This window comes from Oratosquilla oratoria, chromosome 18 (assembly GCF_046742065.1).
Source record: "Oratosquilla oratoria isolate Oo_2021 chromosome 18, ASM4674206v1, whole genome shotgun sequence".
In the NCBI taxonomy this organism is placed as follows: domain Eukaryota; kingdom Metazoa; phylum Arthropoda; class Malacostraca; order Stomatopoda; family Squillidae; genus Oratosquilla; species Oratosquilla oratoria.
Window position 1 is genome coordinate 3,632,370 of NC_134794.1, and position 60,000 is coordinate 3,692,369.

General features: G+C 39.9%; 2 protein-coding genes across 2 annotated transcripts; one reads left to right on the forward strand and one right to left on the reverse strand.

Annotated features, from left to right (window-relative positions):
• Positions 1-17,729: 17,729 nt before the first annotated feature.
• On the forward strand, positions 17,730-24,487 carry LOC143034989 (uncharacterized). Its single transcript, XM_076201369.1, has 2 exons — positions 17,730-21,474; positions 24,056-24,487. The coding sequence occupies exon 1, from the start codon at positions 17,884-17,886 to the stop codon at positions 21,265-21,267; it is 3,384 nt and encodes a 1,127-aa protein (XP_076057484.1). The 5' UTR covers positions 17,730-17,883; the 3' UTR covers positions 21,268-21,474; positions 24,056-24,487.
• A 5,363-nt stretch (positions 24,488-29,850) lies between these two features.
• LOC143034990 (uncharacterized) lies at positions 29,851-55,429 on the reverse strand. The gene is made up of 5 exons (XM_076201370.1): positions 54,175-55,429; positions 41,697-41,880; positions 39,278-39,382; positions 36,712-36,934; positions 29,851-31,389 (listed from the first exon to the last, which is right to left on the reverse strand). The coding sequence occupies exons 1-5, from the start codon at positions 55,377-55,379 to the stop codon at positions 31,292-31,294; spliced, it is 1,815 nt and encodes a 604-aa protein (XP_076057485.1). The 5' UTR covers positions 55,380-55,429; the 3' UTR covers positions 29,851-31,291.
• Positions 55,430-60,000: the final 4,571 nt, after the last annotated feature.

The window sequence follows — 60,000 nt, forward strand, 5'->3', positions numbered from 1 at the left end:
TCTTCGAACGACTTTCATTTCTCTGATAGTGAGATATTCATTATATACTGTATTACATGAGTCTCTCTTGTTTTCCATCTATGTGCTATTTGAAATACATAATTTTTGTATTCTATATATAGTAAAGGAAGCTGTATATTATAACGAGTATCACCATTTAGGATTATAACAACGGCGTGGCAACATTGGGAAAAAGCGCTGTTGCCACGTGTCATAGAATTTATTCAAATCATTGCTGTAATCCTAACAATTTATACTGATTGTAATGTACACTTCCTTTACTATGTATAGAATAACAAAAATCAAATAGCACATAATGGGAAATAAGATAGACATGTTCTAAGGTTGATTGGCAGATGGCTAGAAATAGACACGACCTATGCCACATCCTTAACAGACCCGCTGGAGCGCACAGACTATAACAGTGATAATACAACACCACAACTACAGAGTATCAGCCAGAAACACACAAAATCATCTCTGTAAGCTGAACATATGGCTTACACAAAACAAAATGTCTCACCTTGCAAGTTCTCAAAAGCATTGTTCATCCCTGACCATATTGTAATCACATTTGATATACACATGACCCTCAGCGTGTGTATGTGTATTTACCTAATTGCAGTATACAGGAAGAGCTTGCACTGAAGACAAGAAACAATGTAATTAGAACAGTGACGGGCACAAGATTTGGAGAGTAATAAAAACAAGTACTTATCACTAGAAAAACAACTAAAAGCTACACTTACTATGAACCTGCAGTACGTCATCAAACAAGAAAAAGACATCCTACAATTAACAAAAACACGGTAGGAATAATAGCTGGTTGTACTAAAATGCACCAATCATAACCACAAGGTTGAAAATAAAAATAACCTACCAATATAGCTAGTGTTGAAATCTAGAAGTTAAGTGCATCATACATATACCAAGGCTTTTTCCCCCTTACTAGGGAGGTAGCCAAAAAGGAAAAGGCATAAAATCATTCCCACCCATTCTATCCCTGAAAACACTCCACACCCCTCTACCCTCCCATCTTAGCACCTCCTAGATGACGGGTCATCCCTGCACCCTGTCCACTGCCTTGGGTCAGAAGCAGTGTCGCAAGACACAGCACATCCACAGCAAGGCTGCTTCATTAAAGTTAAGTGTAGACCTATTAATACATACTTGGTTATTGTCCTTATTTTCAAATGCATCATTTACACACTGACACTGTTGGTACAAAAAAACATTTCTCATATTTGTTCAGAGTCTAATTTGTGGGATCAAGCCTCAGGCAAAAATCGTTTTAGGACGAAATGTTTCAGGACGAGAAGTCGCTTTAGGACGAAATGTCGTTTTAGGACGAGAAGTCGTTTCGGGACGAGAAGTCGTTTCAGGATGAAATGTCGTTTTAGGACGAGAAGTTCTAGGACGATAAAGCGTTTTAGGACGAGAAGTTCTGGGACGAGAAGTCGCTTTAGGACGAAATTTCGTTTTTGGACGAAATGTCGTTTTAGGACGAGAAGTCGTTTCGGGACGAGAAGTCGTTTCAGGATGAAATGTCGTTTTAGGACGAGAAGTTATAGGACGATAAAGCGTTTTAGGACGAGAAGTTCTGGGACGAGAAGTCGCTTTAGGACGAAATTTCGTTTTTGGACGAAATGTCGTTTTAGGACGAGAAGTCGTTTCGGGACGAGAAGTCGTTTCAGGATGAAATGTCGTTTTAGGACGAGAAGTTATAGGACGATAAAGCGTTTTAGGACGAGAAGTCGTTTTAGGACGAGAAGTTATTTCAGGACGAGAAGTCGTTTCAGGATGAAATGTCGTTTTAGGACGAGAAGTTCTAGGACGATAAGTCGTTTTAGTACGAAATGTTTTAGGACGAGAAGTCGTTTTAGGATGAAATGTCGTTTTTGGACGAAATGTCGTTTTAGGACGAGAAGTCGTTTCAGGACGAGAAGTCGTTTCGGGACGAGAAGTCGTTTCAGGATGAAATGTCGTTTTAGGACGAGAAGTTATAGGACGATAAAGCGTTTTAGGACGAGAAGTCGTTTTAGGACGAAATGTCGTTTTAGGACGAGAAGTTATTTCAGGACGAGAAGTCGTTTCAGGATGAAATGTCGTTTTAGGACGAGAAGTTCTAGGACGATAAGTCGTTTTAGTACGAAATGTTTTAGGACGAGAAGTCGTTTTAGGATGAAATGTCGTTTTTGGACGAAATGTCGTTTTAGGACGAGAAGTCGTTTCAGGACGAGAAGTCGTTTCAGGACGAGAAGTCGTTTCAGGATGAAATGTCGTTTTAGGACGAGAAGTTCTAGGACGATAAAGCGTTTTAGGACGAGAAGTTCTAGGACGATAAGTCGTTTTAGGACGAGAAGTTCTAGGACGATAAGTCGTTTTAGGACGAGAAGTTCTAGGACGATAAGTCGTTTTAGGACGAGAAGTTCTAGGACGATAAGTCGTTTTAGGACGAGAAGTTCTAGGACGATAAGTTGTTTTAGGACGAGAAGTCGTTTTTGGACGAAATGTCGTTTTAGTACGAGGAGTCGTTTCAGGACGAGAAGTCGTTTCAGGATGAAATGTCATTTTAGGACGAGAAGTTCTAGGACGATAAGTCGCTTTAGGACGAGAATTCGTTTTAGGACGAAATGTCGTTTTTGGACGAAATGTAGTTTTAGGGCGAGAAGTCGTTTCAGGACGAGAATTCGTTTCTGGACGAAATATCGTTTTAGGACGATAAGTCGTTTCAGGAGAAGTTGTTTCAGGATGAAATGTCGTTTTAGGACGAGAAGTTCTAGGACGAAAAGTTGTGTTAGAACGAGAAGTCGTTCCATGACTAAGAGTCCTTTTAAGACGAGAAGTTTTAGGACGAAGGGTCGTTTTAGGACGAAATATCGTTTTAGGACGATGTGTTGTTTTAGGACGAGAAGTCGTTTTAGGACGAAAAGTCGTTTTAGGACGAGAAGTTTTAGGACGATGAGTCATTTTAGGACGAGAAGTCGTTTTAGGACGAAGTGTTGATTTAAGACGAGATGTCGTTTTAGGACGAGAAGTCGTTAATTTAGATTTTTCTTTCTTCGTTGTGACACTCGTGTTAACGTTTACAGCAGTGGTAGGTGTCCCTTCCACAGCGCTCACTTCCTTGGTAATGTTTTCACCGTCGATCATGTACTTGGTGGTGTCGTTTGTATTGGCTTCCAACGAAAACATGATTACAGCAGCCGACAGATCCACAAACTCGACCCTCATTTGGGACTCTCTGTAAACATTGTATCGTTTCAGTTCTAATAGATATCTGCGCAGGATCACGATAAACCCCACTACGTACAGAGCCAAGATCAGTCTCCCTCCAGTATTATTCCACATCCTTGATAATGGTGTGAATGTTAACATAACCAGTCCAACTCGATCGGCTCAGATGCCTCAGATGCGTATCACCAAGGGAGTTCCAAAAGCCAGGTCATATTTCGTCCACTAACTTTTGACACTTAACAATGGCGCAGTGTACTAATTGTACATATTCGGTTACAGAATTTGACAGCTATACTTAGGAGTCGGTTCTTCGCAGAGGCTTGGATCAGACTGGCGCACTTGTGAAATGCCCGCTACCTGCACTCGACCAATATATAATTTAACATTGATTGATTGGGGGAGGAATGGAGAAGTCCAAATGATTGATCGTTAGCTCGTTCACATTTGGAATATGCTGTTTCCGTGTGGTCACTGAATCTCATTAAAGACACTGACGGGTTGGAAAAACTACAACGGCAAGCCACAAAACCGATTCCAAATATAAAAAATAAATCATACGAAAATCAACTAAAACATATGAATCTGTTTTCCCTGAAAAAACATATACCCAGAGGTGACTTGATACAGGTCTTTAAGATTCTAAAGGGAATTGACAACATCAAAAGTGACAAAAATTTCACACTGAATGAGAATCCGACAAGAAATAGTTGTTTCAAACTAGGGTTCATCAAACGAGATCTCGGGACTCGGGATCTCGTCGTTCCCTTAGACATACATTCCCGGGAAAGGTATTTGATACTCCCGGGACTATCCCGGCACATAGGAAGTGAAGCACGTGTAACATGTCTCGGGATTTTCTCGGGATTCCTAACTTTTCCATGAGGACAACAATTTAGTGAGACCCCATGATTTTCCAGGGACACTGGGATCATGTCTCTCCCTGGAAACTCGCGTTTTGTTTATGATAGTACATACATATACCGAAGGCTTTTTCCCCCTTACAAGGGAGGTAGCCAAAAACAAAGGCATAAAAACCATTCCCACCCATTCCATCCTTAATACACTCCACTCCCCTCCACCCTCCCTCTTATCTTGGCACCTCCTATATGACGGGTCATCCCTGTATCTTGTCCACTGTCCTGGGTCAGAAGCAGTGTCGCAAGACACAGCATATCCACAGCAAGGCCGCTTCATTAAATCGGTGACCCCCCCCCTCTCATGCAGAAAAGAAGACGGGGAGAAATCCCTTCGGGCTGCGTCAAATTTTTCTCACACATACTACCTCACCCCCACCCCCCCACCCATTCCACCTCATGCATCACATCATCCATATACAACCATTTTCCATTCATCCCTGTCTTCTGTCCTCGACAGACATTCCTCTCTTCCCCAAAGCCCCTTTCACTCCATCCATCCATCTCATCCTAGGTCGCCCCCTCATATTCACTCTCTCCACATCTGCCTTCCATACCTCTTTTACTAGTCTTTCCTCACTCATTCTTTCCATGTGTCCAAACCATCCCAATACTCTTTCATCAACCCTATCTCCCAACTCCCTTACCACCCCTGTTCTCCTCCTCATTTCTCACTCTATCCAGCCTAATAACCCCTATCATACTTCTCAGACACCTCATCTCACATTCAAACTCCTTCTCTCTTCCTCTCTTATGTTCCATGCTTCTGCCCCGTACAGTGCTGTTGGCACAATCACTCCTTCATACAATCTCCTCTTAGCATCCACTCTCAAATGTCTATTTCTCATTATACTTTTTAATTCTACCTCCACCTCCACTCCTCCCTTTCCTACCACATTCGCACCCAAGTATCTAAAACTATCCACTTCCTCCAGTTGCTCTCCCTTAATGCTCACTTCCAGTCTTCTGCCACTTGTACATCTCATCACCTTACTTTAACCACATTCATCTTCAACTTTCTTCTTTCACACACTCTCCCAAACTCTGTCACCAACTTCCTCAATCCTTCCTCTGATCCTGCTAGCGCAGTGTCGTCCGCAAACAACAGCTGGCTCAACTCCCACTTTTCTCCATTCTCTTTAAACATCTCCAATCCCTGACCCACCACCCTTGGAATTACCTCTCGCACCACCCCATCCATGTGTAAGTTGAACAGCCAGGGCTACATAAGACATCCCTGGCGAAGTCCCACCTTTACCTCAAACCACTCACTCTCTCCATTTCTGATCCTAATTAGTAGTTATTAGAAATTACTCGTAATCAGTATTTATTATTAGTAATGAAGTATCGACATTTTCTGGATTACTTCTTCTATCTCACTTACTGACGTTACCGATTTATTTCCCATACATTTCACATTAATTTTTCGTCATCGGATAAAAAGTAATTGAGAACATATGTTTCTCTGAAAAACTCAGGCATTAAATCCTAATAAGCAACCGAGAGTGGAAAGAGGGAGGGGGTGGTAGGGAGGGGGAGGGGATAGCCGACGTCTTGACTGTGTAATACATTAAACGTTTGGGAATAAAATAGGTATTTTCTTTATATACTTACGTTTTCTTATGTGTTATCCACAAAATGTGCTAATATATATATATATATATATATATACTATGTATTAAATATTCATTTAAGTATAAGGTTAATATAATCAACATCTCATGTGTTAAAAATGTAATTCATACCTTCCCGATGTATTGACGGGAAACTGAGACATAGCATGGCTTCCCTGTATTCACCGAGACATGTGGAATCCCGGGAAATTCGCGAGATCTCTAGCTTCTGGATGACTCAAATAGCTTATGCCGGGAAAATCCCGGGAATAGAACTATATAACTCGGGAAATTTTCGAGACTCGGGATCCCGGGGTCTCGTTTGATGAACCCTATTTCAAACCGTCAGGAAATATTTAATTTGGCAGTGGGCTGAAACAACTTCGCCAACCGTGTAGTTAATGAATGGAGTAAACTTCCTGCAGAGGTAGTGCAATGTAGTTCAGTTCGAAGCTTTAAGATTCGTTTAGATAAACACCTAAGCAAGATACTGTAATGCCTGCCATTTATTTTATATTTGATTGTTATCATTTGTCTAAGATAATTTACTTGTCATTTATTATTACTTATCTGTCAATTTTCTATTATTTACTATTTACCTATTTATTATTTAATTTTACCTATTCATTTATTTTATGTATTGTTATTAATATTATAATTATATTTATCATTTTTTTTTTCATCCGACCTAGTTATGGACCAAAAGGTCTCCTGTCGGCATCCTCTTCCTTTGTAATCCCTTGAATACCTTCGTTCGTGTATAATCAATTCATCATAGACTTGGATAATTTGTTGGATTCGTGATTGACATCTACTACCCTTTCGGATGAGAACTCAGAGATCATCATTTATATGGTGCCATCTATGGGCAATGCTGTAACTATATACACACACAACCATATCCTTTGTCAAAGGAGAGTAATTTGTGTGTGTGTGTGTGTGTATGTGTGTGTGTTTACCTAGTTGTATTTTACGGGAAGAGAGCTATGCTCGTAGTGACCCGCTTTTATATCTTTCATCATCCAGCGTTATCTTAAATTCTTGTATAGTTTTTGCACACACCGTTTCCTCATTCAATTCGTTCCCGATATCTACCACTCTGTGTGGGAAACTATTCTTTTTCAGATCTCTTTTGTAACTATCCTTTTTAATTTTTTTCATGTCCTCTTGTTTTCCTTTTATCCCACTTTAATAAAGCATCTCTATCAAGGACTACCATCCCTTTCATGATTCTTAAGTGAAAGTCCTTGATAGAGATGATTTACTAATATGTGCGTGCGTGTGTATGTGTATTTATGTTTGTGTATGTGGATTTATTTAATTGTAGTATACGGAAAAGGTTAAGATGATGAGAGCAGGTAAGGCACCTGGTCTGGATGGATGACATGCAGAATGTCTAAAAAAAGGAGGTACAGTGATGGTGGACTGGCTAGTGAGGTTATTTAATGTTTGCTAGAGAGAGGGTAGAGTGCCGGAGGACTGGAGGAGTGCCTGTATAGTTCCACTTTACAAAGGAAAGGGGGACAAGTGTGAGTGTAGTAGTTTCAGAGGGATTAGCTTGCTAAGTGTAGTTGGGAAGGCTTATGGGAGGATCTTAATTGAGAGGATTAGGAAAGGAAGAGAGGGAGTAATTGGTGAGGAACAGTGTGGATTTAGGACAGGTAGAGGTTGCATAGATCAGATTTTTTATGGTAAGACAGATATGTGAGAAAGTTATAATAACAGGTAAGGATGTTTTTGGTTTTCATGGATCTGGAAAAGGCTTATGATAGGGTAGACAGAAAGGCACTGTGGGAGGTTTTGCAGATATACGGGATAGGAGGAAAGCTTCTAGGAGCTGTCAAGAGTTTTTACGAGAGTAGTAGAGCATATGTCAGGATTAGAAATGGAGAGAGTGAGTGGTTCGAGGTAAAGGTGGGACTTCGTCAGGGATGTGTTATGTCGCCCTGGCTGTTCAACTTGTACATGGATGGAGTGGTGCAAGAGGTAAATGCAAGAGTGGTGAGTCAGGGATTGGAGACAGTTAAAGAAAATGGAGAAAAGTGGGAGGTAAGCCAGCCGCTGTTTGCAGATGACACTGCGCTTGTAGCAGGATCAGAGGAAGGATTGAGGAAGTTGGTGACAGAGTTTGGGAGAATGGAGGTGGAGGTAGAATGTAGATTGAGAGAAGCTAGTAAATGCCTTGGTGGATTAAAAAGTGTAATGAGAAATAAACATTTGAGAATGGATGCTAAGAGGAGACTGTATGAAGAAGTGATTGTGCCAACAGCACTGTATGGGGCAGAAATATGAAACATAAGAGCGGAAGAGAGAAGGAGTTTGAATGTGTTTGAGATGAGGTGTCTGAGAAGTATGATGGGGGTTACAAGGCTGGATAGAGTGATAAATGAGGAGGTGAGGAGGAGAACGGGGGTGGTAAGGGAGTTGGGAGATAGGGTGGATGAAAGAGTATTGGGATGGTTTGGACATATGGAAAGAATGAGTGAAGAAAAACAAGTAAAAGAGGTATGGAAGGCAGATGTGGAAGGAGTGAACATGAGGGGACGGCCTGGGATGAGATGGATGGATGGGGTGAAAGGGGCTTTGGGGAAGAGGGGAATGTCTGTTGAGGAAGGACGGGAGAGGACAGAAGACAAGATGCAGGGATGACCCGTCATCCAGGAGGTGCCAAGATAAGAGGAAGGGTAGAGGGTGGAGGGGAGTGGAGTGCATTAGGGATGGAATGGGTGGGAATGTTTTTTATGCCTTTTTCTTTTTGGCTACCTCCCTTGTAAGGGGGAAAAGCCTTTGGTATATGTATGTATGTATATATACGGGAAAGGAGCTACGCTCATTGGGTTTCGTCTCCTATTCTCCAGTTGATCCTATCTTTCCTCAAATTCATGTACAGTTCGAACCTAACCTATATCCTTTATTACTAGCTATCATATTTGGACTTGATTACATGTATTGCTCCAGCTTGGGCTCTATAACCTAAGTTATTCCAAGTATTTATGCATCTATATGGAAAACTATATATATATGTATATATATATATATATATACATATATATATATGTATATAAATACATATATATATATATATACATATATATATGTATATATGTATATATATACATATATATATATATATATATATATATATACATATATATATGTATATATGTATATATATACATATATATATATATATATATGTCAGTTTATATTCAAGTAGTCATTTATCTCCAACCTGGTCGATAGTAAATCATCTACAGTAGCATAGACTACTTTAAGTTTCCTTGTAGTGATTCCTTTGGAATACTGCCCTCCACTTATTATTTACTTATTTGTTTAAGAAACAATTTCCTCACATTCTGATTGACAGTTAAAATAAAAAGGCTTTTCTTTCTTCTTTCGTTCTCATTTAAATTTTTGGCTTTGGTTCCCTCTAACAGCTTGCGTGTCTTTGCACGTTCCTCGTCATTTGTATCTTTCCTAATCCAAATATTTTTGTAACTTTTCCTCTTGCGCTAACTCCAAGGACTTTCCTATTTGTTTGCTATGGCTCCCGACTTGAAATTTATTTTCATCAGACGCGCGCTATTCCTCTTGTACCGACCTAATCTATACTCGTATACTGTATGTTGTCAATCTGATCTGTTAGCGCGCCATTCTTCCTGTTGTCAATCTGATCTGTTATATCCGAGTCCTTCATTAGAATCATAGAGGTAATCTCCCTGATTGTCAATCTGAGCTGTTAGCGCGCCATTCTTCCTGTTGTCAATCTGATCTGTTATATCAGAGTCCTTCATAGAGGTAATCTCCCTGACCTTTTGCATCTGTTCCTCACGCAATTTCAATGAGATGATGTGGTCTCGCCATCCAAAGCGTAGGACACTTTAGGATGTCGTCACCTATTTCAGTGGACTCCCTCTAGGTCCTATATATTCCAATTTTGATACTAATATTTCGAGGTGCCTCATCAAAATTTCTCCTCACAGCCACGTATGTACACTCCACCCAAGCCATTTCTCTTGTAGCATATTGATTGCTCGAGTTAAATATCAACAAATTTGTAACACATAACTTTTCCCTGGTCCTAACTGGTTACCAAAATATTCCAATCTTCCCAAAATAAAATAGACTGGACAATTTCATTCTCTACTTTAGCTTGTTTTTGTATTTTCATAGACGGTTCCCTCTACTCTGACTTGGTGAATTTTTCCCTGAGTACCAATTTACCATTAACAAATCGACATGTTTCAAAGAGTGACAAAAAAAAAAAGTGTCGAGCCAGAAATAAACAAATAAATGAATAAGAATAATAAAAAATGGTGCTGTTTACCATAAGCAATGTTATACTTTTAATTCGTTGTGTAACCATTGCTCCTTGGGTGTTGCAAGGAAAAAATGTCTCCACTACTAGCTTGCTGAGCACATTCTAGTTCGTAGCTTCACCGCATTGAGCTATTTTTTCTCCCACATTCTACCTCCACCTTCCAATTGAATAACTAGAATATGAATTGGCTTACAGAAATCTAGGCTTCGTTAAGAACATTTCAAAAGTATGTCTAACATTCGTATAGGTTTACAAATCATCATTCAGGTTAAGTTCATCGTTCAGCTTTGCTATATAAGGCGGAAAGAGAATATTATATTGGGAGATTTGAAAAATAAAATATTGGGGTCACATGAAGAATTGTCACCCCATAACGCCCATATGAAGAATCGTCACCCCATGAGATCCAACCTGAAGAACTATCACCCTATACGCCGAATATCAACAGTGGAATAAAGATTAGATTAGGTTAGGTTACGTTAGGTTAGGTTAAATGAAAATTTTGATTATTGTCATCAACTTATACAACGAAGAATCGTAAACCCAGGATGGCCCACATGAAGAATTGTCACCCTAGGAGAGCCCACATGAAGAATTATCACCCTAGGAGAGCCCACATGAAGAATTGTCACCCTAGGATAGCCCACATGAAGAATTGTCACCCTGTCGACGTCTGGGGGTGACGATTCTTCATGTACGCAAACGAACTCTCAACGGTTGGCCCTGGTGAAGCCCGTGGAAGCACACTACAAGGAAGTGACAGTCGGATTTTCCAGCATTGTTACAACTGAGCAAAATCTGGATCAACATAAGGAACACGACATTGATTTGAACGCTTAACGGCGAGTTCCGGTGCCAGACGCCAAAGACATTGAGATACAAAGATGGCGAAGAAGAGATTTAGGGCAGACAGCAGACCGGAGGAACAAAATTATTCGCAGTGCTCCTAAATCAATGGTTCTTATCCTGGGGTACCCCTAAAAGGGTACGAAACTTTAAACCTGGGGGTATGAGACATGATAGCCAGTGCTATTGTACTATATATTAACCATGAGAAAGCATAATGTGAATGTCTTGTATCCTACCAATTGACATTTCTAATTCGAAATAAAAAAAGTACCTTTGTTCAGTAATTGTATATAATAATCTCTCAGCAAGGTTTGTATCACTAATCCTTTTCGTATGTTTGCATTATATTTATATTAGATGGGGGAACGAGACGTGATAGCCAGTGTAATGACACTATATTTACCATGAGAAAGCATAATGTGCATTCATTGTGTCCTACTGACATTTCTAATTCGAAATAGAAATGTACCTTAGTTCAGTAATTGAATATATCTAATAAATTCTCAAAAAGGTTTGAATCACTAATCCTTTTCATATGTTTGCATTGTATTTGTATTATTTGTATTGGACGGGGGTACGGGCACTGACAAAGAATTATGTTCGACAGCCGAGACATCGGCTGAAATCACCTGTACCAGGCATTTTAATTCTAACAAACAAATCCTGAGAGAACTGGAGTTTACTAAATCTTTTCGATTCTCTCACTGACAAGTACCTTCACCAACTGTAGTAACCTACTACTACAGTAGAAGTTGAGATTGATCAGCTTTCTTTGAGTGAAGGTTACCCTCCATTCCTATGTGATTGCAGATTGATTTCGTCTGTCGGGATGTCATGCGTCGGACACTTGCCAAAGAGAAAAGCGAAAACACTATCAATCAGGAGCGTCCGACACCTGCTAAGCTCCTACGTTAAAGGGCTGCCAAGTGTGTCCTTGCGAGTTTATGCATAAATTCATGAGCTCATAAATCGTTCCAACGATTACAGTCGTGTTCAAACTTTTTTTTAAATTTATTTATTTATTTTTTATTAATTTATTTATTCATTTATTTATTTTTGCTTCCTGGTGTTGCGTAATGCCTATGGATGTAAATGACGACTCCACGCATGAATTGGAAAAAAAAAAAAAAAAAAAATGATGATGATCGGCTGTGTGAATTTCTTGTACGTACACCAGCAAAAGAGGTGCAGCATTTTTCCTACAGGTGTCACAGGTAGCGGCCACGAATACGGCTTTAGGTCACAGGTCAGGGTTTTTGAGCGTCATCGCCGGTCATTATTTACTTATTTATTTATTTTATTTATTTTTATTTATTTATTTATTCATTTTTGCCTGCCGGATATGAAGGCTAAAGGGGGATATCACACTGGGCTTCCACGGGCTTCACAACAGCGCCGACAGTTGAGAGTTCATTTGAGTGAAAACGACTTCGGCTAGGCTACGATATTTCATTTTTCAAATCTCCAAATATCAAATTATCTTATCATCATATATAGGAAAGCTGAATGGCGAACTAAGAGATTGTAAGCTTATAAGAATGTGAGATATGCTGTTGAGATATTCTTTAAGAAGTGTAGATTTGTGTAAGCGAAGTCCTATTCGAGTTATTCAAATGGAGGTTGGGGGTAGGATGTAGGAGGGAAAATAGCCCATTGTGATACACCTTTAGGGCAGTGGAACATTTACACTGTGCGACTGTACGAGTCAATGATAGTCAACCTCTCAACCCATAAACTGGAGCTCACTATCAAAGTGCTTACATGCCAAAACAATCTAACAATAACAACCCAGCGACACGGCCAAAATAACAGAATTTCTGCATTCCTTCAGATGTCTTCAGTAACGCTGCATACCCCCGACATCCATGAATCTAAGAAACACTCAATGATATCACAATGGACACTCTCTTCAACATGACAAAAATCATAAAATATTTTGTTGTTGTACATTTGACGCACATACTACCTCACCTCGCACATAAAACACATCACAGAGAATTCAGAAACTGAAATATACTGGTACACTAGTACTAGAAAAATTGTACAGTATTACTAATACACTAATACTTGTACACTATTACACTAGTACTAGAACACTAATACTCTAGTACTCGTACATTAGTACACTAGTACTAGTATAATAATACATTAGTACTAGTGCACTAGTATACAAGTACAGTAATACTAATACTATTACACTACTACTAGTACACTAGTACACGTGTACTAACACTAGTATTATTGTACTAGTACTAGTAAAATAGTACACTAATATGAGTATACTAGTATCAATACACTACTAGTACAACAGTACACTAGTGCATTAGTACTAGTAATATAGTGAACTAGCTCTAGTACTTGTACATTAGTACACTATTACTAATAGAATAGTACCAGTATACTAGATTGATAGTACACTATCATACTGATACTAGTACACTAGTACGAGTACTCTAGTACAATACACGAGTATTTGTACATTAGTATTAGTACACTAGTACACATGTACTAGTACAAAATAACACGTGTATTAGTACACTATCACCAGCACAGTAGTCATAACATACAAGCACACTAGTACAACTACAGTAGTACTAGTACACTAATACAAAAATACTAGTACAATAGCACTAGTACACTAGTAATAGTACATGAGTACACGTGTACTAAACACTAGTATTATTACAGTAGTACTAATACACTAGTACTAGTAAATTACTACTAGTACACTAGTACTGGTATACTAGTACAATAGTACTAGTTTACTATAATATCAATAGTACCCTAGTAGAGTAATATACTAATACTCGTACACTAGCACTACTAATACCTTAGTATGCTTGACCCGACCTAACCAAATCCAGTGCAGTTGTGTGATTACGCACCACGGGTGACCCACACGGTATATATATCGGCTCCTGGTCGCATGTAAAATCAGTTCAGTTATACCTTAATAATAAAGGAGACGATCTCAAACCTCCTTCTCTTCTCACAGTAGCATAGCTACATACACTAGTACTAGTAAACTATTACCTGTATACTAGTAGTAGTGCACTATTGCTAGTACACTAATATTAGTATACTAGTATGAGTACACTAGTACAAGTACACTAATACTGCTACACTGTTACTAGTACATAAGCACACTAGTCTTAGTGCACTAGTACACTAGCACCAGCACACTAGTATTAGTACTCATGGGTGAGATGAGATGGTGACCCAATCGGTCAAAAAAGAAAGAAAAAAAAATTGGATTTGGCCAAAAATCGCCAGGCTAACAATTTGGCCCAAACTTATCCCACAAGGGGAGAGTCGTGCGCAGAGCACGGCCACGTAGACGAGAGGAACCTGGGCCCAAGGGCGTGGGCGTGAGGACCAGCCAAAGTTGACTTATTATTATTTATTTATTTATTTGTTCATTTCCGCCACTGGTGCACATTCCCTCGGCCTGAGTGGCCCTCGAACTGTGGCTTTATATATATATTTGGTCTAAAAAATTGACCAAAAATGGTTGCCTCTGGGGCTAGGACTTGCTGGTGTAGTGATTATCGTCTTTATTTATCACGTAGGATGCCCATGTTCGAGCCCCGCTCAAAGATCAAAGATTTTGCTAATACTGCAAGACGTTACTGTCCCCCTGGGTAAAGGCTAAGTGTGTGTGTGTGTGTGTGTGTGTAATTCACCATGGTCTTGGATCACGTGTTGGACTTGTGATCGACAGCTACTACCTTCCCGGGTGAGAGCTCATGTATGACCGATCTATGGGTAATGCTGTGACCTTACAAGCACACACACGCCCAATTCCCCGCCCACAAGTTGGAGTAATGACCCGCACTCAGCGATACTGATATTATTTCAGCCCTGGGCGCGATTCGAGCTCGGACCGCTGGGATAGCATTGTGTGTGTGTATTTGTACATGTGTGTGTATTAGTACATGTGTGTATTTGTACATGTGTGTGTATTTGTACATATGTGTATGTGTATTTGTACATATGTGCGTGTGTTTGTACATTGTGTGTATGTGTGTATTTGTACGTGTGTGTGCCTGCATGTGTGTGTTTGTACATGTGTGTACTGTATGTGATTGACCTTGGTCTTTGGATCACGTGTTGGACTTGTGATCGACATCTGTTTCCCTCCCGGAGGAGAGCTCAGAGCTCGTGTGACTGATCTATGGGTAATCTGTAACCTTACACGCACACACACACACCCAACTCCCCGCCCACGAGAGTTGGAGTAACGACTCGAAGCGTAGCGATATTGAAATTATTTCAGCCCTGGGCAGGATTCGAACCAGGACCGCCGTAGTGACAGTCGGGGACTCTTCGACCGCGCCACCGAGTGTGTGTGTGTGTTTATATATATATATATATATGTGTGTGTGTGTATGTGTAAGTGTATGTGTGTTGTGTATATATGTGTGTGTATGTGTGTGTGTATGTGTGTTGTGTATGTGTGTGTGTGTATGTGTGTTGTGTATGTCTGTAAGTGTATGTGTGTGTATGTGTGTTGTGTGTGTGTGTTGTATATGTATGTGTGTTTATGTGTGTGTGTATGTTTGTGTGTGTGTGTATGTGTCTGTATATATGTGTGTGTATGTGTGTCTGTGTGTGTGTGTGTTTATGTGTTGTGTGCGTTTATGTGTTTGCGTGCGTGTGTGTGTGTGTTTGTGTGTGTCCGTGTGTCTCTATGTGTGTGTGTGTTTATGTGTGTGTATGTTTGTGTGTTTCTGTGTGTGTGCGTGAGAGAGAAAGAGAGAGAGAGAGAGAAAGAGAGAGAATGTATGAATATAATACACTTTCAAAATAACCATATAACATTTGAATTTTCATTCTCCTCCTCATAAACTTCGTGAGCGGGACTGACGGAGTGTGTGTCCCTTTGATGATTCCACGGGAAGTGGGTATTCCTATCGAAAGATAAGAGAGACAAAAATCCCCGTTGGGCCTTCAAGGCCTCTGCGGATATGAAATACTTCTGTTGCGAGGGAGCTCACATCGAATTAAATGGAATCCAAGCGCTCACCCAGAACACACAAACACACGCACGCACATTCGTGGTTGTGTTTAGAATAAAATAAATAAATAGATAAATAAAAAATAAATAAAGAAATAAAAAAATGTGGACAAAAGATTTCGGATTTTTTTGAGGTGTGGTGGGGAGGGAGAGCGATACGAGGAAATGGAAAAAATATATAAAAAGACGATGTGCCTAAAAGAGGAAAGAGAGAGAGAGAAAGAAGAAAAAAAAAAAAAGTTTAATTGATATGGCCCGAAATATGGTTTTCCACGAGCGAAACTTCTGTAGATTACGAATAGATAAATATAATCTGGTAAAGGTACAAATATACACCCACAAACTCGCTAACATCGTTATCAGCGAGAATACGCTAAAGAACGCGTCGCTAAAATGAGTCGATGATGTCATACAGTCATTCCCCAAAGTTCTGAAATCAGTCGATTTAAAAGGTGACTGTACACTAGGCATTTCCCGCTAGCATGCTACTTGCTTTTAACTAATTCGTTTGGATAGAAGCGACTTCGCTTGCGATTTTTTTTTTTTTCCAAATGTCAAATTACTAATCTTGCGTCCTACAGCGAAAAGATGAACGACAAAGGAAGAGAAGTTCAACCTATACTCATGTTTGACACATTGTTGAGATGTTCTTGTGGAAGTCTAGCATATTGTAACCCAAGATGTTTCTACTCAAACGAAGTAGCAAAAGCAAGTAGCATGCTAGCCTAGTGTGCCACCACGTTTACTCTAGTTGTTCTTTGTTCCCTTCTCCTTCAACAAGGTTCGTTTCTTGTGATTGACAACCCTAAGAATGGAATCACCGTCAACGATTGTTGTTGCTGTTTTGGAATGTACTTCACCAGCGCTTCTATCATGGGTTATCTTCAGAGGGTCCGAACACGTGATAGTGGGATCGTTTTTATGGCCTTGTTCACACTAGCGGTTTAAACCGCGCGGAAACCGCGGCGGTACTGCATAGTCAAGGGAAAAATTGCACGGTTGTACCTGGATGCCTCCATCGAATTATGTCGTAACTGAACCGCCGCGGTTGGAACTGCTTGTGTGAACAGGAGCTTATCCTTATGCGGTTTAGTTCGGTTTCGTCTTATCCATTTTTTCCACTACCGATGCAGATATGAAGTGGATGAAAAGATGGATGATCCACGAACAGATTTTATGGACCAGAGAGTGGAGTGTGGTCTACAAAGCCAATATGATTATGTAGGATTCAGGGTGGAAGTGTGGACATTAAGGCAAAACGTTTAGCGGTGAAGGCTAAGGCGATAAGAGGTACGGGAGGGGAAGGGAAGGGAGGGGAGGGGAGGGGAGGGGAGGGGAGGGGGAGGGGAAGGGAGGGGAAGGGAGGGGGTGCTGAGATTTAGGCTGATCTTGCTTCGTTTGTGAACGACGCTGATGCATGACCGAGCAGGATCCTGATATTCGTTAAATGGTGGGAGAGAGACTCTTGTCGAATTATTTTATTCGTGATTTGATTTTTGGAGTGAAGTGGTTATCATTCTATATCCACATGTCTACGTCTTTCGATTTTACCATCATAATCTATTCATTACTTATTTATTCATTCATTTATTTATCTATTTCCAACTACACCCTACTGGCCAAGTATAGATAAAGCGCATGCAAGAATCGCAGAAGTAATATTTCTTGTAATTTTTCTTTTTCTCATACCTAGAAACGCATGCGCAATGATGGCCTGCTTCCTTTCAAGGATGTGTGACTACCCTCACGTTTCGTGGCGCCTCAGTAGCGCGTCCGGCGTCATGCAGCGCACACGCTGTCAACCAGCGGAACTGTCCCGCGAGATTTTCTCTTCTTGAGCATGGTGAATCGCATGCATATGTCAAAGTGGGTGAAAAGAATAATATTCAACGATATCGTCGTGCCGAGAGATATCATTCCAGTCTTGTGGGTATGGAGGCTTCGGGTACTGAACCTATTAGCCGTGAGTACAATGTCGCTGTGTATCACTCCATGGCTTCCTGGGCGGTGGAAGAATGCCTAAGAAAGGTCTTCGTGGGCCTTTGGTTCGTGTACAGCTGCCGCACGAAGGAGAAGACTCTTTTCGAATACTGCACCACTCACCTTCAATGGGAAAAACAGAGTTTGCTCGACCTCTTCACAGCAGAGGAAACGGAATACCTATACGTCGAGGACTTGTCCAGTCGTACAGTCAGCATGACGTTCATGGAGAAGGTACTCTCGAAAGTGTTCACACAGCTGCCGCTTCAGCTAAGGCAGCTTGCAAGGCGGCTTCACTTGGAGATCCACATCGCCTGTCACCTCCAAGAGATGGAGACTTCTGTGATGGAGGAGAAGTGCCGTCTGTTGATCGGCAGGTGTTGCAGAATGCTCATCTTGACGCGAGACCACTGTCGACCTCTTGTCGACGCCATCATCCCGCAATCAGAAATCGAGCGGAAAATCACCCACAACCGTTACCTCCGGGAGGAGAAGATCTACCATGACCAGCGACAAGTGCTGGAGAAGATCAGCAACGACAAGAACACCCTGCAGGAGACGCTGGAAGCTCTAAAGGAGGAGATCCTGGTTCTGGAAATCGAAATTCTGGAGGCTTCTCGGCAGGAGCGGCTGGGGAAGATCAAAGAGAAGAGGGCCGTTGTCAAACTCCAACAAAATCGTAAGAGGTTCATGAGCCTACCTGCAAGTGGCAGCGTGGTCGAATCACCACAACAACCTCGTCGGTTTACCGACTCTGGGTACGAAGAGTCAACAAACAACATCCTACCCCAGTCGGACGAACTCACAGAGAGCGTCATGGACCTCAACAAGTCTATATCTTTCTTGCTGGATGCTTCGACGGACTTTAAATGTGCAAAATTAGTGATCCAGGAAGCGCAGGACACGATCTCCCAGAAGAGGACGAGGCTGGTTGAGGCCAAACAGGAGGAGTTTCAACTTAAGCATCTCGTGTGTAACAAGACGAAGGCTATAACAAAGGCCGATAAAATTAGCAGCGCGCTTCTCAAAGAAAAGAAGAGATGCCACGCGGAGGCAGAGTTTCAGTGCAAGAAGGAAACGACCTTGAAAGGTTTCACCCAAAACCTGAATGACAAAAGCGCAAAAATCACAGATTTCATTCAGAGTAATTTCCAGAAAATCAAGATGGGGATGATCTCCCATGAACAGCTGACTGAAGCGCTCCAAGTCCTAAGGACGACCAGCACTAGTTCGATAGGCTCCTTGGTGGTGTCTGCCAAGGAAGAGCTGTCCGCTTCCTACATAAACACAGGGGCAGTTGACGCCTGCAGCTATATCGTCTGCGGTACTACGGCAATCTGCAACCCAATTCGTTCACTAATCTCATTAAAGGCCGGAGACAAGCCTGTGCCACTGGAAGACATCCTTACTTTGCACGAGAACTCCCCTTACGTGGTTCTCGTGAGAGGACCAGGAGGAACGGGCAAGACTTGCCTAGGAAGGTTTCTTCTCAAGAGCTGGACTTCAGAAACGAATGACGTGGCGGGGTTGTTGGACACGAGTCTTGTTTTACACATAGACATCGACAATATGGCCACAGACTCCTTGGACGATCACCTAAAGACTGTTGTACTTCCGACTACGATGAAAGAAGAGGAGATGGCGTTACCACTGACCGAGTCAGTGGAAACTCTATTTATCCTCGACGTGGGAAGAAACATTAGTAGGGCTCTGCTTGTCTTGGACGATGTTCTTCAGCATCTGTGGATGAATAAAATCATAATTACAATAAGAATGATGGCCGAAGAAGAAGTTACTAAAGTCTTACGCAGTAGAGAAATTGATTACAACATTGTCGACCTTTGCCCGCTTGACAGGAAGTCGCTAACGTCATTCATAAAGGTGATGAGCCAGAATCTGGACGAAGAGACGGCAACGGTGGTCAGGACAAACGCCAAGACTTTCTTCCTTAAAGACGTCGGGGCAACCCTGATGTATCCGCTTCCCATAGCATTCCTCATCTTCACTTTCCTAAAATTTCCAGAATCGTGGCGACAAGTGTCGTCGCTAACGGACCTCATACTCCACGTTTTCAACCTCTGTTGCATAAAGCTGAAGGCGCACAAGTCAAACTCCAAGAGGTCCTTCAAGACGAAAGAAAAGATGGTGAATTTCCTTCTCCAAAGTGCTTGGCAAGTAGCGACTGAAAAGACTCCGTCAAATACATTCTTGCACGACGAAAATATAACGTATTTATTTGAAGCCATGAAACCCTTCTTCCTTTTGAGTGAAAATACAGAAAACCATAATGTTAGCTTCATTCATCCATTAGTTTCGGAGGTCCTGGCAGGTTTTTATCTGGGTAACATAGTTCAGCAGTATAAATGGACTCTTGCTGACAAATTAAAAAGAGTCAGTAGATGTCTTCCAGAAAGCGTACACAACATGGTTGCCGCGAAGTCGGACTGGTGTCATCACGTCCTGCTCCACATGAGTGGCTTCCTGGAACTCAACAAGTCCCTGACCAAGGAACGTGCTATAGACATCGTCCTATTGCTGAACAGCACAGTCGGCGTCAGCGCAAGAGACTACAAGTCATGGCTGTCAGTCCTGAATCACTCCAACCTCAACCCTGACGCCGTCCAGGCTGTCGCCAAGTTCTTGTGTCTGCAGCGCATGTGGTCTTTTGAGTCTCTCGAATTTGAAACCCACCGTTCACTCGAGTCGCTCTTGAGGTACGGGGCCTTCCAACCCAGCATGGTCGTCTTTCGTGGGGAGGATGACAACGGCATGAAAGGGATCGCCCGGGCTTTGACAAACTTTGGGGCGACGATCCGTGTGCACGTGGAGCTCGAAGACCAGTACTACTCCTGGGAAGGTTCTGCGACGTGCGACGGTCTCCTTGAAGTGCTCCAATCGGCCCGGTCCCTGAGAGTGCTGTGGGGACACTTGGGCCCGAAGGGGGCGATGCTCCTACGCCTCTTTTCGCACTTGACCGAGGTGAACATTCGAATTTCGAGCCTGGAGGCCCTGCTGAACCTCGCCAGTAGTCTCAAGAAGGGCCTGTGTCACCATCTTAAGTATCTTTACCTGCGCCATGACTGTGATCCTGGGTGGGTTGACGAGTGTTCTCTGCCGTCGTTCCCTGCCCTACAGCCACGTGGGTCCTTATTCTGGTTTCATTTTCGAAGTATCAGTGACCCCACAGTCCCATGGGTAGTAAAGGCATGCAGGCGGATGTGCACAGAATGTTCTCAAGTAATCTTTGAAGAGAGTAATTTGAGCAAAAATGCACAAAGTTATTTGAAAGGCGAACTTGCATCTGGTTTGAGGGAAATTATAATACAATCCAGCTGATTTGCCATGTAGTACGGGAAGTTCTTGTGTGACAATCAAATACTGTGATATCAAATGTGCCTATGCTACGCAAAGAGAACCAAGTAATATGAATGTACAAGGAAATAAGTACACATACAAAACAAGAATTGTACTGTACACTGTGTAAAAATCAAACCAGTTTATCGAAAAACTTTGTCTTTGTCAACACTCCTTCAGCATACCACTGTGAGTATTCAGTTTCTTGATATTTTACTCCAATATCTATGAAAAATATGAGTACTTATTAGACGATATTAATATTTCATGCAATATCTATATTACACAATAAGGTAATTAAAAATCCTACAAATATGGTGATATGAATATACATTGACGTCAGCATTTATCTAACAGTATATCTACTGAAGCCCCCCTCCCTTTAACATCCCATCGTCAGAGAACTATTTGCTCGATTTTTTTTTAACCTACCCTCCTTTTAATATATATCGAACGTATTTCGGATTTAATTGACACTGTCCAAAGGCAGAACTGGACCTGTAAGTATTCATATGACAGCGTCATGGCGGTGTTGGAGCGCAATTGGTTTCAGTTAGAGCATCGTACGATGGCGTCACGATGGTAATGAATGCTGATTGGTCGAGGTGATCTCGTACGATGCTGTAGCGCAATGCTGGGAAAGAGGAATGGAGAAACTTGAAGTGGCAGTTTTATTTTTTGCCATATTTGTATTCTACTTTTCAGGAAGAGCCTTGTATATGTGTGTGTATATATTTTTTGCCATTGCAATCTAATTCATTGACCATTTCCTCAATATACCTTTGCAAATAGCTTCAAATGGCTTCTAAATTTTTTCACATTTCAGATTCCCCAGCTGATTCGGGTCGCTTCGCTCGCTACCCACTGGTCAAAGGTTCTGCCATGCTAAATTCATGGTTTTAGTACTCACTTGGTTCCATGCATTATCAATAAGATTAACACAACTCAGGATATTGAAATGGTCTTTCCAAAATTCTCTCAAAGTTTACTGAGTGTTATTAGTAAATTGGAAACACGAAATACGGCTTTAGCATAATGTTTCTCAAAGTTAGCTATGACCTGTTGATCCATAGGTTGGATTTGGGGTGTTGTGTTAGTGTCAGGAATTTGACCTTAATAAAATCAGACTCGGCAACTAAGTCATCCTCCAAACCTGGAGAGTGAGCAGGAGCATTATCCAACACGAGAAGGCATTTTAGTGGCAATTTTTTTCTTCTTGCAAGTATTTTCTAACACTTCGGGCAAAAACCTCATGAATCCATTCTGTAAAAAATTGTCTTGTCACCAAAGCCTTTGTATTAGCTTGCCATATTACAGGCAATTTACTTTTCATAACATTATTTCTTTTGAAAAGTCTTGGATTATCAGAATGATACACTAGCAATGGTTTGACCTTGAAATCACCACTTGCACAAAAGAGTGAATCTGTCTTTCATTGGTAATTTTTTCCAGAATAATCCGGTTTCATCATCATTAAATACCTGTTGGGGGAGAAAACTTTCTTTATAACGTCACCAAATTCAACCACAATTTTTTCCGCCATTTCCTGGTTTGAACTCGCCACCTCACCATACCTAACTACACTGAATTTCACTTCTCTTCTTAAATTTTTCAAACTCTCCTTGACTTGCTTTAAATACAAAATCACTTGTACCAGGGCTTTTCTTTACTAGATCATTGTAAATTGCTAATGCTTTCTCACATATAAATGCTTCAGAGATACTATCACCTGAAACTGTTTCTCATTTATATAAACAAGCAACAACTTTTCCACTTCCTCAAGTATTTGTGGTCTTTGTTTACTAATGACGGTCACTCCTTTTGCAACATCAGCCAACTTTATCACTTCTTTATTCTTGAGAATAGAGTAAATTGTAAACTTTGCCATACCATGCTGCACAGCAAGATCAGATACACAAATGCCATTTTCATGTTTTGCGATCATTTCTTTCTTCACTTCAATTGTTTTTCTCACAACTTTTCTTCTTCCTTGACCAGTATCACTTTTTGCTTTCTTTGGAGCCATGACTGAAGGCTAATGTAGGAAAAATAAATGCTGAATGCAATAAAATTGATAACAAAGGCACAGCGCAACTATTCAGCTCTGCGGTCAATAGAGAACTGTTTACGTTTCATCAGTGCCCACATGTCAGTGTTGTTCAAGAACCAAAATATTGTTAAAAAAACAGAGGTATTTCCAGCTCAAATTTTTCATTCAAAAAACAGATTTGTTTGAGTTCAGAGACGTTTGAGAACAAAGGTTTGACTGTATATATATATATATATATATATATATATATATATGAAGAGAGAAGATATGATAGGGGTGAGTGGAAAATGGTTGTGTATGGATGATGCTGTGATGCCCCTTGGAAGGGAGTTGGTGGGGGATGGTGGTGGTGGGGGTTGAGGGAGTACATGTGAATAATATTTTGACGCAGCCCGAAGGGATTTCTCCATCTCCTCTTTTTCTGCATGAGGGGACGAAGAGGGTGGGTCGCCAATTAAATGAAGCGGCCTTGCTGTGGATGTGCTGTGTCTTGCTGCATTGCTTCTGACCCAGGGTAGAGGGTGAGATGCAGGAGGAGTCAAGAAAAAAGGGAGGGGTGGTGAATGGGAGTGGAGTATGTGAGTATGAAATGGGTGGGAGTGGATTTATGCTTTCAACTTTGGCTACCTCCCTTGTAAAGAGGTAAAAGCCCTTAGTATATGTATGTATGTATATATATATATATATAGATGCATTTCCTTACTGCATTCTCATTTTCAGGCACCTACTCTGCTATGCTGCTCAATGAGTCAAACATCCTTTTAATTCAAGCCGTAGGAAGGAAAAGACGTCTAATGGATGTGACAAGCATACAAGCCATTACTCTACAAATTCTTGGAAGGACAAGTATAAACAAATGTCATAGTGATGTCCTGGAATGTATTTAGGAAGTTTTGAGTTTCAAACAACTATCAAAATTTTAAATACATTCCCTTGTTACTCATCTAAAATAACATTCTATATGTGATTGCAATTATTCATTTACATCAGTGTCCATTCACGTATTACTTGTATTTGATATACAGTATCATTTACCTCATAGTACTGTACATGACTTTCATTTTCACATAGTTTTCAATATATGAAGTTTTGAGTAAAAAAAGCAATATGACAGTTAATAAAGTATTTATGAATAAATAATTTCTTATTTCAGACTATAGTATTATTCCCCCATAAAATTTGAGACTGAATGAACTTACCATCCTTTAATAGTATTAGTAAAATTGCCTGTTTCCCATAGGAAAGTGGTCGGAAACCTGGGGGTCTTTCAGGCCACTTGTGTGGCTCCAGAAGCTTCTTACAAAATTATTATTCCATCAAAACAAAGTTGTAATACACTATAAATTTGTAAACCATTCCAGGCAAAATTATATATATATATATGTATATATATATATATATATTTATATATATATATATATATATATATATATATATATATATATATATATATACACACACACACATATATACTTAACTTCAGAAAGAGGTCCTGGAGCCGCAGCGTCTATGTCGTGGGACCACCCCCAACCCCAAGAGTTGGGGGCCAAACGGCGGCAACCAGCCCTGGCCACCGGCTCTACTTGTAACTAAGGACTGCTCGGACAGACAGTCTAGGGAACGACAACAACAACAACAACAACTTCAGAAAGATCTGTAGCCATCAATTATCATAATCTGTAGAAATGTCTTTCCTAATCTGAACTTATATTTTTGTACTGCAGATCCAAGAGCACAAAAACTTTATTACATGCATACATATACCAACAGCTTCCTCCCCCTTACAAGGGAGGTAGCCAAAGTCAAAGGCATGAATCCACTCCCACCCATTCCATCCCCACATACTCCACTCCCATTCACCACCCCTTCCTCCCTCTTTTTTTGGCTCTTCCTGTGTGACAAGTTATCCCTGCATATCACCCACTGCCCTGAATCAGAAGCAATGTAATAAGACACAGCACATCCACAAGAAGGCTATTTTTACTAGATTAGAAAAAAAAAAAAAAAAAAAAAAAAAAAAAGGCTCCTCTAGCTACAAGAGTTGATGACCACTGGCTTAGGGCCAATGATAAGTACAAGTAAGTGGTGGTCCCGCAAAACAGATGTTAGATAACATCATCTCCCTGCCACTTGTCTTCAAAACTTGTCATTACCCTCACCAAGAAAGTGACACTTAGTCTAGGCTAAGGCCTCTACAAGTTCAACTCTATTTCCTCCACCTTTTTCTACATAAGGACAGATGATAACCGACATCTGTTTCCCTCCTCATATCAATATCAGCTGGTGACATAATAGCAAAAATCCCACAGTAACACAAAAAGAGACCAAATACCAATGTTTCTTCTCATAGAGATCTACAGTAGGGTCCATAGGTCATTTCCAGTTACTGTGGGGCTGTTTTCCATTTACTGAAAGTCAAAGCAACATATTATTATTATTATTATTATCATTAACTTTGGGTGAGAGTGGTTTGTATGCCTTTGTTTTTTGGCTACCTCTCTTGTAAAGGGGAAAAACCTTTAGTATATGTATGTATTATTGCTTTGCTGATGAATTAGTATTCTCTTGAAATTCCTTTCAAGTAATTCTATCCCTTACACCACAAAATGTAAACAAAAATTCTTCTCCTTATAACTCTCAAACCCCTTATCAGAAAGGCATAAATGAGGTACCAGTAGAAGCTACATACCTTCAGCTAACGTTTGATGTAGTCTTCATGATCACATGAGCTTCACAGAAACCACCAGTAATTTCTGAAGTTGGGTCATTTTCCTGGATTTATTCTTGGAAAGTACCACACATTCATTTTTTTAAATTTCCTTACTGAAGTACTTCTTTAATCTGGTTAAGCAGATATAGGCCATTTTCCATAAAAGTGGATGTAATTTCTAGCATTTTGCACTCCTTTCTTTCCAACCATGAAATAAAATCAGCCTCTTTCCAACCTGTAATTATGACACATTCATTTTTGTCTACCACATCCCAAATAAGTGATTTCCTTTGTAGAAATTTCTTTATACCTGATACAAAATTCAACAAACATATTTTGAATTCGGTATAAAAACCGCAGTATGGCCTACCTAACATAGTTCATGGGAAAAAAAAATGTTGACCACTGTTATGGAAGGTTACTGGTCTAAATGTAATATAGAGGAAAAGTTCTTTACCTAATTGTAGTATACATGAAAAGAGCAACACTCATTAGGTCCTGTCTTCTACTCTCCAATTTTTTTCATACATAGCCTCCTCAAATTCATGTACAATTCCTACTTAATCTATATCCTTGATTTCCAATTATCATATTTAGATTTCAATTCATGCATTGTTCGTGCTTGGGCTATAGCACCTTCTAAGTTATTCCAAGTATTTATGCATCTACAGTACTACCTCTCATTAACTGACTAAAAGGGGGGTAATGGTGTCTGTTGATGTGAATAATCCGTTAATTTGGAGTGGTTTTTGGGTGGCATTGTGATTGCATGCACTAAACAGCACCAAAAACACTGAAAACACAGTGAAAACACCGCAAACACAGCTAATTAACTTCCATTAATGAGAGGTCTCACTGTATATGGAAAACTATTTCTTCACATCCTTTAGATATGTGGTCTTTCTTAATTTGTTCCCATGACCTCTTGTACACCCCTTCAATATTGATGATTTCTTCTGTCAATACAATCTATCCCCTGTAATGACCTAAATATTGTTATCATACCACCTCTTTCTCTTTGATCTTTCAAAGTTGGTCGTTAGGTTTATCTGCCTGACTGGGGACCAGTTTGGTTGCAGCCCTTTGTATTCTCTCAATCTTGCTTATATCCTTCATTCTCTGTGGGGACCATATTACTGACACATATCCCCGTCTTTGACGGATCAGAGTTTTGATTAGTTTTTCCCCATCTCTTCATCCATTGGAAGCTCGCTGGCTGAGTGGGTTAGGGCGTTGTTACTTGCGGCGAAGGTCAAGGGGATGGCGGTTCGAATCCTGCCACCAGCTAAGTTGAACCAAGGACATGGTTCATTAAATTCCATGCTACAAAGCCCTCTGTGAGGGGCACCCACCTAGCCTTCCGATGGGGAAGAGTTTGTGATGTTAAATCATATCATATCATCTTCATCCATATAGTGAAAAGCCAATTTAATCTTCTGCATCAGTCCACATGTGTCTCCCACAATCCTACTGATATGTCTGTCAGGTGACAGTTTGTCTTTTATCACCACTCCCAAGTCTTTCTCCTCTTTTGATTTTGTAATGGGTTCACTTTCTGAGAAATAGTTTAAGGATAGTCTTTGTAGGTACTGGCCATTTCCAGTACTTTGCAATTTTGGTACTGAACTTCATTTCCCATTCTTGTCTCCAAGCAAAAATAATGTCTAGATTTTTTTGCAATATTCTATGTTCCTCCTCATTTTCCACTCTTCTTATGATATTTGTGTCATCTGCAAACATGTTGGCATAGCTTATTGTACTTTCGATCATGTCACTGACATAGACAAGAAACATTATTGGTGGAAGCAATGAATCTTGTGGAACCCAACTCGCTACTGTTCTCCAACTTGACATCGTATCCTTTACTAATGTCCTCATGCATCTTCCTTTCAAAAATTCTTTCATCCATTTGAGTACAGGAATACCTCACTATACAACTGAGTTGTGTTTCCAGCTGACTGGTCGCAATGCGAAAATTTGTATATCAAGGTGGGTTTTACATGTAAACAGGGGGGTTGTGTTCATGGGCCCTGTCAACCCCCTCCTCAATTTTTGCCTCGTGGGGCTTTCACATACAACACCCAACATTTGTTTTACCTACTTTATAGCACTAGGTCATATAGTGAGGTATTCCTGTAATCTGCCCCTTAGTCCTCCAACATGCTCCACTTTCCACATAAGTCAACTGTGAGGTATTTTATTAGTCAATTCATGCTTATGGAATCCTGTTTCTATCTCCATCAATCAAACTTCACTTTAGATTCATTCATATTTCTGGATTGGACTATTTATTTTTCTTGATGGATCTAAACATAAAATGTAATTCTTGATATCCTTGGTGCTATCCTTTCCACCTATTCCCCATGACATGTTACTTTCCAATCCCAGACTAAGAGATCTTCTCTGCCATTTTTCCACTCCTTATACTGATCTGAACAAAGGAAGAAATATTAACTCTCTCTTTTCTTCTAATTATGGTAGTTCCAGTTATCTTGATCTTCTTTACATTGTCTGCTTGGCTGAGGACTAATCTGGTGTTGCTGTTCTTTTTATTCTCTTGATCTGCTCTTTTTATTCTCTTCTCACGTCCATCTGTGACCTGAGGACTGTTTGTAATTTTCTCAGGCTTGTGTGACTCATCTTTCTGTGTTCCCTAAAATATCTTTACTTCTGTATATATACTGTCTGTATCTCCTTTACTATATTCCCTTGATGAAGTCTTAAATAGACGAAAACATTTGGACGACGTTTCTTGTTTACCGGTGTTTTTTTCTGCATATATATATATATATATACATATATATTTCTTTTTAGTATTTCTTTGGGGGGGGGGGGACATACCACTGTTGTATATTCTAACCTGGGGTGGATCAGATTTTCCATGAGCTTTTCATGACCTCTCAATCCATGTAGTGAAATCCCATTCTTACATTTGCCAACGACTTATGTTTACCTAATTGTAGTACTGTATACAGGAGAGGAGCAACACTCGTTGGGTCCCATCTCCTAATCTCTAATTCTCTAACATACCTAGACTCAAATTCATGTAGTTCCAACTTAATCTATGTCCTTGATTTCCAATTATCATATTTAGATTTGAACATGTACTGTTTGCTGTACTTCACCAACAATCTGCTTGTCAGTTGGTAAATTATCCATAACACCCCCAGGTTCTTCTCCTCATTTGCTTTTGTAACAGTTTAATTTACCATTTAGATATTCATTTTCTTACCTGAAAAAAAAGAAAAAAAAAAAAAAAAAACACGCAGATACAGTAATACATTCTGTCTAGATAATTTTGTGTACTTACCTAGCTGTAGTATACAGGAAAAGAACAACACTTATGGGTTCCTGTCACTCTTCAATCATCACACCTGGCTACAAATTCATATATGGTTCCGACTCAAGCTTATTATAACAACAGAATTATAATCAATCCTGTATAAAGTACGTTATACTCTAAAGTTTAATTCAAAATCTATAGTGCACTATATAATGTTAAAAATCAAACTCCTCAACTTGGGTTATTTTCTACTTTAATATCTAAGTAGCTTTCCATAGTTGGGAAATCAATCCTAACAATGAAAAATTCTTTGGTAAATTTCTGAGAAGATTAGACCCAATATCAAGTCTTAAATTTGTATTTGACTTACAGTAATTATGGGATTCATCTCTAACAAATTTCAGGAATTGTTCAATATATCTACAGTTCACAGAGAAAAACATTTATCCATATAATCCCTTTAATTACAATCCCAGTTCATAAATATTACTGGTATAAAGTTTTCCTTTTTCCCACTACGTGTGAAGAACATACTAAACTTTGTCATTTTTTCTGACTAAAAATATGAACAGATATTTCTACTTCTTGGTAATAGTTGAAAACACTTGGGACAAATATGCATGCAAATACAATACATCTATCTACTTGTAACTAAGAAGCAATAAATATTACCCTGTAGTAACAATGTTTTACAAAAGAAAACGAGAGATTTTGTCATATTCATGTATTAATTCAGCTATTTACTAAAATGTGCTCAATTTTTTATAGAAGCATAAAGAGTGGAATCCCTTGCCCCATCACTGTTCCATTTAGTTGTCTTTTACGGCATGCACGGGAAAGACGATGATAGAATTCTTTCCCCCACCACAGCGGGATTCAGAAGAGGTAGTCATAGAAACTGGGAGAGGTCACAATCAAGGTATCAGTATAGTGAGGGGACAGCTGGAGTACAAAAGTATCATCATTCTTCCTGTAGTAGAGGTTTTAATTCATAAACAAATAACATGTGGCTCTGGTCCATAGGGGCACCCTAAAACAGTCTCTAGAGTATTGGCCACATGTTACCATGCAGTCAATACCCCATTAGAGTGAAACAAATGGGTGGATGGATATCGGATCAGTGGAGAGTGGATGCCTTGGCTGTCTCCCTTGTGAAGGGGAAGAATCTTTTTTGATATATATACTAAAATATAATCTTTCCTCCTTAAAAAAGTTTGGTATAACAAATTATATAATTCCAATTTCTGTAACTCTGAACAGTACCCATTAATTAGTATTAAATTCACAGAATTGGCTTCACTTCTTTTTCTAACAGCAATATAAAAAAAATATATACAACTGGTGCACAATCTACATTACTTGTTACAAAATCACTATTCTGAAGTTAAATCAAATACTAATAATACAGAATACCTGCAAGATCCCTAGTACTAACAGCTGTACTAATATTACCGTAATAACTGTAACCCAAAGTTTCAGTTACTAAGAACCCACAGCCCTTCAGTATCTGGCAATGGTCCTCAGGACCTCCAACAGAGTTCTCTGTATTGCACCAGCATGGGGCTGTTTCTTTGTCACCCGCTTATAATTGTAGGAGAAGTTGATGTTGAGAGAGAGAACCTGGTCTGAAGACCAAGTGCCAGCCTCTCAGGGCTGCATGTCCAGATGAAAGTGAAGATATTGATCGGTTTTGAAGATGAACAGCTGGGCAATGATTCTTTTAGACATACCATTAGTACCAGGTATCCACCAATGATCCCTACTAATAGTTGTATATTTAGTATAATTCAATATAAAGTATAACAATTCTTCAACCAATATTCATTAATGACTACAATGCTTGAAAAACATTAGATTTACCAAAAACTACTTGGTTACATATACTATGATGAATACACAATACTACAATATTTCCACTTCTGCCTTTAAGCTTGATAACAAATGTATCTTGGACTATTTTGATCTAATTTACTTTCCGGAATACCATAGATGTCACCTGTCTTCCAACTTTCCCTCCAAAGATAAAAGTTGGTGTCGGAATGATATAAAACTTTTCAAAATCTGCAAAGAAATACAAAAACAATTAATCATAATAAAACTCCTACTCTGCTATGCTGCAATAACATACATACATATACCAAAGGCTTTTTTCCCCCTTATAAGGGAGGTAGCCAAAAAACAAAGGCATAAAAACCACTCCCACCCATTCTATCCCTATCACACTTCACTCCCCTCCACCCTCTTATCTTAGCACATCCTGGATGACGGGTCATCCATGCGTCTTGTCCAATGCCCTGGTTCAGAAGCAGTGTCAAGCACATCCACAGCAAGGCCACTTTAGTAACAAATGTGCAAAATAAAGTATGCCCTTCAATTTGGCACCTAGTGCTCCTTATCTTGGTAAATGACACAATAAAAAGTAAAGACAACTTTACCATGTTCATGGGTGATGCAAGGATAATGAGAAGAGCGAGAGATGAGGAGGGCTGTTATAAAAATATCTGAACAATATATATGCTTGAAGCCAAGAGTGGAAAATTAATTCAATGCCAGAACATGCAAAATATTGGAAATGGAAAAAAAAAAAAAAAAAAAAAATGTGGGACAGGTAACAATTTCAAAGGTAAAAGAGGAGAATAATCTGTGAGTTCTGGTTAGGAATAACCTGCCACCAAACAAACATATCAGTAAGGTTGCAGGCAAGACAGGCTGCTGAAAATATGCTTTTCACTACATGGATGAAAAAATTATGAAAAGAATCACAGAACCTAATCTGCCCTAAACTGAAACAGGCAGTAGTGGTATGGTTTTGTAAGCAACATATAACATGCATGGAAGAATTAACTGACAAAATATATGATATAATTAAATCATCAATTAAAGAAGGAAAAGTACCATTGGACTGGAAAAAAGCAAACATTGTACCAATTTATAAGGGAGGTGATAAGGAAGATCCATCTAACTACAGACCGGTCTCACTAACAAGCACAATAGCAAAAATTTGTGAAAGAGTGATCAAAAACAGATGGGTTAAGTACCTGGAAGAAAAATCTATACTGAACCCAAATCAATTTGGATTTAGACAAGGGAGATCCTGTACAACAAATCTGATTTGCTTTTACTCAAGATTAGTAGACATAATAGAAGAAAGAGATGGATGGGCAGACTGTGCTTTTCTGGACCTGCAAAAGGCATTCGATAAGGTACCTCATAGGAAACTAATAAATAAGATAGAGTCAAAAGGTGGCATCAGAGGAAAATTATTGGAATGGATGAAAGACTTTCTGATTGGGAGGAAAATGAGAGTTGTAATTAGAGAAAAATTCTCCAACTGGGAAGAAGTAAAAAGCGGGGTCCCGCAAGGATCAGTACTGGCACCGATCATGTTCGCTGTATACATTAATGACATGAATGAAGGCGTGGAGTGCTATATAATTTTTTTTGCAGATGATGCAAAATTACTTAAGAAGGTAAAAACGGAAGAGGACTGTAACTCATTGCAACAAGATCTGGACACAATATGGAATTGGACTCAAAAATGGGAAGTAAAATTCAATATTAAGAAATGCAGCATAATGGAATTTGGAAAGAGTAAAAATAGAATATCAAACGATTACAGAATTGGGGAAGAAAAAATAAATAAAACAAAATATGAAAAAGATCTTGGAGTGATGATTGGAAAGGACATGAAACCAGAAAAGCATATAAACAAGATGTTCGGAGAAACCTACAACTTATTGACAGCAATCAAAGTGGCATTTACCTATATGGACAAAGAAATGATAAGGAAAATACTTACTACACTAATAAGACCAAATCTCGAGTACGCAGCATCACTTTGGACACCCAGTACCAAAAAGAATATTAAGAAACTAGAAAGATTACAAAGAGCGACAACAAAACTAGCACCGACACTCGCCGAACTAACATATGAGCAAAGACTATCCAAATTGAACCTACCAACTCTGGAACAAAGAAGAGAAAGAGGAGATTTGCTAACTATCTACAGAATAATGAAAGGAATGGAAGTTTTAGACAGGAACGACCTATTAATGTGGGACAACGGTAAAACAAGAGGACACGGAAAAAAATTGAAAAAGGATAGTTATAGAAAAAACTTGAAAAGGAACAGTTTCCCACACAGAGCGATAAATACATGGAACAAATTAGACAACAAAACAGTATGTGCTAACACTATACAAGATTTTAAGATAAAACTTGATGTGGAGAGATACAAAGATGAGTCACCACGAGCATAGCTCCCCTCCCGTATATTACAACTAGGTAAATACAACTAGGTAAATGTGTAAGCTATGAACCAAATCAAAGAGCAGTGACTAAAACTGTTCCCAGCCTGGTAGTCAAACTGTATAAGGAGACTAGAAACACTGGACCTGCCATCATTAGAGGAGTACCAGTATAGCTTCTTTCCTGTATACTACAATTAGACAAATACAGATAGGTAATTACAAAAATTACAATAACCATATAGCTAGATGATGCAATAGATTAGGAGCAAATTAAACAATCTTATTGGATTAACGATGCAAGTCTATACTGTATCCACATAGCACTTCTCTTTGCTTATTGTTCCAATACAGGCTTATCTTGTGGGAATGTTCATTACATGATTTTTCACTTACAAGATTCTACGAGAAGAATGGTCTTAAAGAAGAAACAAAGAAGCATGAGATGTATAAAGCAAAAAGGACCAAGAGAAGAGAAGACAGAAGGTGGAGTATGTGTTTGAGTGAGAATTTTGAAAAGAATAAAAAGATACTTTGGAAGGAATTGAAAAGTGTGCAGAGATGTGAGTTTGGTCGAGAGGGAAAAGTAAAGAGAACAGATGGGCAGTTGTTAATGAAAGTGAAATTTGTGAGAGGAAGATGGGCAGCATCTTTCGCAGAAATGTTGATTGTTGAGGAGGATAGGGAGGCCTATGAAGACTCATCAACTCAGGCTGAAATAATAAGGAAAAATTTCTAATCTGTTTCAACTTAAGAAAATTAATTCATAAAAGAGTTCTGTAAACAGTAATGTTGGGTATACATTAAATGTGGAAGAGAAAGAAATCTACAAATCACTGGAAACACTGGAAGTAATAAAGCTCCAGGGTCTGATGGGTTCACAAATTAGATGCTTAGAGAGTTGGCAACAAAGGACCAATCATAGGTGGGTGTGTAAGATGGAAAATAAAGCTGCCCATTTTCAAAAACCATCAATTCCCTCACCTCCATCAGGAGATGCAGCCTTGAGGGGCTGACACTTGGTCCCTTGACTGGGCCCAAGTTCTCTCTTCTATCAATTTCAACTGTATTTCTTACACTTTTTCATAAATGGAGAGTTGACAACCGGCAAATGCTCACCTCTCTCTACAAATTTCAGCCAGTGACATAGAAACAGTTAAGAACATAAGAATAAAGGAGACTGAAACAGACCATAAGGCCTACACTAGGCAGTTCCATGTCCATGACCACCTGTCATCCCCATCCATAAAGTTGTCTAACTGTTTTTTAAAACAATCGATGGTGTCAGTGGTTACTAAGTCTATTACATTCATGGACCACCCTGTTTGTAAACTAATTCTTTCCTATTTCCTTCATAAATCTAAGTTTCTCCAATTTAAATCCATTACTGTGAGTCCTGCCCTGTTGTCTTAATATGATGACCTTGTTTGCATCACCCTTGTTAAAGCCTTTGATCTATAAAGTGTAAGTTAAGGTACCTAAGCCTCTCTTCGTAAGGTAATTTTCTGAGCTCATGTATCATTTTGATCATTTTTCCCTGTACTGATTCTAGTGAATTGATGTCCACTCTATAAGATAGAGACCAAAACTGTACTGCATAGTCAAGAATAGGTCTAACTAACACTAGATAGAGTTTGATAGATCCACATTGATACAACACAGCAGTCCACAGTTTCTTTCCTGAGAGATCTGATGTAGGTTCCAAAGACCATTACCAGCTACTGTAAGGCTGTGGGTTTTCCACTTAGTGAAATTTGAGGCAATGATTGACTAATTAAAACAAGAGTCAAAACTTTTTCCCCAGAGATCTAAAGCTGAGGACTTGTTGATTATTGTGAGACTGCAGGTGGAGTAAGTGAAATTTTGAGGAAAAAATTATGCCCACAATGTGAGGGGCAGATTTAGATGTTGAAGAAGGCAGACAGGAAAAGCCTAAATATGTCTGAGATTGAGAGTTTCATAAGTATGGTGGGATTATGAAGACAAAGAGAAATAATATGGTGAAATAGAAACCAGGAGTGGAAAGAGCTGGCAGATATGGTTAACCAAAGAATCCTAAGATGGTTTGGGCATATGAACAAGGTGAGTGAAGAAAGATGACCAAAAAAATGTGTGGACAGTAAATGTGGATGGAAGGAACTTAAAGGAAAGATCATGAATGAGGTGCATGGACAGGGTGAAGGTGACACTGGATGCAAGATGAATGCCTGTCAAGCATGGAAGAAAGAGTGCAAAAGATAAGAGCAAATGGAGTGGTCATAAATGAATAAATGACACAATCCAAAGGGATGCTCTTCTTGTCCGCTTTATAAAATTCTTGTGTGGATGAGGAAGGGAGGGGAGGTCTACATATAATGAAGCTGTATGGATAAATCAGCTCCAGCTGTCAGGCCTTGATGTGGAAGTGCTGTGTCATGCTGCACTGCCTCTGAGATGAGCATTGTGGCAGAGGACAGGGATGACCTTTCATCCACAAGATGTTAAGATGGGAAGGACAATAAGTGGGTCTATGAATGGGTGTGGGATGGGTGTATGCTTTGAGTCAGCAACCTCTCATACATACATACATATACCAAAGGCTTTTTCCCCCTTACAAGGGAGGTAGCCAAAAAAACAATGGCATAAAAACCACTCCCACCCATTCCATCCCTTTTAATACACTCCACTCTCTACCCTCCCTCTCATCTTGGCACCTCCTGGATGATGGGTCATCCCTGCATCTTGTCCACTGCCCTGGACAAGATGCAGGGTTGACCCTCTCATGTAAGGGGTAAAAGGTCAGTGTATGTATGCATGAATTTCAATGTAATGTTTATCATTATCATATCTGAACTTCATGACAAAATAAAATAAAGACAAGATTTTGCTATGAGGAAAGCTATTGTGGGACATAACATACATACCGAAATATGAATGGGACATAATGAAATATAATAAATACAAGATTTTGCTATGAGAAAAAATATTGTGGGAATATACCTGAATCTCAGAAAAAAATAAAATAATCAACAAATTTTTTACATCATGGTCAAACTTACAATGTGACTGAACATAAAATTCACAACAGATCAAAGGATGAAATGAATGAATATCACTTCATCCGACTCAGCAAATGTTTCAATCAAACAATACTCACAATGTGAGAGTTTCTCAGCAAGTTCATCATCAGTCCAATTACAACAAGTGATAACCAGCAGTCCATTATCTTCAAGCATATTATGCACATTATTCAAATAAGCTGCACACTTCTTGCCAGCATCTTCTGGGCAAAGGGATATGGCATCAAAGGTTCCCTTGTCATGGCATATTTGGTATTTTCTTTTTAAAAGGTCACCAGTGCCTGTTACAGCATCTCCTTGCTGAAAGAGAGTATTTGATGAAAAACATAAGTGTAATTATATAAAAAAGCAGGTGTCATTATATAAAAAAACAAGTGTGCCCTACAAAAATATAAGTTCCAACCATAACCAAGGAAATATTAAGTTATACCTAATCATGAGATCCTTGATAGAAACTTCATTGGCTACCCCACAAGATAAGATATAGTAGGGAATGATCTGACCTGACCTCATTTACATTCCTCACCTGACATATGTAATTATTTTGTTCAGTTCTTTACACTTGTCTCGCATAATGGGATGGATAAGTGAGATTGAAAGCTCTTGCACTGAACCGTGTCCCTACCATTTTCACAAGCTGTTCTTTAGAGACAGTTTTGGTTTCTGTGTGATGTTCTATTGAGCTGGTTTTAGTGTATCCTGTTATCATTCTTAATGCTTCGTTTTATATAGTTTGTAGGATGTCTTATGTTTAATTGACTGTTGGGAACCATGTCAGGGAGGCATAGCTGAGTGTGGTCAAGAAATGTTTGTATACTGTGATTAGTTTTTTCTGCTAACCAAAACATGTGCTTGCTAATGATTTTAGTGTGTTTACTTTCTTGCTGTTTTTCAATGTTTGGTCCTTAATATGTGGGCTGAATGGCATTTATCAAAAGTAAGGCCCAGGGCTTCAGTGCTTTGCCCAAAGGACCATTCCCAGCCACTGTGGGGCTGTGGGTTTTTCACTAAATGAAACTCAAGATAAGAATTAACCTCTTGTTTTTGAGAGGTAAGCTGGTGGAGCGGCCATCTCTGAATCTAAAGTGCAGTTCACATAAACAATGTTTCAACACCAAGTTCCCATTTTCTGCCAAGAAAGTGTGAACTTATTGCCGAAACATTTCTCATATGAACTGCACTTAGTAAATTTGGGAAGGTGGCCAGTTTTTTCCTTTTTAAGATCAGTCTTTCCATCAGTTTGGATATGGTGGGCAGTAAAAATATTAGTTTACAGGCTGCCTGATTTTCTGGTGGTTTGTTTGGTCTAGTGTTGGTTAGATATGCTCTTATCCCAGTTGTTGGAATTTTCTGCTACTCTGGTAAGGGGGGAAAAAGCCCTTGGTATATAGAGAGATGGATGGAATTTTTTGTACTTCCATGAGTGGTTGAAGGTATCTGTTCTGGCCTTTGTTGTTTTTGGGTCAAGCAGTTTTATGTGGAAGTTTGAAATCTTGTCTGGGTCTACTGTATGGGATTTTTTCTTCTTTTTCTTTTCTTTTCCTTTTTTCTTTTTTCTTGTACATATTTCTACATACAGCTTTGATATTACACACCACTGCTTCAAACCGAGATTTATCTAACACATATTATTACCCTCATTTACCACATACAAGTTTCATATTATCAAAAAGTCTTCAGTACCTTTAAATATCTTCCTTCCCACTCCAATCAGTCTAAGTTTTCCCATACTCTTTTCCTATCTATTCTATCATTAATTTTCTCCTGATTCATAAGTATACAGGTATAATAGTTTTGGTACAACCTGTTATAATTCTTAAACTGTCACGGAGTGGCAGTGACGAAAGGAGAAAATTCTAAAAATGGAGGATGGCAAATTTTGCCTATTATGGCAACTGATGCCATCCTCCATTTTTAGAATTTTCTCCTTTCGTCACTGCCACTCCGTGACAGTGGCAACCTTGCCAGGATTCGAACCTGGAATCTTCTGACTTAACAATTTGTTTTGTATTATCTGTTGTCTGAACCCTGAACATGCAACCTTTCATGAGTAGGTTCAGTTTCTCATCTGCTTTCTCTATGATGTGTAATCAATGACAGGTACGTGCGAGTTATGATCATGCATGATGGATACCAAAGAAAATCTCCCTGCCAGCTCACTTCAGAACACATCAACTCTCACCGTCTCAAGGTGCAGCCCATGGTGCTGTCACTTGGTTTCTTGGACCGAGTTTAAAACCTACGAACTACAACAATATTTCCTCCACCTTTTACATATGGAAAGCTAACCACCAGTGACTACTTTGGCCCTACTACAATAAATTGGTGACACATAAACCCCAATGTTTTGAAAACAATCCAAAGTTTCTTCCTGTACAGATTTATGGAAGGGTCTAAGGAACGTTACCAGTTAGTGAAACTTGAAGGACCACTTATTATTTCTTTGGTGATAACTAGCACTTTTATCCTTGAGGGCAAAGAAATTGAATTACAGAAAAAGTAAAAGAGATGGGTGAATACCAAAAGTGAGTTCCCAGTGGATATGGATTTTATTCACTGAATGCAGAGATGGCTGAGTGCATCAAGGATTCTAACTGCCTCAGAAAAATTATATAACTGACAGTAGGAACAAAAATAACATACCTCAAATCTAATATCGACATCTTTCTCCCTGGCAATAGTTTTTGAAAGTTCAATTGCTGCTTGAGAATAATCCACTCCTTGTAAGTTAGTGAAGCCTCTGTCTGACTGCAAATACAGGAGAAAAATCAATCAATCAATCAATAGATAAATTAACATCAAATTCCTTCAATACAAACATTAAAATAAAAACTCATTATAGTATAGAAATTTGAAGATCCTCTCATAAGTGATAAATATAAATATGATAAGAAATGATGCTACACTTAAGAGGATGTTCAAAACTAAAAACAAAACCAACCATGTCACATATACTAGGCATCAACAACTTCCATAATCCATGTGTGTGTCTGTATTCACCTAGTTGTATTATACAGGAAGGGGAGCTATATTCATGGTGACCCATCTTTGTATCTCACAACATATAGTTTGTTCTTAAATTCATGTATGGTGTTTGCACACACTATTGTTTCGTCCAATTTGTTTCAGACATCCACCACTCTGTGTGAGTGTGTGAATGTGTGTGTGTGGGGGGGGGTACATAATTGTAGTATACAGGAAAGGGGGAACAGCTGTTGAGTCCCACCTCCTACTCTCCGATCTATCATACCTAGCCTCAAATTCAAGTACAGTTCCAACTTAATCTATATCCTTGGTTTCCAATTATCATATTTAGATTTGAATTCATGAATTGCTCCTACTTGGGTTAAATCACCTTCTAAGCTATTCCAAGTACAGATATCTCTTGCAACCACACATGAATTTGAAGCTAGATACGATGAATTTAAGAGTAGGAGATGAGACCCAATGAACATTGCTCCTTAGGCAAATACATGTTGAACAACTATGGTGATATCACACAACCCTGACAAAGGGCTACATTCACCTGAAACATTCACTCTATCCATTCCCAACACTCACACATGCCCTACTACTCCTATAAAAACCTTAAACTACCTTCAACAGACTCCACTTATTACATATATCGGCACTCCACAAAGCCTATTAACCCCATCATATACCTTTAAGCCCATCAATGGCCCATTAAAATTTTTAACTTTAGCAAAGTATATCTCATATACATGTCTTAACACAAACCCTTGATATACACATACTCTTCCTCTCCTAAACTTATCTCTTGCCCAATTATTCCCTGTTCCCCTCCTTATCCTCTGAACACATGTCCATGCACACTACCAACCACATTCAACTGATCCCTGTAAAACTACTAATTCATACTTGTCTCCCTTCCCCTTATATATCAGAACTATGTATGCACTCTACCAATCTACTGGTACACTTAGTTCCCTTAGACACACATTGAACAATCTCTATAGCCACTACACTATAATTCTCCCACCTTTTGTTAGACATTCCACATGACAGCTGTCCAATCCAGGGACCTTTTCAGTCTTCGTCTTTCACTATCACTTGTATTTCCAATTTTGCTTTAGTCTTGTTCCCCTCTCTCATCACACTTATTCTCTTTTAATACTACTTGAATCTCCTCTTTTGTTATAACCCTATTATTTTTTTTCTCCCACTGTATTCATTCTCTTAGCATATCCCACTATCACAATTACTTACTATCCTCTTCTACATTCAACAACTTGAAATATTCTGCCCATCTCTCTTGTACAGACTTCTCTTCCATTAATAAATGTCCACCTATTCCCTTTCACCATTTCCTCTATCCAACCTGCCTATTTGCACTCTTATCAATTCCTTCCAAATTATCTTAAAATTTTAACACAAACACTTACCCCACCTCATATCTAGTTTTCTCCTGGCCTCCATTATCTTATACCATAATTCATATTCATGAAAATATTTTCATAAAGAGCTCTGTTATTATGAAATGAACCAAAGATCAGTTTTGTTTCCAATCAAGAGCACCTGTTAGCGGTTGACCCACAATGAAAAGATTGAAGTGCCACTAGACAGAACAAAACTAAATGGTTGCCCATCCCAAAGTTTCTTCACTCAAAGTTTTCCATTACTCTCATGCCACTTAAGAATGAGGTTCTGAAAGGTCAGCACCTGGCTTCCAGAATAGGCCTCAGTTCACTCTCACTATCATGTTCTTCAACAATATTCCTACTTTTTTTTTTTTACAACTGGGAGAGCAGCATACCAATGACTGATCTCCAATTGTGTTGTCTTGTGACATTCTTTTCTATCTCTTCACAGCAGGTCTGTTGGCAAATACCCTTCATTGGATATAAAGCATATCTTTGGTCTACATCACAATACCAGAGCTTTATGGAGAAAAAAAAAAAAAAAAAAAAAAAAAAAAAAAAATTACATTCCCACTGTACAGAAAGAAATATATGAATTCATTCACAGAGTGACTGAATATTTACTGAGAAACAAAGTTTATTCACAATAATAATTAAAAATCACAACAAGATAAAAGCATTACCAGATCTAGTAAGAAGACGCCATTGCCACAACCGATGTCCAGAATTGATGTTTCTGGTCGCAGATCTTCATTATCTTCAAACCATCTGAGAACTCTCGCTGAATTGTCCTCACCATACCAAATTTCCCCAACATCTCCACTTGACTTGAAATTACTTAGTTCTTTGACATAACAGTCATCCCAGCTGAAAAGATAAATAAAAGATGTTGTTAATTGGATGAGGTCTTATCTAACAGGTCGAGAACAGATTGTGAATGTAAATGGTTCAACATCAAAAGCAGCAAAAATAACATGTGGTGTCCCACAGGGTAGCATTTTAGGTCCGCTGTTGTTTCTTTTGTATGTGAATGACATGAAAGCTGCTGTGAACTGTAAACTGCTGTTGTATGCCGATGATTCAGCCTTACTAGTTCCTGGCAAAGATGTAAATAGGATTGAGACGTTACTCAGTGAAGAGTTATTGAATGTCAGCAAGTGGTTGTTGGATAACAAATTGTCTCTACATCTAGGTAAAACAGAATCCATTCTCTTTGGCTCCAATCAAAAACTCAAAAATGCTCCCAACTTCAATATCCAATGTAATGATACTAGTATTCAACCTAGGTCTGTTGTCAAATATCTTGGAACAGAAATTGATCAAAATGTGTCGGGAGAAGTTATGGCACAAAAAATAATTAAAAGGGTCAGCTCCAGAACAAAATTTTTGGCAAGAATACAAAAATACCTAGATGTAGAGACAACGAAGTTACTAGCTTCGGCCCTGGTTCAGTGTCATATTGACTATGCTTGTTCTTCCTGGTATAGCAACCTATCTAAAAAATCTAAGAGTAATCTTCAAATATGTCAAAACAAACTAATCAGGACCGTTTTGAAAATTCATCCACGTACTCATCTAGATTATACGCATTTTAAACTGTTAAATTGGTTACCTATTGAGAAACGTGTTGTTCAGTTAAAGCTTAATCATGTTCACCAAATTGTAAACGACTCTTGTCCCAGTTATTTGTCAGATACCTTTACACTTGTTAGAAATGCTCGTTCTAGTAGGTCATCTGTCATTGTACCTAGGTTTAATAGTTCGTTAGGGAAAAGTACTTTCAAATACACTGGCTTGGAACACTTTACCGACCAACATTCAATCAATTGTATCTAAAAGTAGTTTTAAAAAATCAGTTAAATGTTATCTTTTAGACACTGTTCTCTCTGAAGAAAATAGTTTATATGTTTAATTTACACTTCTTATAATCCTAATTTACACTTCGTATAACCTAGCTTTTCTATGATAATCCTTTCCTAATTGTAATATGAGGACCACAGTGGAAATAAGTCTTTTGACTTTCTGTGCCATCCTCGGATGTACAATTATATATACTGTGTATAATATTGAGTCTTGTATGTATTGTACTTATTGTATGTATGATTGTATCCAAATAAAAATTCAATTCAATTCAATTCAGTTGTAATCTGAAATGATTGCATACTGAATATACAGTACATGTAATCTTAATTTGAAAACATCATCAAAGCCATGTTTTCTCCATATTTCTTTGTGCCTTCAGCATCAAAATCTTTAGTGATTCCATATAGTCAGTCCATTTGTTTACTATTTTTGCTTAATGCCTGTAATTTAATATCTTGCATCATTAAACCACACCAAACATTAATAGGATTTCACTCTACTTTCACTGAGTACCTATGATAGATTGAAGGAAACATTGGGACCCTACAAGAGTAGCTCTTTCCTATGCTAAAATTAGGAAAATATGGTACATCTGCAAGTGTGGTGGTCTGGCAACAGAGTGAGGTCTAAGGAGCCCCTGGACTGCGACAACAGAAGATGGAGTGCCACCACAGCATCTGCTTAAAAGTGCTCCAAGAGACCACTGCAGGGAGGTGCGACCACCATCTCCAGATAAAACCTAAGATCATTCACAATCAATATCTACATCTGGGACCAATGACAGGTTACTGTAAATGACTTCCTGTGAGATAGACTTGAGTACCCATGTTGGCAAATATATATATACATCTTTTTCAACCACAAATCACTTTTAATTCCATACCATCGCAAACGAGACTGAGAATCGCTCGAAGGAGGTATCCATTCAAAATTGAAACGTGAACGAGCCAAGGATTTGAACCCAGCTGACCCCTAACAAAGTTACATTGACGTAACCCAATGCGCTATCAAGGGAGATACTATCTCCCTTGATAGCGTATTGGGTTACGTCAATGTAACTTTGTTAGGGGTTAGCTGGGTTCGAATCCTCGGCTTGTCTACGTTTCAATTTCCAACGGATACCTCCTTCGAGCGATTCTCAGTCTCGTTTGCGATGGTATGGAATTAAAAGTGATATGTGGTTGAAAAAGATATTAATTGATCACTGGGAACCATTCAGTGTGTATGTATATCTATATATACATATACATATATATATATATATATATATATATACATATGTATATATATATATATATATGTATATATATATATATATATACATACATACAGTCAGACCTTACTCAACATAAGTGGTTCCTGAGCCTGCCATGCAGGACGAAATTTATGTTGGGTAAATAACAGTTTTTATGGGAAAAAATAGTTTAGTTTCCTTGTCTCTCTCCAGACAAATGATGGTCTATTTTACCTATTTGTGTAAATGTGAAATTTTGTGCACGTTGAAGTCATGTTGGGGGAGGCCTGATAGTATATATAAATGAGTAAATAATTAAAAATATGACAACAGCAATAATTAAATAAATAAAGAAACAAATTAATAAATATAATAAATCATGGACATCCTCATCCGAGTTTTGGCAAAACCTACTCTAGCCTATCATAATCAACAAAATACTACCTGACATTTTTATCTGACATAATATAGTCATATATTGAAAATAACTTACTGATCGGTCACCATCTGGTGAAAACAGTCATTTCATACAATTTGTTATCAGGAATAGCAGTCCACCAAAAACATTTATCATTTTCTCAGAAACTAGACAACAGCAACATATTTTCAAAAGACAGGTTCTCCATTAATATGGATATTATTTTACTTTCCTGCATCTATCATTTTTTTATCAATTAGAAAAGATTCTAATGAAATAAGATTTAATTGAAAAATACTGCAAACAAATAAAAAATAATCCCAATGTTCATAGCAAAATGAAGGGAATGGAGGCACCTATAGGATGCCAGAACAAGGGAGAACATAACATAGAACAAGCAACAAAAGCAAAGTCTCCTTCCTGAAGGAACTAACGCTAGAAGAGGACCCAATGTTTATTGCCCTCACGGAGACTCACCTGGCTACCAACGTGAAAGACTCTGAGATAGGAATAACCAACTACACCCTATATAGAGCTGATAGAGAGGGACGAAGCCATGGTGGTGTAATGGTCTACCTCAGGCACGATCTAGCTGCCCACACCAAGACACTATTATCCCACTCAAACGGGGTGATAGAACTCCTAGTCTTACACATCACCAACATAAATCTAATAATTGTAAACTGCTACCGCCCACCTCAGTGCAATCTCGAAAGCTTCTCAAAAGCTTTGGAAAAACTGAACGAAGTGCTAGAGACCACCCCACATGCCATGACAGATGTCATCATCTGTGGTGATTTTAACTTCCCCTTTATATGCTGGCCTGATGGTAGATCCAGTGGGGGCACTCTAGAAGATCAAGCCCAAGCAAAACTCCTTCTAGAGATCGCCGATAAACTGTTCCTAAACCAGCACATAATGGAGCCGACTAGAAGGAACAACATATTGGACCTCTTTTTTACCAATAATCAAGAGTCGGTCAGCAATTGCAGGTCAGAGAAAACAATCTTCTCTGACCACAATATAGTTTACATCAACACAACTTACATCAAAAGTAAGACACCGCAGGATTCCATGACTCCTCCGAACATGACACCTTTCGCCAGCTTCAACTTCTTCAGTCAAAAGGTAGACTGGGATCAATTACAACAAGACCTCAGGAAGATAGACTGGAAACTGGAACTGCAGGGATCTGATCCCAACACCACTCTCAACACACTATTGAGGATTCTGCTGGAGATGTGCACTGCTTATGTGCCAAGGAAAAGCAACAAAAAGGATCGCAGATACTCCATCCCGCGAGACAGAAAAATCCTTATGCGAAAACGTGCCAACCTCAACCTAAAACTCGTTAACAATACCAATGAGACCCAAAGGCTCATAATCTCCTCAAAAATAGAGGACATAGAGCAGAAAATTAAACACTCACACGAGGAGCAGAGAAGAACAGAGGAACACCAAGCTATAGAAAACATAAGGCACAACCTGAAATTCTTCTACAGCTACTGTAAGAAGTTCCTCAAAACCAAGTCACAGATTGGGCCCCTAGTGACAGAACAAGGCACTATAACAGATGCCCCAAAGGAAACCTGCCAGATACTGGCACACCAATATAACAGTGTGTTCAGCATACCTAAGACACAGAAGGAAATCCTTGATCCCACAACCTTCTTCAACCAGACGCCCAAGAACCTGAACCAGCTTACCAACATTCGAGTGACTGAACAGGACATCAAAAAGGCGATAAAGGAGCTTAGGAGTAACTCGGCAGCAGGACCAGACGGTGTACCAGCAATCCTACTCCTAAAATGCTGCGAGGTCTTGGCAGCTCCAATACATATGTTGTGGCTAGCCTCCTTTGACAAAGGAGAGATCCCGGCACTGCTCAAACAAGCCATCATAAGCCCAATATATAAAGGAGGAGACCGGACCTTGCCAAAAAATTATCGACCTGTCGCCCTTACATCACATATTGTCAAAGTAATTGAGAAATGTGTAAGGGACAAGCTGTTCACCTACCTTGAGGTGAATAACCTCATCAAAGAGAATCAACATGGCTTCAGGAAAGGTCGATCATGCCTTTCAAACCTACTGGCACACTATGACTGGCTACTTCGGAACCTGTCGGAGGGGAGAAATGTTGACGTAGTATTCCTAGATTTTGCTAAAGCCTTCGACAAGGTGGACCATGGTGTCCTCCTCCATAAGGCAAGGGATCTAGGAATCTCAGGGAAGTTAGGAGTCTGGCTCTTCAACTTTCTGACAGACCGTACACAAGCAGTCGCAGTCGATGGTGTGAAGTCAACCGAATCCAAGGTAATAAGCGGAGTACCACAAGGATCTGTGCTTGGCCCCCTCCTATTCCTTGTCCATATGAATGACATAAATAGTAGGGTGGACTCAACCCTCCTGTCTTTTGCCGATGACACCCACATCAGCCATGCTGTGCGAGAAAGTGGGGATGTGCAACATCTACAAGACGATCTCAACTCAGTTTATGCATGGGCCAACAACAGCAACATGCAATTCAACGATGAGAAGTTCGAGGTCTTGAGATATGGCACAAATCAAGGCATTAAAGACGACACTGAGCTGCACACAGAGAGAGGTATGAAAATCACACCAAAAGCCCATGTGAAAAGCCTGGGCATTCACTTAAGTGATGATGCCACTTTCCAACACCACATCATGCACTCAGTAAATAGAGCAAGAGGGATGGCCAGCTGGGTCCTAAGGACCTTCTCCTCAAGAGAGGTTCAAGTGATGCTTACCCTCTGGAAGTCGCTTATCCAACCGATACTGGACTATTGTAGCCAACTCTGGTCACCACACAAACGCGGAGACATCCAGATGCTTGAAGCTGTCCAACGGAACTACACCAGGTGCATCAAAGGGATGCAAGATCTCAACTATTGGGATCGCCTGGAAGCACTAGGCCTATACTCTCAACAGAGGAGGAGAGAAAGATACAGGGCCATTTACACATGGAAAATCCTTGAGGGACTTGTTCCGGACACCACGCCCTCTACAATCAAGCCATACCACAGTATAAGGCATGGGCGTAAATGTGAGAGACAAACTCTCCCATCAAGAGCCCCGGTGAGGATTAAGACCCTACTGGCAACCAGCCTAGGCCATGAGGGTCCAAAAATCTTCAACGCCCTCCCAAAGGAGGTGAGAGAGAAAACTAAATGCTCGGTGGACAGCTTCAAACATGCACTGGACAGGTTCCTGCGGAAGGTGCCAGACGAGCCTCCAGTGCCAGGCTACACTGCCATAAGTAGGTTCTCTCAAAACACACTACCAGACCAACTGACCCTCGCAAGGAAGGACAACAGGACTGGCAGCAGCGGTAGTCCACTACGGCTGTGAGGATCGACCTCAGAACTTCACTAAGTAAACTAAGTAAGTAATAGGAATGAAGGAGACTACAAGAGACCATAAAGCCTACACTAGGCAGCTCCGTATCCATCACCACCTGTCATCCCCATCCATAAAGTCATAGCTGACAGAGGAGCAAAAAGTACTAGATTTTGTCAAGAATATAGTGGTCTTAGGGATGCATAGCATCTCTAAACATGCAGATTCTTTAATTTATGGCAGTCCATGGTAGCTGCATGATTTGCATGCAGGATAGTAAAACAAGAAACCAGTACCATCATAATAATGTACATTACAAAACAATATATGATATCCATTAAAACAGCAACCCTTGGCCTTAGTCCTTTATCCTTACAAGGAAGATCAAGAAGAAAGCACTGGCTCACTTCCCTGCTATGGTTATGTTACTTTAGATGCAATACAAAACATTCTTTTCAATATTGTTCCCTATTTCTAATATGGTACCTGGCTAATAATATTTATTTGCGAAAATGAACTACGCATCTCCTAACTGGTGAATTTGCGACGAAAAGAGGCAAGATATGCATTGAAGATGACTGTTCATGGTGCGGTAATATCACCAGATAATAAGATTTATGGTGAGAAAGTTTACACATTCTAATTGGAAATATAACCTAAATCAGTATTGTTGATGGGACCTGATTGTAAAGAAAAGTGACATTATCGATCTCCAATTTCCATAATTATCTTAATTAAATAAAATACAACTCATTACATCTACGTTATGCCCTAGGCAATATGTTACTTTCCTTTCCACACTGCCTAAACTTTCCTTGTTAAATTTTATTTAATAAAAAGGAATATAGAGGGTTAACCTTGTTTTACGGCACGAACTCCTATCTACGTTAAATTTCTTGACTTACTATGACTTTGTTCCTAAAATTGAAGTTATACATTCTTCTTCCATTTCAGACATACTTTTGATTATATTTTGTGTAAAACCTTTTTAATTTTATGCTATTTGCAGAATGACGTCGGATCTTTCCAACCCTATAAATTCAAAATAGTATTTATGTTTGATCATGGATGACAACGAAGTTGTCATAAGTAAACAACTTTGACGTTGGTGGTTAAGTTTATGTACTGTATGACTAGGCTACATGTGCAATATCGATCAAACAATAAAAATCCTCCTTGGTGGGTAAATTTGTATATTATATGTCTAGGCTGCATATGCTATGTCGATCAAACGATAAAAATATTCCTTTGTCGAACAGGTCTCGTACGAAAGCGAGAAAAAGCTAATTTCTTATACATTCACACTCATAGGATCCAATGCTACCTAGTGCGTGCCGTGACAAACAGAATGACAGAAATTATTTATAGTATATACGTTATAATGACGGTGTGGACCATTTGGGTATCCTGTATTTATGGTGTATGTTTCACAGAATATACTGGAAAAAGTGACACAAAAAATTATCCTCCCAAAAACTGTATGGAAGCAGGCGAGATTATACTGCTACAGAATCTCATCTTACCATGAACAGTAAACTAGTCACGGACATTTCTGTTAGATCGTTGTCACCTAAAAGTCCAATAGCATTGCACTGTGTTTGGCTGTTTACCATTGAATGTGAACAAGTATCGTCAAAACAGACCTGAGTCTTGCACATTAAATGCTGAGGAAAATGAGGTTCTATATGAATACTATAATATGAGAACCCTTGAAGAAGAACGAAATGGAGAGTTTGATGGAAAAACTGGAGGACATCAGATGGGAGATATTGGAACTAAGCGAGGTCCGAAGGGAGGCATAAAGACAGTTATTCTTTGTTCTATAGAAATAGAGAAAAGGAGTAGGATTCTTGAATAATCGAAAAATTACTAGTAACGCCGTTAATCTCAGTAGTGAATCAGAGTAGTTTGGGATGAAATAAGGCTGAACTTAACAAGCTTATTCACAAGAGACGGCAAAGTAAATAGGCCCAGGGTCGATCAGTTTTAAAGATGTAGGAAATTATTCCTTCGGGAAATACAGATGGAACCCTTATTGAACACAGAGACAGAATGGTTCAGACAAACGTTGTGTACCAGGAATCACATGCGTGGATGTAAGATTCGCTCTAGCAAGTATGAAGGAAGAAAAACACCCAGGGAAGATTGCATATCAATAGATTTTCTAAACGTGGCAGATTCACCTTGTACATTATCTTAACAATATACTAAGACCAGAATTACTTCATATCTGCTTACCAAGCCCTGAAGAAAATCCGCTCCAATTCTGTGATCCATGTGAGTGCTGTTTGAACACTCGATGAACAACTGGTGTCAGATGGAGAGGGGTGTATATATCGTTGGATTGAGTATTTGCAGTTGGCTAACTCTCCGAGCGGCTATTTTTCCTGAGCTAGTGTTTGGGTGGCAGTTGCCAATCTATCGATATATGAAACACCGCCCTCTCTGAGTGAGGTCAGTTGAAGGATGGAAAAATGACTAGCATCTGCAACGCCAGTGAGGAATTATTGATTGAAAGATGGAGGCGAGGCTGATCCGTATGTAGTACATGATGCTGTTTGCCGTCCGGTATCGTTCTCTCTGACCGGAAAAAGGGATCGATTGTTCCTATCTGGAATAGAAAGAGGGGCCGGCAATATTGTAACGACCACGACGATGTTACAATGCTATGTGCCAGATAAGATGTCTGCCTATCCGTGGCTGGCACGGGTTCGTTCACATCTCTTGAATCTTTAGAAGTCTGAGGAGTCTGGGTTCACATCTGGTAAGTCAACAACTGATCGGATCCTAGTGCTTCGTGTTCTAGTGGAGCGCTGATGTGAGTTTCAACAAAGGTTGCTTGCATCCCATGCTGATCTCAAGAAGGCGTCTGACTCTGTGTTCCGTTGGGTGCTCTGAGACCTGCGGATCCGTGGGATTCTTACGAGAATTACTGACCTAATGTTTGGCCTATAACGTGGGACAGAAAGTGGTGTGATGTGTGGAGATGTGTCCAGCTTCTTTCATGTTGATTCAGGAGTGAGGCAAGGGTGTGTCCTCAACCCAAGCAGTTTTTCAACACCTGCAAGGACCGGGTATAGGACAAGTATTTCGACCAGTATCAGTAGCAAAACCAAGGTCAATGACCTTGTGTTTTTATGATAATTGTTGTACCTCTTGCGTAGTTGTCGCAGGTCTTGTTTGCAGTTCCTGAGTCACAGCACAGGTCTGCTCGTTTGATGGCATACTGGATCAGTTAGATCTGGACATTGGGATAATAAAAAGCTTCACATGCCTTGGAAATGTAATGCATAATGGTAGTGGGTTATGTCAGGAAATCTTTCAAAGGACTGGCATGGCCCATGGTGTTATAGACTCGTTCAAGCAGAGTAGATGGCACTGTCGGTATTTAGGCAGGAGGACTAAAATCCAAATCTTCAGGTCACTTGTGTTCCCTGTATTGTCGTACAGCCGTGGAGTATAAATATTAAACGCTGACTAGAAGAGGTGTTTCGGCGTCTTTGGTAACAAGTGCCTTCCAAGAATTTCTGGGGGTGTTACTGGAATGGCTGTATCAAACCAGACGTTGTTCCATGTGACTAAACCAAGACCTCTTGCCAACAAAATTCGAAAAATGTCAGCTCCAACTATTTGAACATATGGTACACTTCCTTAGTGTTGATTTCCCTCACAGGATGATCCACATAAGATACAACTCTAGGCAGAGAAAAAGGGGACGCCCAGATAATTCATGGTCGAGGCAAATCGGCCGATCCTCCCGAAAGACGTTTGGCCACATTGGGGTTTGCTATGAGAAACTAAGCATTGTAGGTTGTGTTCGGTGTGTGAATTATACAATTTCACTTAAATTATTTACAGTTCGCATCGAGGAGATTTTTTTAATAGAGTTAGGAAGCGAAAGGAATGAACATTAAGGAGGAATATTTTAGCCACCTTAGACTTGTGGATGACATTATTCTCATTTCAGAAACAGCAGAAGATTTCAGGACATGATCAGTCATCTCAACAAAGAGTTTCAAAGTAGCAAGAGAAGTTTTGGCCAAAAACGAAGTTTGCTGCTGTGTCTACTACGTTTCGAATTGCATTATGTGTTTGTATAGTTTAAATAAACTGACATATAGGAGCTACGAGGAAACGGGCACTTGAGGTTTGTAGGCTTCAGCCCTAAGACTGCTTGCCAATGGCGTATGCAAAAATAAATTAATAAATAATTTTATAATTCGTTCTATCTTTAAGGATCCATGATACTGCATTGCCAACGAAATGATGTCATGGAGCAACTGGAAGCAAGAGTGCGCAAGGTGGAGCAACGTGTCGTCATACACGGTCAGCCAACCTCGACATCCAACGACAGACAAGTAACCCAAGACAGCGTGGCGTTGACATCGAAGTCTCCCACACGCAAAGGTAGAGTCTAAAGGTGGCGGCACACTAGGCTAGCATGCTACTTACTTTTGCTACTTCGTTTAATTAGAAACGACTTTGGTTACAATATTCTAGATTTCTGTAAGAATTTTTTCACCCACATTCGTATACGTTTAACTTCTCTTTCTTCTGCTTCGCACTATATGACGAAAGAGTAATTTGACATTTGGAAATATGAAACAAGGTCGCAACCAAAGTCGTTTCTACTCAAACGAAGAAGCAAAAACCAGAAGTATGCTAGCGAGATATGCTTAGTGTGCCGTCACCTTATGATGTCTCGAAACGCTAGTTATGGTACGTGATTCTCTCTCTCCCTCTTTCGTAAGAATTAACAATTAAGATTGTAGCTGCCTACCTAAGGTCAATTGCAAGTATATTCAGTGGGTGGCAGACAATTTAACATTAAATTTGTAGCCCAGACAAATGTGTTGCGATCAAAAAAACAAAACAAAACATGAAAACGAGTAGAGTTCATTTCCAAGTTCCTTACTCTAAAATTCACTAAAAAATTTTGTCCTGTCAATTATTTTATTGACGTTGTCTCTATCCAGAACTTTATCGTTTTTCGTCATTATACAACCAACGACACAAAACAAATCGCTTATTTTAGAGATAACCACGTTCTGTAGACAGATTTGTCTACGTTCATCCTTCAGGGAATTAACAGGGATTTTATTTTCTGATGAATACCACTCGATTTCTATTAATTAACCCACTAAGGACCAGCGAGTCTCTTTTGGAATATTGAAATAATTTGTTTTGGTCATCGCCAGGCAGTTTTATTCAGTCGCGGGAAGTGAGAAACCCATGAGAGGGCACGCCCTGTCAGTTGCGGTAAGCCGTTGGTTTTTATAGTCCAATATTTGGGTCGCCTCCCCGCCAGACCAGAGCTGTTGGGAACTAGGGCAAGACGCACGTTAAGGGTCCTAGGAAACGAACTTATGACCACCTGATTGTGGGATCGGCACCGTAACCACTGGGCAACCGTGTGGCACGATTCTGCGTAGTGGTCTTCGAGTATTTCGTTCTCACTAATGCCAAACGATGTTACTAAGCTTAAGGTGACGTATGTGCCTAGGGTTGATTCAGTAACTTCAAATCACATATATTAAATGAAAAATATCTCGAACAATCGACCAACTTTTTCAAAGGAGCAGCTGGTCAATCGACAGATTGACTGACTGACAGACTAACCGAACAACTAATAGTTTGGTAGACCAATCACTACTTGTTGGATGACTGACGGTTCTTGTCACTCATACGACATGGTGTGGTGACTGATTTGTCAGCCAACTATTCAAAACGACCGTAACTATTCAGCCGACAGAAGACCAGGTAGGAAAACCATCACTGCAAACTAAAGCCTCGTTGATACAGGGCTAGTTTAGTAGCCGCTAGTACTAGCAAGTAGGTGGGGGGGTTTAGTTTGCAACTCGTTAACACTAGTGGCTACTAAACTAGCCCCCGTGGCAACAAGGCTTAACTGACTGGCCGCCAAGGAAGAGAAAGATGCTATACAGAACATGCTCCGCACTTTTAAGCACAAAAGGTCTCGCCTTTATGCACAATTGCGGACGAATGAACCTGATACAGCTCAATATGACATAGTTAATAAATAGAAATTATAACTGGAAGCAAGTGAAGGTAAACGCTCGAATGATACCCACGTTTAATATATACAAAAAGGATCATGACTACTACCAAATGAGGATGAACATTTGGATGATTACTAAGTTTGCTTGCTAGTAAAGCTACGAAAAAATAACGCGTGAGAGCAATGTAAGGGCAGCTATGTAAGACCACCAACCACTTTGAACTACTTGCAACTGTACCAGGCTCACGTTCTCGCAACTGTACCTACGTCAGAGGCGTGGTGGACTGGCTGATCTCAGACTCCGGGCTCTCGAAGACAGTGGACAGACACTCTGTGCCTTGCTCTCCCTCCTCAGCATCCAGAACCGGATAAGACCCACTGATATTGTTCCTTATCCACCCAATCACAGTGCACGTGATGACCAGGGCAGCAGAGAGGATGAAACAGGCGATCAGGGGTCCCACCCACACCCAGAGAAGAGGCGAAGACGCCTCCTTCTCTTTGTGAATCTCTTCGGTTTCCGAAGTTTCCCGAGGGGCCTTTGGGCGAGGAAGGGGGTGCCAGTGCATGCCGTTGGTGTGGTCGCGAGAGAAGACCTCAGTCTCGAAGTCAGACAAGGTGGTGGTCTCAGGAGCTACAACTTCGGTTTTGAGCGTGGTCTGGCTGGACGGAGTACATACAGGAGGAGTTGCGGTGGACACAGCGCACAGCCTACAAACAGCTTCTACTCTGTACCCATGAAAGAAGTTCGTCCACCAACTTAACGACGAGTTTAAGTAAAAACTCCGGTTGTCTCGCCAGACTTCGACGCCCCAGGTGTCCGGGTAGGTCCACGTTTGCTGGAAGGTGGAGAGTCTCAGGTGGTTCCATCGGCAGTGGTCGACTATGGCGAGGTCGCTGGCCGGTATCATGTCGTGCGGAGCCTCGTACAGGTTTGATATGAGAGAGATAACCAAACCCTGGAACCCATATCCCGGAAGTATCCATACCTCCGGCTCACGATCTGCCAGTTCGATGCTCTTCGGGGGCTCGTCGATGGCATCTAAGATGGGACACCGAGAGGAGGGGTCACTTTTGTCCGAAGGATGTTCTTTCCGGTATGAGAACGCCTCTTCAAACTCTGTCATCTTTTCCGGTTTTTCGACGTCATGGGAACTTGCGTTTGCAGATGTCAGTGCATCGGCGTCATCTTTGGGCACTGCAGTCTTCACTGCCACTGGGCCCAGTTCAATTAGCTCAACTTGGTGATGAGATGCTGGTTTCTTGAGCATCCTGTTGAGGAGGTGCACAGGAATACTTTTGTTCTTGCTTAGCCTCATGTTGGACCTCGAAAAAACACTTGTGGTCCTGTCACCTTCCTGGTTATAGATTTTCTCACTCGGCTGTATTGTTATTTTTCTTAATACGTCAGCTCGAATGTACAGAATGCACAGAACAAGAAATGCAACCCTGACGTTGATAATGGACGCCATGGTCACACACTTCCACTGCGAATGAAACGGTAAAAGGCGGTTGTTCTTTGTACACAGGGAGCTTTCGTCTAACTGAGACAGGTTTTCGGCTGAACCCTAATGGGGGAGCGTGACGACGAGAATGTCAAAACAAAAGTGAGGGGTACATACAAGTAAAAGCTAAATAAATGACAGGATTTTTCATAAACTTTTTGTTTTTCTTCCTTAGAATATGCTCGTCCTTTAACCAGTCTATTATATTAAAATAAAGATAATATAAACTTTAAAAAATTGCCAATACAATTTATGATACATGTACTACCATAGATGAAATTAGACGACTTATCAATTTGTTTTGGACTCCTAGAAAAAAAAATACTATTTTAATTACAATAAATGAAAATAATTTAAATACAAAATAATTTATGTAAATAGTATCACTGATAAATAAAAAGTACTATTAGCAGAAAAGACGACACTCGCATGCAAAAACAATCACGACAGTATGGAACAAAACTTAAACAAAACGACAGACACGTAAAGAAACTCTGCTGCCAGACTTCTAAAAACCGGTTCCAGTTACGCTGACGATTTAGAGAACAATTTGAAATTAATTTTGTAGAGACATGAAACATATACTGTAATACAAAAAAAAAAAAAAAAAAAAACGAACGCACGCGCAAACCAGTACGCAAACGGCTTGCTGGTATAGTGGTTAATGTCTTGAAAATTTATCACGCTGAAGTCCAAATTTGAGCCACTCTCATGGCTTAGAAATTTCACAAACGATGCAAGCCTTTACTGTATTCCTTGATCGAATGGATAGCTCGAACGCATGTGTGCATGTGTATTTATAATGTCAAAGCAATGTCCATAGTCTATGAGCGTTGAGTTCTCTTAAGAGACAATTATAGTCGTCGGTCACAAGTCCAACACATGATCCAAGACCATGGTGAACAGCATGGGAAAACCTCAGCGAATACGCAAAATAATTCATATATTCGCAAATAGAGTATGCACACACACACACACAGTCGCACACACACTCTGTGGCGCGGTTGGTAGGGTCCCAGACTGTCAGTGCGGCAGAACCTGCGGTACCTGGATCGAATCCTGCCCAGGGCTGAAAATATATCAGTATCGCTGCGCTTTGAGTCGTTACTCCAACTCTCGTGGGCGGGGAGTTGGGTGTGTGTGTGCGTGTAAGGTCATAGCATTACCCATAGATCGGTCATACGAGCTCTGAGCTCTCTTCCGGGAGGGAAATAGCTGTCGATCACGAGTCCAACACGTGATCCAAATACCAAGGTGAATCACACATAACCCCCCCCACACAATACATACACATACATGTATAGTCACACACACACACATACACACACACGCACGCGCACACATACACAAAACTCCCCACACACATGTACATGCATAGTGTCACACGCACACACACAAACACGCACGCACGTACACACACATATACACAAAACTCCCCACACACAATACATACACACATGCATGCATGCATAAAGTCACACACACACACACACACACACACACACACACACACACACACACACACACACACACACACACACACACACACACACACACACACACACACACACACACACACATATATACAAAACTCCCCAACACTCAATACACACATACATACATACAGTCACACACACACATACATGTATACAGTCACACACACACACACACGCGCGCGCACGCACGCACGTACACACACGCGCGCGCATGCGCACGCGATGCGAGCTCCCACTTTTGAAATCCTGAGTTCACTACATTCCTCTCTCGAAAAAGTAATAAATAAGTAAATAAAAATTACATAAACTGTTACTGACCCCATAAGCAACGGGAGCGTGCGTGCGTGTGTGTGTGTGTGTGTGTGTGTGTGTGTGTGTGTGTGTGTATACTGAAATTATAGTACACACACACACGCACGCACGCACGCTCCCGTTGCTTATGGGCTTAGTAACAGTTTGTGTGTGTGTGTGTGTGTGTGTGTGTGTGTGTGTGTGTGTGTGTGTGTGTGTGTGTGTGTGTGTGTGTGTGTGTGTGTGTGCGCGCGCGCACGCAATTGTGTGTGTGTGTGTGTTCACCTTGGTCTTTGGATCACGTGTTGGACTCGTGATCGACAGCTATTTCCCTCCCGGAAGAGAGCTCAGAGCTCGTGTTACCGATCTATGGGTAATGCTATGACCTTACACACACACACACACACACACACACACACACACACACACACACACACACACACACACACACACACACACACACACACACACACACACCCAACTCCCCGCCCACGAGAGTCAGAGTAACGACCCGAAGCGTAGCGATACCGAAATAATTTCGGCCCTGGGCAGCATTCGAACCAGGTACTGCGAGCACCACCTGATGTGTGTGTGTGTGTGTGTGTGTGTGTGTGTGTGTGTGTGTGTGTGTGTGTGTGTGTGTGTGTGTGTTTGAAAATAATAAAAAAATTTATAAATATAAAAATTTTTGTAAAATATATATATATATATATATATATATATATATATATGTATATATGTATATATATACATATACATATATATGTATATATGTATATATATATATACATATATATATGTACGTGTGTGTGTGTGTGTGTGTGTGTGTGTGTGTTTGTGTGTGTGTGTGTAGATATATGTATTGTGATGTCGGAACGCGTCATTAACCACTTCTATTATGAGCACCTTCGCCGCCGCTGGTGTATATATATGTATATATGTGATGCTTGCTGGCTGAGTGGGTTAGGGTATCATTACTTGCAGCAAAGGTCGAGATGATGGCAATTTGAATCCTGCTTGGGGCGAGTTGAACCAAGGGCATGGTTCATTAAATTCCATGCTACAAAGTCCACTGTAAGGGGGACCATCCTAGCCTCCCAATAGGGGGGAGTTTGTGACATTAAACTAAATCATCAGTCATCTTCATTATGTATATATACATATACATATATATATATATATATATATATATATATATATATATATATACATATAAGTTATGCTCTCTACCTTTATGTTTGAAACGTAAAGTTTACAATCAATGCATTCTACCAGCAATAATCTACGGGTGTGAGACTTGGAAGCTGACGAGGGCGATGGAAACAAAGCTAAGGACTGCACAAAGGAGAATGGAGAGATCAATGATGGGAATAACACTGAGAGACCGAAAGAGAGCAAGTTGGGTGAGAGAGCAGACTAGAGTGAAAGATATTGTGGAAGCAGTAAAAGAGAGGAAGTGGAATTGGGCAGGTAAGTTGGTACGAACGACTGATGAGCGATGGAGCAAATGCATTACTGAATGGACGCCGCGAGATAGGAAGCGTGGAAGAGGGAGACCAGACAGAAGGTGGAGAGACGAGATCGAGAAGTTTGCAGGAGTGACGTGGCAGAGAGTGGCACGGTCGTGTGAATCATGGAATGCTATGAAGGAGGCCTTTGTTCAGCAGTGGACTCAGGATGGCTGATTTGATATTGATATTGATATACATATGCATATATTTGGTTAAAAAATACAGCGACTTTTGTATTTATGATCTTCTTGTTGATACTCTACTTTGTGAGCTGCAGATTTATGCATAGAATCAAGCACAGAAATACTACTACCAAAAGGCATAGTAAAACACAGTGGAGTGTTCTCAATCTATTCACATTTTGTACACTTTGTACATTTTCAAGTGATCTTGATTACAATAAAAGACATGTTTATATATTGTAAGAATATGGTTCATGGTGTGAGGTGAGGTACAAATGATCAAGGGGGAGGGATGGTGGTGAAACTCCAGGGGGTGGTGGAACTCCATGGGGAGGTTGAACTTCGCGTGGTGGTGGACTTCATAGACAGAATTATGGCAAGGTCTCTAGATTGCAGATTTAATTTTGGAAACTGAATGAATGGAATAAACTTCCTGCACAGGTAGTGCAATGTAGTTCAGTTCGAAGCTTAGAATCATTTAAATAAACACCTAAGCAAGATGCTGTAATGATTATCATTTATTTTATATCATTTGTTTTCATTTTGTTATCATTTGTCTGTCTGATTTTCATTTATTATTAGTTATATGTCAATTTATTATTATTTACTATTTACCTGTTTGTTTATCATTTAACTATACCTATGCATTTATCTAAGTATTTTATTTGTTATTTACATTATTATGGTTTTTATTTATTATTTTATTATCATTATGATTTTTTTCTTCGCATCCGACCTAGATATGGACCAAAAGGTCTCCTGTCGGCATGCTTCGCCTTTGAAATCCCCACCCCACCCCCCCACCCCAGGAAGAACATACCCGGCTTCATCTATCAAACCGTATTGAATCTCTGCAGGACATCAACCGAGCAGTGGCGACTTGGTGTCGGGTGAGAGGGCGAACAAGGAGGGAGGGAGGGAGGTGGTGGTCGTGTTGGACAGCAGGCAGACCGGCAGGCAGGCAGGCAGGCAGGCAGCCCCACGAATGGGCATCCGACAAAGCGATCCGCTTGTCACGCTACAAGCCACGTCTGGACTATGTGTAAGCAATGTGTATGTGTTTATAAACATAAATATAAACACACACACACACACACACACACACACA

Excerpts from the sequence above, each read along its gene's own strand:
- LOC143034989 (XM_076201369.1), top strand. The coding sequence starts at position 17,884 with ATGGAGGCTTCGGGTACTGAACCTATTAGCCGTGAGTACAATGTCGCT.
- LOC143034990 (XM_076201370.1), bottom strand. The coding sequence starts at position 55,379 with ATGGCGTCCATTATCAACGTCAGGGTTGCATTTCTTGTTCTGTGCATT. Across the intron at positions 39,383-41,696 it reads GCGTCTTCTTACTAGATCTG|TCAGACAGAGGCTTCACTAA; the intron begins GTAATGCTTTTA and ends CTGTATTTGCAG. Across the intron at positions 36,935-39,277 it reads ATGTCGATATTAGATTTGAG|CAAGGAGATGCTGTAACAGG; the intron begins GTATGTTATTTT and ends ACTCTCTTTCAG.